This window comes from Triticum urartu, chromosome 5A (genome assembly GCF_056163025.1).
Source record: "Triticum urartu cultivar PI428250 chromosome 5A, HENAU_Tu73, whole genome shotgun sequence".
Classification (NCBI taxonomy): domain Eukaryota; kingdom Viridiplantae; phylum Streptophyta; class Magnoliopsida; order Poales; family Poaceae; genus Triticum; species Triticum urartu.
Window position 1 is genome coordinate 299,045,205 of NC_141877.1, and position 72,089 is coordinate 299,117,293.

General features: G+C 46.1%; 1 protein-coding gene across 1 annotated transcript; it reads right to left on the reverse strand.

Moving 5' to 3' along the window:
- Window positions 1–34,728: 34,728 nt before the first annotated feature.
- Window positions 34,729–35,831, reverse strand: LOC125506992 (uncharacterized). The gene is made up of 3 exons (XM_048671697.2): window positions 35,518–35,831; window positions 35,364–35,431; window positions 34,729–34,803 (listed from the first exon to the last, which is right to left on the reverse strand). Exons 1-3 carry the CDS (start codon window positions 35,795–35,797, stop codon window positions 34,729–34,731), a joined length of 423 nt encoding a protein of 140 aa, XP_048527654.2. The 5' UTR covers window positions 35,798–35,831.
- Between the last annotated feature and the right edge of the window lie 36,258 nt (window positions 35,832–72,089).

Genomic DNA, 72,089 nt, shown 5'->3' on the forward strand with positions numbered 1-72,089 from the left:
CGCTCGTGTCAGATCCACGGCACCCCCGACAAGCCAGCCAATCACACCAACAGAGAATGCTGGGTGTTCAAGCAGGCTGGCAAGTCAAATGCCGAAAACAAGGACAAGGGGTTGCATAGTGATGACAAGAAGGAGCCCCGGCCGCCGAACACGGGAGGACAGAAGGGGTTCCCCCCACAAGTGAAGACGGTGAAATGATATATGCAACCCACATTCCCAAAAGGGAGCGGAAGCGTGCACTAAGGGACGTCTATTCGATGGAGCCCGTCGCCCCAAAGTTCAACCCATGGTCTGCTTGCCCGTTCACCTTTGATCGCAAGGACCACCCCACTAGTATCCGTCATGGTGGATCCGCCACATTGGTCCTAGACCCAATCATCGACAGATTTCACCTCACTCGAGTCCTTATGGATGGCGGCAGTAGCCTGAACCTGCTTTATCAGGATACAGTGTGAAAAATGGGTATAGATCCCTCGAGGATCAAACCCACCAAAACCACCTTTAAGGGCGTCATCCCAGGTGTAGAGGCCCATTGCACGGGCTCAATCACACTGGAAGTGGTCTTCGGATCTCCGGACAACTTCCGAAGCAAGGAGTTAATCTTCGAGATCGTCCCGTTTCGTAGTGGCTATCACGCACTGCTCGGACGAACTGCATTTGCAAAATTCAATGCAGTACCACATTACGCATACCTCAAGCTCAAGATGCCAGGACCTAGGGGGGTCATAATAGTGAATGGAAACACAGAAAGCTCGCTCCGAATGGAAGAGCACACTGCGGCCCTTGCAGCAGAAGCACAAAGCAGCCTTTTAAGGCAAACCACTAATTCGGCGATACAGCGCCTGGACACCTTCAAGCAAGTCCGGAGTAAAGTGCAACAGCATCGCCTGGCACGTTCAGAGCACGCCTAGCAATTCGGCCCCCGTCCCAGTCCCAGTCAAGCCACGAAATCCATACTGCGCGTACATAATTACGCACTGAAAATACTATGGACATAGGCGGGGGCACGATTAGGGCATGTCCCGCAATGCGGCTTAACCGCCCTAGGGGCTGTATACCTTTATCATTTTTTCTCTTTCAGGATATAACTCTCGACAGTGCGGCACCCCAAACTTATAGCATTATATGCATCAGCTCCGAATCATGTCTTTGGTCAAATGTTGGGTTTGCCCGGCTCCCATGCTTTTGTACCTTACGTTCCGCTATAACGACTAAGGTAGCGGTGGGAGAACTACTGCGATTGTGTCCCGGTTCTTCCGGACGAACACCTCAGTAGAGAAAGCCGAAAACTGACTGTCATGATAAGGCGAGAGCTGGTCGCTGTTCGAGAGGTCTCATGTCCTTAAAGACTTTCTCCGCTTCGAGCAAGGAGTCGGCCTTGTCCGGCTTAGGCGTGTATAGCGCCCCAAATTCGGCCTTCCGTATACTAGGGGCTTTGCCAAAATTTAAAATTGTAGACTTCTATGGCTAAGTGAGAGTGATAAAGCCCTATAGTCTGATTTCCTGGTTCGTTGCACTGAACACCTCCCTTGAAGGACCCAAAATTGGGGTAAAGAGTACTCAGGTTTATCCCGAACACCCTAGTACTAGTTATATGGGGGCAGAAGCCGACGACTAGCCAACTCTCAGATTTTATAAATGGCCGCACAGAAGGTAATATTTTAAATTAAAAAAGCGTGGCATGGCGCAAATGAACTCGTTTCATATTACAGGATCACATGAGCATGTTCATTCAAAAATTACATCCTTGGCACATTCATCCGCCACAAGGCGGGAACCCTTCTGGACACTCTCATAGTACATTTTCGGGGCAGCGATGCTCCTTGCCCTCCGGCGGCCCCTCCTTCACCAGCTTCATGGCGTCCAGCTTCGCCCAGTGCACCTTCGCCTGGGCAAAAGACCTGAGCGCACCCTCGATGTAGACGGACCGCTTTCTAACTTCAAGCCGTGGGTAGGCATCCACAAGCCGCCACACCAGACTTAAGTAGCTACCGGGCAGGGGCTCGCCGGGCCACATCCGGACTATAAGGCCCTTCATGGCCTATTCGGCCGCCTTGTGAAGCTCGACCAATTGCTTCGGCTGGTCGCTCAAGGGCACGGGGTGTTTGGTCCCAGTATACTGAGACCAGAACAAATTTTCCATCGAGCTCCCCTCCTGAGCTCGATAAAACTCCTCGGCATCCAGTACACTGCGGGGAAGATCTGCGAACGCCCCTGGAGAGCTCCGAACTCGGGTAAGTAAAATGAAAGTTTCCCCCACATGCTTGCTCTGCATAATGAATTCCTTACCCGCTGCTATCTTCTTCACCGCATCAATCTACTGGAGGGCCTTGTGGGATTCAGCCTTGGTGCTCTGGGCGCTTTCAAGCGCCTGCGCAAGCTCGGACTCTCGCGTCTTAGAGTCAAGCTCCAAGGACTCATGCTTTTTGGCGAGAGCCTCGAGCTCTTGCTGCACCTCGCCTACTCGGGCTTCTTGCTTCTCCCGCTCAATGCGCTCCTTGGCCGCTTTGTCTTTGGCCTCGGACAGCGCCTTCTTTAGGGTCGCCACCTCGGTCGTGGCCCCTGGCAAATCCATAATGATCCTATTACTTTACACCCAAACTTCTTTTTAATATATAGACAATGGTATTGTTTACCTTTGCTCTCCTCGAGCTGCCTCTCAGTAACGCCGAGCCTGTCCTCAGACCGCTCCAGGTCTTGCTTCAGCGCAGAGACCTCCGCAGTATGTGTGGCAGCGGCCAGCAGTGAAGCCTGCACACACACATAGACATTTTTCTCATTAGACTCCTAAGTTATCATTTGATCCTCTATTCGGCCTTTCTTTGCGAACGCCGAACAAAGCATCAGGGGCTATTGTCTATAGGGTAATAATTTTCCTATATTTTCATTTCTTACCTCAAAGCCTGTTAGGAGGCCGGCACAAGCTTCGGTCAGTCCGTTTTTGGTGGACTGAACTTTCTCAATCGCTGCACTCATGATAGTGCGGTGCTCTTCGTTGATGGAAGCGCCATCGAGCGCTTCCAGCAGGTTGTTCGGTGCCTCTGGATGGACAGAGGACACCGGAACAGGCGGCTTGCCCCCCTTAGCGGGGGATCGCCCGTTGAAGTCCAGAACCACCGGAGGTTCCGGGGCAGTATTCAGCTGGAGGCTGAACTTGGAGCCTGTGGGGATTTTGCTCGCTTTGCGCCCAGGGTCCGGAAGGTCGCCTCGAGGCGCCCCCAAGACTACCTCCCCTTGGCCCGGTGCCTATTGAGACAACACCTCGATGCTGTCCGCAGGGAAAGGGGTGGAGGCGGTCAGAAGTGAATCGTTGTTCATATCCGACGAGTCCAAAGAACCGTCCGATGATACGTCGATATGGGCTCGGGACGGGCTGCATAATCATATTTGGCATAAGAATCAGCAGTGCAATAAAATATACCATGAATTACTATGGTATCCGGATACTTACGACTTCTCCATGGGCTTGTCCCTGGGGAACCACTCGTCGTCACTGTGGGCGGCTGTCGTGGAGCAGTCCGGATGGAGGGTCCATCCCTTCTTGGACACTTCGGCCTCCCGGTTGGGTTGGCCTTTCTTTTCTTGTCTTCCCCGGCTTCAGGGGAGAACTTTCCTACTCCTCCTCCTCATTTTCGTGGGAGGAGTGCGCATCGGAGTCATCTGACGATGAGTCCGATACAACCTTGCGCCGGAGATCCTTTCGGGTCCCCGCGGCCTTCTTCTTGGTCTTCTTCACTGGCACCTCGTAAGGTGCCGGAGCCAGCATCTCCGTCAGGAGAGCATTTGCAGGATCTCCAAGCAGCGGGGCTGGGCAATCGAGCTGCTCCGCTGTCTTTATCCAGTCCTGTTAATGACATGGAAGCTTAGGTCCCACACATGATTTAAACCGGGGAAAATAAATACCCTGTGAAATATAAAAACTTACTGGATTGGTGCGGCGCTTTGCGCTGAGTCCTCGATCCTCGGTGAGCGAAGGAGGTACCTCGGCGCCCTTGAACAACACCCTCCAGACATCCTCGTGCATCGTGTCGTAGAGCTCTCGCAGCGTATGGTGCTTGGCCGGGTCGAACTCCCACAAATTGAACGCCCGTTGTTGGAACGGGAGGATCCGGCGGAAGAGCATGCCCTGGACCATGTTGACGAGCTTGATTTTCTTGCTCATCTGGAGTCCTGTCAGCTCTACCGAAGAACCCTAGGACAGGCCCTTCTCTTTCCAGGAGGTGAGCCGCGTGGGGATTCCGGATCGAAATTTGGGGGCCGCCACCCAGTTGGTGTCATGCGGCTCGATGATGTAGAACCACCCCGATTGCCACCCCTTTATGGTATCCACATAGGTGCCCTCGAGCCAGGTGATGTTAGGCATCTTTCCCACCATGGAGCCTCCGCACTCTGCTTGCTGGCCGACCACCACCTTCGGTTTAACATTATAGGTTTTTAGCCAAGGGCCGAAGTGGGGCCTAATGCGGAGGAAGGCCTCACACACGATGATAAACGCCGAGATGTTCAGGATGAAGTTGGGGGGCAGATCATGAAATCCAGCCCGTAGTAGAACATGAGCCTATGGACAAATGGGTGGAGGGGAAATCCCAGTCCATGGACGAAATGTGTAAGAAAAACTACCCTCTCATGGGGTTCGGGCATAGGGACGATCTGCCCTGCATTTGGTAGCCGGTGCGCGATATCTGCGGCCAGATATCCGGTTGCCCGCAACTTTGTGATATGCTCCTCCATGACGGAGGAGACCATCCACTTGCCTCCTGCTCCGGACATGCTTGGAGTGGTTTGAGAAGAAGAACGCGAGCTTGGGCGCTGGAGCTCGAGTGCGTGAGAATGGATAAGCAAGGAGGAAGAAGGCATGGGTAAAAGAGGTGAAATCTTGTCCCTTTATAAGGGCAGAAGAGGCGATGCGCCTCCCCACTTGCCTAGTAAAATCGCTTATTCCCCAGGTGCCGTAATTGATGGCGCGGTTGGGTTACCCACGTCCGTATTGATGACAATCTCGTAATAAGGGGACACGATCTCTGCTTTGACAAGACGTGTCAAGAAAACCGCCCTGCGTTATGTGCGGTGCTGGTTGAGAAAAACGGTTCGAATAATGACCGGCCCATGGTGTGATGTCATGCTGTCAAACGTGTTAGCAGATTAGATTTGTGGAAATATTATTCTCTCTATGGTAGTATGTGGAACTTGTTTTGCAGAGCCAGACACTATCCTTGTGTTCAAAATCCTCTATGGAGTATTCGGAGGAGGAACCCGCCTTGCAATGCTGAAAACAACACTGTGCGCTGGACTAATCATCATTGAAGCCTGGTTCAGGGGCAACTGAGGGAGTCCTGGATTAGGGGGTCTCCGGACAGCCGGACTATATCCTTTCGCCGGACTGTTGGACTATGAAGATACAAGATTGAAGACTTCGTCCCGTGTCCGGATAGGACTCTCCTTGGCGTGGAAGGCAAGCTAGGCAATACGGATATGTAGATCTCCTCCCTTGTAACCGACTGTGTGTAACCCTAGCCCCCTCCGGTGTCCATATAAACCGGAGGGTTTAGTCCATAGGACAACATACAATCATACCATAGGCAAGCTTCTAGGGTTTAGCCTCTATGATCTCGTGGTAGATCAACTCTTGTAATACTCATATCATCAAGAACAATCAAGCAGGACGAGGGTATGTCCTCCATCAGGAGGGCCCGAACCTGGGTAAACATCGTGTCCCCTGCCTCCTGCTACCATCCACCTTAGACGCACAGTTCGGGACCCCCTACCCAAGATCCGCCGGTTTTGACACCGACACCTTCTATCACAAATCCGAAGGCAAGATATTCGTTGCTAAGAATGGATCCTTTCTAGAGAAGAAGTTTCTCTCGAAAGAAGTGAGTGGCAGGAATGTAGAACTTGATGAGTTAATTGTACCTTCTCCTGAATTGGAAAGTAGTTCATCACAGAAATCAGTTCCAGTGATTCCTACACCAGTTAGCGAGGAAGCTAATGATGATGATCATGAAACTTCAGATCAAGTTACTACCGAACCTCGTAGGTCAACCAGAGTACGGTCCGCACCAGAGTGGTACGGTAATCCTGTTTTGGAAGTCATGTTACTGGACCATGACGAACCTATGAACTATGAGGAAGCGAAATGGCTTGAGGCCATGAAATCTGAGATGGGATCCATTTATGATAACAAAGTATGGACTTTGATTGACTTGCCCGATGATCGGCGAGCCATTGGGAATAAATGGATTTTCAAGAGGAAGACGAACGCTGATAGTGGTGTTACTATCTCCAATGCTCGAATTGTCGCAAAAAGGTTTTCGACAAGTTCAAGGTGTTGACTATGATAAGATTTTGTCACTCGTAGCGATGCTTAAGTCTATTTGAATCATGTTAGCAATTGCCACATTTTATGAAGTCTGGCAAATGGATGTCAAAACTACATTCCTTAATTGATTTATTAAAGAAGAGTTGTATATGATGCAACACGAAGGTTTTGTCAATCCTAAATGTGCTAACAAAGTGTGCAAGCTCCAGCAATCCATCTATGGACTAGTGTAAGCATCTCGGAGTTGGAATATATGCATTGATAAGGTGATCAAAGCATATGGTTTTATCCAGACTTTTGGTGAAGCCTATATTTACAAGAAAGTGAGTGGGAGCACTACAACCTTTCTGATAAGTATATGTGAATGACATATTGTTGATCAGAAATGATGTAGAATTTTCTAGCAAGTATAAAGGAGTGTTTGAAAGGAGTTTTTCAAAGAAAGACCTCGGTGAAGCTGCTTACATATTGAGCATCAACATCTATAGATATAGATCAAGATGCTTGAAAAGTTTTTTCAATGAGTACATACCTTGACAAGGTTTTTAATTAGTTCAAAATGGAACAGTCAAAGAAGGAGTTCTTGCCTGTGTTGCAAAGTGTGAAGTTGAGTAAAGACTCAAAATCCAACCATGGCAGAAAATAGAAAGAGAATGAAAAGTCATTCCCTCTGCCTCAGCCATAGGTTCTATAAAGTATGCTATGTTGTGTACCAGACCTATTGTGTACCTCACCATGAGTTTGGCAAGAGGGTACAATAGTAATCCAGGACTGGATCACTGGACAGCGGTCGAAATTATTCTTAGTGGAATAAGGACATGTTTCTCGGTTATGGAGGTGACAAAAGGTTTGTTGTAAAAGTTTAGTCGATGCAAGTTTTGACACTTATCCGGATAACTCTAAGTCTCAATATGGATACATATTGAAAGTGGGAGCGGTTAGCTAGAGTAACCCCATGCAAAGCATTGTAGACATAGAAAATTTGCAAAATACATACGGCTCTGAATGTGGTAGACCCATTAACTAAACTTCTCTCACAAGCAAAACTTGATCACTCTTTGGGTGTTAATCACATAGCGATGTGAACTAGATTATTGACTCTAGTAAACCCATTGGGTATTAGTTATGTGGGGATGTGAACTAATCACATAAAGATGTGAACTATTGGTGTTAAATCACATGCCGATGTGAACTAGATTATTGACTCTAGTGCAAGTGGGAGACTGAAGGAAATATTCCCTAGAGGCAATAATGAAGTTGTTATTTATATTTCCTTATATCATGATAAATGTTTATTATTCATGCTAGAATTGTATTAACAGGAAATTTGATACATGTGTGAATACATAGACAAAACAAAGTGTCCCTAGTATGCCTCTACTAGACTAGCTCGTTAATCAAAGATGCTTAAGTTTCCTGACCATAGACATGTGTTGTCATTGGATGAATGGGATCACATCATTAGGAGAATGATGTGATGGACAAGACCCATCCGTTAGTTTACACTACTAGGGAAAACCATAGAGCAGCGCGGGTTTTAGGTATAGCAGTTGCGCGGGGTACCGCGCTACTGATACGGCGCTACAGCTAACCTGTAGCAGCAGTGTGTGTGCACCCACGCTACTTCTATACAAGCGTATTAGCAGCGGGTAGCAAGCAAGAGCGCTACTGCTAATAGGTCTAGCACACTTTATTAGCCCGCGCTACTGCTAGTGGCACACTGCTGCTAACTTTTCTCCACTCGCTACTACTAATTTTATTAGTTTTTGTTTTTTTCTCCATATTTTTTTTGTATTTGAACAGGCTTTATACAAGAATCTTGAGCACATACAAATGCCATCATCATACACATACAAATGGTTGCGTGACCACAAATGTAATCATAGCGTATACGTACAAATAGTCTCATCATAATCATCTCAAAAATAGCGATACATGAAAGTCTCGAATATTTTCAACTACAACTTCATCCATCTAAACAATGGTATATGCGAGAAGAGCTATCACTATGAGTGAGAGCAGAACTATGCAGTACATGAGGCGGCGGCTACGAGTCCTGTCTCGCGCTAGCGTGAACCTCATGTAACTAGCTTCGGCTTCTTGTCTAGTTTTGAAGCCTTTATGGCTGGCGCCCGAGACCCCATTCACTTGCGCCTGACACTCAGGCCACTCGTTGTACACCCCCGGAACCTTCCCTTTGTACACGACATAGCACTACCATCTCGCCATCAAGAAACTAGGTACCTGTTAGAGATGCAACTTCATCAAGAGGATGTAAAATCATATGCAACAAAATATACTAGAGCAACGCAAAAAAGAAAGGGTTAGCAACTAGATGCAACATATAGTACGCAAACTAATTAAAAACTAGAGGTACGCAAGTCATCGTACCCAAACTAACAAAGTAGCATTACACAACTTTGGTAGGGTCCGTGGACATCACAAAATTTCATCGCTACAGAAAGTATACAAGTTGAACCGACACATATCATCATCATCGGCATCATAAATCACTAGAAGTTCCATCCTTCCATATCATCGACGGTGGACCCTAGCTTCTTGAACAGCGTGAGGTCCTGACGTTGCATGCCTATGCGAGTTCGGACGTCAGCTCGTGATATAGGGCCGTGGTGGAACATCCCCTTCTAATCGACGACTTCTTTCATGATGATCATTGCAATGTCCCTTTGGATGCGAAAGAATTCATCTCTAAGTTTATAATCCACTTCTCCATGAGATTCTACCCACTTGCGGATATGATCATCGTTTCTGGTTGTCACACAAAGCTTTTGGTGATCTGTGTTGAACTCAATCATGAGATGGAGGATGTAGAATCCATCTTTCTTGCTTGGTTTTGGGACATGGATGCAGCAGAAGTTAGTTTGATGCGCGAAACCCATTTTCTTGTTCCTTTGTTTCCTGATCTGCACATGGCCACCTCTAATGCTGAAGCCTTGGAGAGCATCATCTAGAATATTCATTATGTGGTTGTAGTCCTTCTTCTCGTAGTCTCTGGAAGGGTCAAAATACACCGCGTGGGAGACTCGCGGGTAAAGAACGATAAGGACGGCGCGCCCGTTACTGCGGGGAAAAGACACCTCAAATTATTCTCCATATGAGCGAGAAGGAATGATTAAAATGTACGAAAGGGTTGTCCGGAACTGACTTACTTTCGATGATAAGGCAGGAGGACAATTTCCTGGTCCTTATTCTATACCATGAAGTTTTAGAGGTAGTCCCTAGCAGTTTCACGCTCAAAGTCGCCGAGACTCAAGAAGGACTCGTGCATGTAGTACGGATCGGCCACACAGATATGCGAGACTTCTTATCTCTTCATGACAGAGCTCATATGTAGCGCAAAAAGGCGGACGATTGTAAGATCGGGCCGCCTTGTCAGAAACGTGTCAAAGATGTGGTCAAACCGTAGGAAGAACACCTCTGCGGGCTGTGTGTTGACGTAGCACTTCCCCTAAGGCACACGAGCCGCGTATGTCGGATATCCTGGATCCTTCGAGGCTAGTAGGCTTTTCTCAATCGATAGCACATGGTCATGCATTCTCCTGTGATCCCCTGATAGTGCCTCCAGCGGTTTTGGCGGTAGCATCATCTCGCCTATGAGATGGAACATGGCCGCACCTTTCACGGGTACACGCTCTTCAGAATCCATCATGTGGCTTCTATGTGCTCTGGCTTGTTTGGAGGCAGCTATCTTCCCTGATCTCTTCCTGTCCTTTCCTTGGGCACACCTTCCAGACCCTTCATTAACCCCTGCCCCAGTGTTCCCTGGCTAAGCACTGTATGACCCCCGGCTAGTTGAGCCTGTGTTGAGGCAGCATTTCAGGCGTGTCTTGTGAGGATTTCATGAAGAGAGACTTTTTGCAATCCCTGCTACGACCTTCCTGCCCGGGCAGATCATCCATATCCTCATTAGCATGCTAATAGCCCGATTCGTCATATGGTTGACTCATCATATCTAAGTCACACTCATACGCGTTTGTAGTGAGCAAACCCATTGGGTCGACCTCTGTCTCATGATCCATTCTCTGTTCTACAGGACCGATTACAACAGCCAGTACTATTGCCCCCTTCATCACGTGGTCCGCCGCTCTCACCCGACAATACAGGAGCTGGTAATTATGTAGGCGGGGTGATGGTCTTCACACATGCTTGTTGATGTGTGGTTATTGGTGTGCTCTCGGCCGGCTCCAGACGAATAAGATTCTTTGGCCATAGCAGCACCCAACCCTTGCAGCTTCCAATCCGCGGCGGGGTATCGTCGTCCTCTCCCATATGCTGTACTAGAGGAGGCAACTCTTCGTGCCCTGATTTCACACTGGACAAGTTAACCCTGAAGTGCCCGGCGGGGATCGGCTGGATGTGGAATGTGGGTTGCAAGGGGTTCATTATCATCCCCTTTCCCATGTCCACCTTCTAGCCTTTGATCGAGTAGAGTATGGTGCACGGGGTTCCTTCGGCCTGCAAACACATGTCTGTGGCGTAAAACATCCAAAAGGCAATGAAAATGGAATATTCTATATATATACATATATGTTGGTGCGACATGTAATTACCGTGAGGGCGTTGAGCTCAGCCAAAGGCGAAGGCCCACCTAGCGCGCCAGAGACTTAGGACAGGCTGCTATGAGCAGGAGCGACTTTGAGAGGAGTCCCGGTTGCGTGAGCAAGTGATGGTGCGGTGGTGTTGTTGTTCACGGAGTTGCTCCAAACGAAACTGGGCAACGAGAAATCATGTACCGTCTTGTCTGGATTTTCCTTCGTCCAGTTGATGATAGTTGGAACCAAGTTAGGTGCGAAATCATTTCTACAGGCAGTTACAGCTGCATTGACTGCCTGCTGTAGCAACTCATTTTTCTCCTCGGTTGTTTTTTTCGCGTCCTCAGCTGCTTTTTTCTCGACTGCAAGCTTCACCTTCTCGTTGATGTCCGCCTGACTAAACTTCTGTTTCTGCTTCTTGGCCTCCGGGCCCTTGTTGTAAAACACCTTCCACATGGCGCCGTCTCTAGCACCGTGCACATGACCATATTGCGGCCACTGGCCCAAAGGGAGTCCCTTAAGTTCGTTCAAGGCCTGGTTGAGAGGGGTGTCCCACTTGGGCCTCATCAGAGAAGTAGGGCTTTTGACTGCAAGCTGGTGTTGCTTCTCCTGCAGAAGGAGCGTGAACCATTTAGGAATGTGTAGTCGACTAGATCTGGAGCTAAATGTAAGGTGGTAAAAGAATAATTACCAGTAGTCTAATCAATTTCCTCGTGATCTGGTCCGTGTAAAAAACCTTCTTTTCTTTGTCCCACTTGTAGCGGGCCCTAATGAAGTCATGCTCCAAGGGGTTGCTGAACTTCGCAAAGGGGTTTGGGATACCCGCGGCTTCACGTTCCGCGTCCTCCTTATCCCATATGGGCCTTTTACCGAGGTAGCCACGGCTTCCGAGGCGATGCTTCCCCATGTTCCTTTGCTGAAGGCTCTAGAATTTCGCAGCCTTGGCCTTGGCTGCCTCCGTAGCGCAAGTGTCCTTGAACTTTTTGAACTCCTCTTCCGTAAGTGTCGGATTTTCCTCCAGAATCTTGGACACGGGTTCCTCGGCCTCAATAGCTCGTTTCACCCTCCCTTTCGAGGAGGCCAAATCATTGTTGAACATGCCCATGGCGTGATTGCTAATCTTTTTTATCTTCGGATCATTCCACGGTTGTTCTATGTTATCATCCCGGTCGGGGAACTTGAATCTCTTGTGCAACTTCGTCAAGAGCAACAGCGTCAAATCTTCTTTACTCCTTAAGTCATCGTCGTTGATGCTTGCGCATTCCCGTAGAATGCATCCTACATGGTTCCCATAGCACTTGCGAGGTTCTTCCGGCTCAAATGGCTCAAACTTGCCAGGCGCCATCTTTGTGATCACCAGTCGTCCAATCCCTAGTTTGTTAGGTTTTCGTATCCTCTGCTTCTTCTTTTCTGTAGCGGCATCGACACTGGTACCTTCCATGTCAGTATCTTCCCCGTCGGTACCTTCCCCACCGGTCTCGGCGCCGCCATCGGTGCCGGCGCCATCAGTGTTGATGTCGGTGTCAGTACCATCATCGAGGCCGACCTGCAAACCTTGACTTTGCAAACAATCTCGTCTTAGCAGTCAAATAGTCGAGGTACTCTTGTTCACCCTCATAATCCATATCGTCTGCATCTTGGTCAGAAGGAGCAGTTTCTTCGTTGTTCGACATGTTTCCTATGTTTACGTCACCTCGTTTAATTGTAGAACTATGAAAAATGAGAAATGACATAAAAATAAATGTATCTAGCACAAATCATGCCAAAATTCATGGAAAATTTCGGCATGACCTTTGCTAAAAAATGGACATATCGAGCGCCTGAAATTCACCGGAACGAAAATGAATCAACATTCCGGCGTATCATAGGCCACTTGGATCATTTACCATGCACATAATCATCATGTCCAAATGACATGTCCAAATTCCAAATATGACATGTCAAAAATATCACATGTCCACACAACACATCTGCCCTAACTAAATATATAACCTAATTAACCATCTGCCCTAACTAAAACCTAAGTAAATTAACCAAAAAACCTAGCTACTAGACAGAGGAGGAGCGGTGGGGGGTTTACAGAGGGTGCAGGCCTGACTGTAAGGGAATATTTATCCCTAAGGTGTTTTGGTGATTGATGACAATGCATTTGCAGACTAATCGTGTGTCTTGAGTTTCCCAGACGTTTCTTCACTAGGCACAAGACGGTTTGGTGTCCCTCGAAGACTATTGAAGACGGCATTTTTATACATTTCTTTTTGGTGGATTTGAGTCGTAGGAAAGCCGTACTATTAAGAGGGGGTCCGCGTCGGAAAAGTTCGGGTGGAATCATCACGTACACGTTTCTTCCTAGTCCCCTCCTTTCCCTTGCACTTTGGAGCATCCTCCGTTTATCCTCTTTACCTTGTTCTTGCTGCTGTTGTTGGCTTGCAGTAGTACTCCTCCCTGGAGAGCGGTAGTACCGCAGGCACCCGTGGTAGTACCGTACCACGGCGAGGTAGTACCGTAGGTGCCCACAGTAGTACCGCTCCTCTGGAGCCGTAGTACTGTGACCCCCAGGCCAAGTACCGCTCCTTCGCGGTAGTAGGGGTGGATGTAATTTTTTACATCTGCTCTACCACGGTAGTACTGCATCCCTTGCGCGGTAGTACCGTGCGCGGCCTGGCTCAGCTGCCAGGCGGTAGTACCGCTCCTCTGTGGTAGTACTGTGTCGGATTTTTGCTTCGTCTGTTTTCCAATGGAAGTAGGCACACGTGTTCTTTTATCCACGCTCTTCCCAAGCTAGGGGTTTCCTACCTTGCGGCAGTACCGCAAGGGGGAGCGGTAGTACCACGCCTGCGGAAGTACCATCCTCAGCCCATGTGCTTCAGGTCTGCCCCAGCTACTGCTGCTGCTGCGGTAGTACCGCGGCTCCTCACGGTAGTACCGCGTGGCCTCGCGGTAGTACCGCAGATCTGGAGCGGTAGTACCGCTGGTCGCGGGCTGGTAGGTGGATAACGGTTGGTTTTTCTTACTTAGCTATAAAAGGGGTGTCTTCTTCCTCTTGTTGACTACCTCTTCCAACCCCAAGCTCCATTGTTGCTCCAAGCTCCATTTTCGCCCGATCTCACTCCCTAGCCAATCAAACTTGTTGATTTGCTCGAGAGTGGTTGAGAAGGCCCCGATCTACACTTCCACTAAGGGAAATTTGATTCCCCCCACCAATCCCTTGTGCATCTTGTTACTCTTGGGTGTTTGAGCACCCTAGACGGTTGAGGTCACCGCGGAGCCATAGTCCATTGTGGTGAAGCTTCGTCGTGTCGTTGGGAGCCTCCAATTGAGTTGTGGAGATTGCCCCAACCTTGTTTGTAAAGGTACGGTCGCCACCTCCAAGAGCACCAATAGTGGAATCATGGCATCTCGCATTGTGTGAGGGCGTGAGGAGAATACGGTGGCCCTAGTGGCTTCTTGGGGAGCATTGTGCCCCCACACCGCTCCAACGGAGACGTACTTCCCCTCAAAGGGAAGGAACTTCGGTAACACATCCTTGTCTCCACCGGCTCCACTCTTGGTTATCTATTGCCTTTACTTGTGCAAGCTTATTTGTGATATATCTCTTGCTTGCTTGTGTACTCATCATTGTTTCATCATATAGGTTGCTCACCTAGTTGCATATCTAGACAACCTACTTTGATGCAAAGTTTTAATTGTTAAATAAAAGCTAAAAATTGTTAGTTTCCTATTCACACCCCCCTCTAGTGAACTATATCGATCCTTTCAATTGGTATAAGTGCCTCGTCTCTTTACTAAGGACTTTGCCGTCCGAAGAGTATGGTTGACACCATGGACAGTGTGGAGGAGCACTCTGGTGTAAATCGGATCTTGTCTACGGGTGATGGGGGAACCTCGATCTCCCGTGAGGAATTCAATGTAGCCTTGGAGACATTGAAAACCTCAATGACGACCGAGATTGAAAGCATGTTTACTAAATTCATTGAAGGGCTTAAACTATCCACTGCACCGTTGAAAGTGGGTGATCCCATCGACAAGGTGATGGATGCTACCTCCGACAAGGGGGAAGCTAGTAGTGAAAAGGCTCCTTCTTCTAGTGGTAAAAATGGCACCGGCATCTTTGCCCATGTGGAACCACCACTTGTTTATGGTGGACCGATCCCTTCCACTCATTTGAATCATGCCGGTCCTCCCCCTAAGATTGTAAAAAATGAGGACTTTGATTCTTGGGTTTATCGCTTTAAACGTCATTTAAATCATGTGAACACTAATCTTTGGAGAATCATTGAAGAAGGTTTCCATCCGAACGATCCAAGCAACTTCACTCCTTGAGAAGCCGCGGATAATCAATTCAATGAGAATGCTCTCTTCATCATTCAATATGCAATTCCACCCGAAGATCTTCCTCATCTTCGGCCCTTCGCCTTGGCCAAAGATGCATGGCTTTGTGTTGTCTCTCTCTACCGGGGAAGCGCGGGCATTCAACGCTCCAACTATGAAGTAGTGCAAGATGAAGCCGATGAGTTTGCACTGAAAGAAGATGAAGAACCCCGTGAGCTTTATCAGAGAGTAAGCAAACTCGCGGTCTCACTCCGAGATCACGGGAGCAAGGACATGGATGACAATTGGATCAAGCGCACATTCCTCAAGACAATGATGCCTTACCACAAGGCCATGTCCTCCGTCATTCGTCAAAGGCCGGACTTCCACACTTTGACCTCAAGTGAAGTGTTGGATGAGTTTGTGGCTATGAACATCTTGGACAAGACCGCCGACAATGTGATGCTTCGCTCTCAAAGGGAAAAGAAGCCCAACCTTGCATTAAAGGCCAAGGTTTGCGGTGAAGAAGAAGAAGAGGAAGAAGAGGAAAGCAACCCCCAAGATACAAAGTATGCCTATCATGAACACATGGCACTTGCTTCAAGGCAATTTTGGAGTAAGAAAAACTCAAGGCCAAACTTCAACAAGAACAACTCAAGCGGCACGAAGAGCAAGCAACGTGTAAGGACTTGCTACAATTGTGGCAATGTGAGTCATTTTGTTGCGGAGTGCATGTATGAGAAGAGGGAAGACTATGGTGGCAAGCTCATTCGAAAGGAAAAAGCCAAGTCTTTCCCCTACAAGAGCAACTTCACCAAGAAAACCCCTCACAAGGCGTTGGTGGTTCAAGAAGAGTACCATGAGGATGATGATGATGATGAAGATGGTGAGTCGGTTGCCATGGCATCCATTGCCATTGCAAAAACTCCACGAGTATCTCTCTTCGACTCACCCAATGAGAACATCACCGCCAAGTGTCTCATGGCTAAAGCCACCAACAAGGTAACTCCCAACATCAAAACTACCATCATTAATAATCCTTCCTTGACGGATTGCATTAATGAATGTGAGGGATCTAATGTGGAGGAAATGATCTTGAGTCCTTTATGGGTAAACTCAATGGTAAATCCAAGAAGCATTTTATTGCTCTCTTGGAACAACTCGGTGAAGCCAATGACATGATCGAGTCTCATGAAGATACTATCTCCAAGATGGAGGGACATAGTCGTGACTATGCCAATGAGATTTTGGATCTTTCCAATGCTCTTGAGGAAGAGCGTAGTCTTCGTTTGGCTCTTCAAGAGTCACACAATGTTGATCATGCTAAGTTAAAGAAAGATTTTGATCATGCTCTCGTTGTTTCTCGTGTGCTAAACTCCGAGAAGGCCGAACTTGGGGTTGATCTTTCCAGACTCAAAGAGGAGTTTGATCTACTTGACAAGGCTCACAAGGTCTTGAAGGGTGCTCATGCTAGCCTCAAAGAGTCTCATGATCAACTTCAAGTAAAGCTAACCAAGGACAAAGCCACTTTTACTCCTATGATGTTAATTGATAATGCAAATGCTACTAACCCGTGTTGTGAGCATGTGCATCTTGCTGAGGAGAACGCTAATCTAAAGGTGCAACTTGAGAAAGGTCTTGCGTCTTGCATACAAGGCGAGAAGAACCTCAACGACCTCTTGACCAACCAAAAGGGAGTTGTGGCCAAGGAAGGGATTGGGTACATGCCCAAGTCCAAGAACAAGAAGAAGAATGACAAGGCCAAACGACCTCCCCCTCTCATGCAAACCTTTGTGAAGGAGGTGAGGGTGCTACTAAGGAGAAGGAGAAAACCTCCATGAGGGGTAGTGATGCCAAGAAGGGAAACGCTGCCCTTCTCAACAAAGCCGGCGACTTTAACCCTTCTTATGTGTTGTGTCACGCTAGTGATGGGCATGTTTATGCCAAATTTGTTGGTTCTCCTTATGAGTACATTGAATGGTCTATTTGGGTTCCTAATACCCTTGTTACTAACATCAAAGGACCCATTACAAAATGGGTACCTAAAACCAAGCATTGATCTCTTGTAGGTGTTTGCTTCCGGTGGGGGTCATGGTTGCTCGATAGTGGAGCTACTAATCATATGACCGGAAGCAAGGACTTGGTGGTGGACATGCAAAATATTCCATCCATGCCCACCAATGTTGAGTGGGGTGATGCCTCGTCTTCTAAGGTATTGGGACTCGGCAAAGTTGTCATTTCTCATGATCTTACGATCGAGAAGGTCATGCTTGTTGAGTCCCTTGCATACAATTTACTTTCCGTTCGTCAACTAGCACTCATGGGCTTTGCCACTTTCTTTGATATTGATTCCGTGGCCCTCTTGTGGAGAAAGACTCTTAAAGTAGCCTTTGTTGGGCATGTCGAGAACGATCTCTATGTGGTTAACTTTTTGGAGCGACCCACTAAGACCGCGACATGCCTAATGGCTAAAGTTGACGTGGGATGGCTTTGGCATCGCCGTTTAGCCCACGTCATTATGAGATCTTTGCAAAGTCTTCTCAAGGGGGACCATGTCCGTGGACTAACAAATGTTAGTTTTGCGAAAGATCGTGCTTGTAGTGCTTGCATTGAAGGAAAGCTACATGATAAGGCTCACCCTCCCACGACTATCATCTATTCGAAGAGGCCCTTGGAGCTCCTTCACTTGGATCTCTTTAGACCTCCATCCTTTGATAGTCTTGGGGGTAGAAAGTATTGCTTGGTGATTCTAGATGACTATTCAAGATACACTTGGGTATATTTCTTCAAGAGGAAGAGTGATACCCAACAAACCGTCATCAACTTTGCAAATGAAGCTCAATGACAGCATAATACAAAGATCTTGACAATAAGAAGTGACAACGGCTCCGAGTTCAAGAACTACACCTTGGATGAGTTTTTGAGTGATGAGGGAATCAAGCATCAATATTCCACACCGTATACCCCTCAAAAAAATGGTGTAGGGGAGAGGAAGAACCGGACGTTGATGGATGCGGCAAGGACCATGATGGCGGAGTTCAAGTCTCCCTACAACTTTTGGGCCGAAGCCATCAACACCGCGTGCCATGCATCTAATCGGCTCTACCTCCACAAAGGCTTGAACAAGACTCCATATGAGATACTCACCGGTAACAAGCCCAACCTCAAGTACTTCCGGGTGTTTGGGTGTAAGTATTTCATTCTCAAGAAAGGTGTCCATTTGTCTAAATTTGAGGCTAGAGCTTATGAGGGCATATTTGTTGGTTATGCTACAAACTCTCATGCTTACCGTGTTCTGAATAAGTCCACGGGACTTATTGAGGAAATGTGTAACGTGGAGTTTGATGAGAATAACGGCTCCCAAGTGGAGCAAAGTGGTACTCGTGATGTAGGTGACGAAATTCCTCCTCAATCCATAATAAGAATGGGTGTTGGTCTTATCCTACCCATTGAGGAACCCCTTGTGGCCTAGGGAGAAGGATAATGTTCTACTCAAGTGGAACCTTCACCAACCCAAGACCCACACGCTTCCAAAGAACAAAGTGAGGGCCCTCATCCTCATGAACAAGACCAAGGGCAAGATCAATCTCAAGATGGTGTTGTAACATCAAGTGATGCCCAAGGTCAAGTTCCCTCCTCCGAGCAAGATCAAGATCAAGAGCTTCCACGAGAACAAGAAGCTAAAGACGACGCTCAAGATGATCAAGTGACCACTCCTCGTCTCACCCCCGAGGAGGAATTGGAGCGTCGTGCCGCCAAGGTTGCTTCCAAGCTCTCCAGCAAGGATCATCTCATGAAAAATATGCTTGGAAGCTTAAGAAAGGTGGTAAGCACTCGTAGACAATTAGCAAACTATTGTGAACATCATGTGTTTGTCTCTTGTGTTGAACCCCAAAAGGTATATGAGGCGCTCGAAGATCTGGATTGGCTCAATGCCATGCATGAAGAACTCAACAACTTCGAGCGCAACAAAGTGTGGAGATTGGTGCCAAGGCCGACGGTGAACCACAATGTCATTGGAACCAAGTGGATATTTAAGAACAAGCAAGATGCTCATGGGATTATCATTCGCAACAAGGCTCGTTTGGTGGCACAAGGCTACTCCCAAGTCGAGGGTATCGACTACGGTGAAACCTTTGCTCCCGTTGCTCGTCTTGAATCCATTCGCATGTTGATTGCATATGCTTCTCATCATAACTTTAAGTTACAACAAATGGATGTGAAGAGTGCTTTTCTTAATGGTCCTATTAATGAATTGGTTTATGTCAAGCAACCCCCCAGGTTCGAGGATCCCTACTTTCCCAATCATGTGTATCAACTCGATAAGGCACTCTATGGCCTTAAACAAGCCCCATGTGCATGTTATGACTACCTTACCGAGTTGTTACAAGACCGTGGTTTTGAAGTTGGGCTAATCGACCCCACTCTTTTTACTAAGAAGGTCAAAGGGGAGTTGTTTGTGTGCCAATTATATGTTGATTATATTATGTTTGGTTCCCCTAACAAAGCTTTCAATGAGGAATTTGCCGCTCTCATGACCTCAAAATTCGAGATGTCTTCCATGGGAGAGTTGAGTTCTTTCTCGGGTTCGAAGTGAAGCAAAGGAGAGAAGGAACTTTCATCAGCCAAGCCAAATACACACAAGACATGCTTAAGAGATTCAAGCTAAGTGATGTCAAGGCGGCGTCCACTCCCATGCCAACCAAGTGCCAACTTGACATTGATCCCAATGGTAAAGCAATGGATCAAAAGGTATATCACTCCATGTTTGGCTCCTTGCTTTACCTTTGTGCATCTAGACCGGATATCATGTTGAGTGTGGGAATTTGTGCATGGTTTCAAGCCAAACCTAAGGAAAGTCACTATGTGGTGGTCAAACGAATCTTTCGATATTTGGCTCATACCCCAAACTTTGGCTTATGGTACCAAAGAGGAGTAAACTTCAAGCTTGTAGGTTACTCGGACTCGGGTGGGGGGGAGACAAAGTGGATCGGAAGTCCACTTCCGGAGGGTGCCAATTCCTTGGTTGCTCTTTGGTAAGTTGGTCTTCCAAAAAGCAAAGTTGTGTGTCTCTCTCGTCCATCGAAGCGGACTATGTAGCGGCCGATAGTTGTTGTGCACAACTCTTATGGATGAGGCAAACTTTAAAGGATTACGGTGTCATTTGTGACAAAGTGCCTCTTTGGTGTGACAATGAAAGTGCCATCAAGATTTCTCTCAACCCGGTGCAACACTTCAAGACGAAGCATATTGAGATTCGGTATCACTTCATCCGGGATCACATATTCGAGGGGAGATCGAGCTCAACTACGTCAACACTCATGATAACCTTGCAGATATTTTCACGAAGCCGTTGGATGAAGCAAGATTTCGCGAGTTAAGGCATGAGCTAAATATCATTGATTCGAGCAATGTTGCTTGAACCCTTGCACACCCCACCATACTCAACTTGTTGTCTTGTTTAGATGTAGGCATGGACATAGGGGGAGTGTTGTTCTCTCAATAAACTCTCTCTCCCCCCATTATGCATAAATTGATCAAGTCTTTCACATTATCCATGTTTGATGGTACTTGTGCTTCAAAGACGAGTTTTGGTCATGGGCCCAAGGATAATTCTTCATGGTGCCATACCAATTGACTCAAACATAGGTGGCTCCAGCCACCACCCTCTCTTTCGAGAGGTGGTGTCTCGTGGTCGTCTCTTGTTGTCGGTTTGCCCCTTCTTATCCTCGTGTTTGACTTTGTTGTGTGGTGTCTTGTCCATTTGAAGTTTCCTTGCGAAGACCTCTCTTTCTCTTGTGTTGGGAATTTGCTTCTTCCTGAGCTCACGGTACTACCGCGGCCGGCCACGGTACTACCGTGCGTGGAGAGTGCGGTACTACTGGCCCAGCGCGGTACTACCGCCTGGGGGAGCGGTACTACCGCTTTGGTGCGGTTCTTCCGCCCAAGCGGTACTACCGCGATGATATGCGGTACTACCGCGCTGTCGGAGGCGCGTGGGGATAAGGACGGGAATGGGGGGGTTCTAACTTCCCCACTTCGTCTCTCTCTCCCTTGCTCAAGAACGGGGCCGGAGTCCCTTGCCGGATCTCCGTCTCCGGCTGCTCTCTTTGGATTCCAACCGGTGGGATCATTCCCCACCACTTCCTCTTGCGATGGACCAAGGTTTTTCCCCAAATCCCTCTCTTTCTTGTTGGTTCTCTTGTCTCAAGGTTTTTGGGGAGATGCATGTGCTCTTGAGATTTTAGGCCAAATCTTTGCAAGAGAAGGTTGTAGGAGAGTAGTGTTGCGTAGACATTTTACTTGATATATTGCCCCATGGTAGATGTGATCAGCCGTAGTTCTGCCGTGGTTTCGCGCATCTTCTCAGATTCAAAAGTAGGCTCGGATCTGATGCGGTGCGGTACTACCGTGCCTCTGATGTGGTACTACCGCTTGTTCGGTACTACCGCCCGTTCGGCGCGATACTACTGCACGTTCTGTGGCACTAAGGTCTTACTACCGCTCCAAGCCACGGTACTACCATATCCTCACACGGTACTACCGCGACTAGGAGCGGTACTAAAATTTTAGTACCGCATGACTAGGCAGCACTACCATTGTTATCCCATCTTCCTTGTGGCATTTATCCCGTATGATTTCTACCTGTTTCCCTTGCTTTGCCGTGGTCTTTGCATTGATTCTTCTCGCTCTTTGTGTGTGCTTTCTCTTGTGTCTTAGGTGGTGGCTCTCGTTGTTCCAATCCCAGTCATGACACTGGCTCCAAGCAACTGCGCAATCCTCAAGATGAAGCACCAGAGGGCTCCAGTGCCCCCAAGCGCAATGTCAAGACCACTGCCAGCAAGCAAAAGGAACCTACTAAGGGCATGGACGAGATTCCCCTCGCTGAGTACATTAAACGCCGGAAGATCAACCCTTATGTGAATGCTTGTGCTATCTCAGAGGCACTGAGTTGTTTTGGACCAAGCAGTAGGCTCTCATTTATCTGGATATAATCAAGAACAAGCAAAATACCTACGTGGATGTCAAATGGATCGACATGAATCACATGAGGAAGGACAAGTTTCGTGAGTATTTTGGAGAAGCTCTGGATTTGGTGGAGCAGTTCGGTATTGAGCCTGTGATCTCCTTCCACCTTGACTATGACCCTGAGCTTATCTATCAGTTCTTTGCCTCAGTTTACTTTCACCCCGGGGATGAGTGGAGGATGACCAATGGTCGTCAGTTGTCTGCTATCTGGAAGGAGTTCATGGATCTGCTCCACGTTCCTGATGACGGGCTCCACTCACCCGTTGGTGTTCGCCCCCATGCTAATCCTGAGTCTGCTAGCAAGAACAAGCTTCAGTCGTTCTATGTTGAGAAGGTACTTCCCAGTGTCAAGTCGACTTGGGTACTGAACTATTTTCTGGATATCATGCATCGCATCTTCCGCAACAGTCTGTTCCCTCGCATTGGTGACAAGGACAAGGTTCATTCCTATCTGGTGGACATGATGCTCCTGTGCGAGGAGGCTCGTACGTCTCAGACTCAGCCACTTGATGTCTCACAAATCATGTGGTGTGAGCTATGGTTTGCGGTGTACACTCGCAAGGTACCTATCTATGGACCATACCTGTTTCTGTTGATCTCCACGACTTGGGAGAAGCTGTACCCTGGTGATGAGTTCCTTGCTCCAGACTGGATTCGGCATGAGTCCATCAGTCTCCGTGTCAAGCCCAACTGGGCCAACACTACTACTCGTGTTGAGGCATCTGCTGCTAGGAGGGGTGTTGATGAGGAGGAGGCTCCAGCAGAGGATGTTGCTGAGGACCGTGCTACTCGGTCTTCCCACCCTTCCTCTGAGCCCTCGTGGGCCAAGAAGCTGAAGGACAAGATGAAGACTCTTTTCTGCATGCATGCAAAGGGGCAGTACAAGATTCATGTGGCATCCAAGGAGAGTCGCCGCCGCGACAAGAAGGTTATGAAGCTCTTTGGAGAGGACGTCTCTGGCGGTTCTGAGGATGCCATCACGCCAGAGTCTGAGTGGATGGCGAGGTAAGGCTTCAAGTGGACTAGTTCTGAGGAGGACGTCGAGGAGACCGTCCCCGCTGCCGAGTCTAACACAGAGCACGAGGAGAGTTGGGATGATTTCTCTGCCTGAGCCACCCCGTGTGTGTAGGTGTCCTCTCTGCCTTTTTGGCATCTCGCTGCCAAAGGGGGAGAGAGTGTAGGGATTTGCGTGTTTGGGAGTCGTGTGTCATGTTTGGTGTGTTTGCTTTGTCGTTTGGACCTCGTTTGCCTTGGTTTGGTTTGTGCGGTTGAGACTTATCCTTCATATGGTGTAAGACATATGCACTCTATTCTATCTTAGTGAGCTTATGTTTGTGCTATCTTGTCTAGTGTTAGCCTTACTATTGCAAGATATGCCTTGTCTCTATAATATAGGGGGAGCTTTGATCCTAGTATGTGTGTCGTGCAGTCCAAAGCACCCATCTAGTTGGCACACATCTAGGGGGAGCCCGTCTATATTCTAGAGAGGAGGGGTTTGCGTTTGCTTAATATTATTTCCCTTGTGCAAATCCCGTATTGTCATCAATCCACCAAAAAGGGGGAGATTGTAAGGGCATATTTATCCCTAAGGTGTTTTGGTGATTGATGACAATGCGTTTGCTGACTAATCGTGTGTCTTGAGTTTCCTAGACGTTTCTTTGCTAGGCACAAGACGGTTTGGTGTCCCTCGAAGACTATTGAAGATGGTGTTTTTCTATGTTTCTTTTCAGTGGATTTGAGTCGTAGGAAAGCCGTACTATTAAGAGGGGGTCCGCGTCAGAAAGGTTCGGGTGGAATCATCACGTACAGGTTTCTTCCTAGTCCCCTCCTCTCCCTTGCACTTTGGAGCATCCTCTGTTTATCCTCTTTACCCTGTTCTGGCGGCTGTTGTTGGCTTGTGGTAGTACTGCTCCCTGGTGAGCGGTAGTACCGCAGGCACCCGCGGTAGTACCGTACTACGGCGTGATAGTACCGCAGGTGCCCATGGTAGTACTGCTCCTCTGGAGCCATAGTACCATGACCCCCAGGCCAAGTACCGCTCCTTCGCGGTAGTAGGGGCGGATGTAATCTTTTACATCCGCGCTACCGCGGTAGTACCGCATCCCTTGCGCGGTAGTACCGTGCGCAGCCTGGCTCAGCTGTCAGGCGGTAGTACCGCTCCTCTGCGGTAGTACTGTGTCGGAATTTTTCTTTGTCCGTTTCCCAGCGGAATTAGGAACGGATGTTCTTTTATCCACGCTCTTCCCAGGCTAGGGGTTTCCTGCCTTGCGGTAGTACCGCAAGGGGGAGTGGTAGTACCGCGCCTGCGGAAGTACCGTCCTCAGCCCATGTGCTTCAGGTCTGCCCTTCCTACTGTTGTTGCTGCGATAGTACCGCGGCTCCTCACGGTAGTACCGCGTGGCCTCGCGGTAGTACCGCAGATCTGGAGCGGTAGTACCGCTGGTCGCGGGCTGGTAGGTGGATAACAGTTGGTTTTTCTTCCTTAGCTATAAAAGGGGTGTCTTCTTCCTCTTGTTGACTACCTCTTCCAACCCTAAGCTCCATTGTTGCTCCAAGCTCCATTTTCGCCCGATCTCACTCCCTAGCCAATCAAACTTGTTGATTTGCTCGGGAGTGGTCGTGAAGGCCCCGATCTACACTTCCACCAAGAGAAATTTGATTCCCCCCACTAATCCCTTGCGGATCTTGTTACTCTTGGGTGTTTGAGCACCCTAGATGGTTGAGGTCACCACGGAGCCATAGTCCATTGTGGTGAAGCTTCGTGGTGTCGTTGGGAGCCTCCAATTTAGTTGTGGAGATTGCCCCAACCTTGTTTGTAAAGGTTCGTTCGCCGCCTCCAAGGGCACCAATAGTGGAATCACGGCATCTCGCATTGTGTGAGGGCGTGAGGAGAATACGGTGGCCCTAGTGGCTTCTTGGGGAGCATTGTGCCTCCACACCGCTCCAACGGAGACGTACTTCCCCTCAAAGGGAAGGAACTTCGGTAACACATCCTCGTCTCCACCGGCTCCACTCTTGTTTATATCTTGCCTTTACTGGTGCAATCTTATTTGTGATATATCTCTTGCTTTCTTGTGTACTCATCGTTGTTGCATCATATAGGTTGCTCACCTAGTTGCATATCTAGACAACCTACTTTGATGCAACGTTTAAATTGTTAAAGAAAAGCTAAAAATTGTTAGTTGCCTATTCACACCGCCCTCTAGTCAACTATATCGATCCTTTCACCGACGATGTCCGAGGTTGGGAGGGGTCGGGGTCGGGGTCGGGGGCCGGAGCCGGAGCCGGCGTCGGGGTCGGTCACGGGAGAGTGCAGGACTCCGGTGGCGCGACGGGGAGGAGAGTGTGGGGATTTGGGGGAAAAGAGGCGGGATGAAGGGAGGAGCGGGGATTTTTGGGGTTAAGTGGGCATAGCAGTAGCACGTTTAGGCAAAACGCGCTATAGCTACTTCAGGTAGCTATAGCGCTTTCGTGTAGAAATCGCTACTACTATCTTGACTAGCTGTAGCTCTTTTCTCACAAAAGCGCTGTTGTTATAACCAGTACCTATATATAACAATTTTCCTTTTTGTTTCCTTCTATTTTCTTTTCCTTCATTTTCTCTCACTTTTCTTTTTTTTTCCGAGAGCAGTGAACGAATGGAAGGCTATATATAGTGCATCATTTGACGGTTAAATATGTATGCAAAATAGGAACATATATATTACATCATTCGACTCATGCATAATAATGGCTAAGTGTGTATACAAAATTGGAACATATATATTACATCATTTGACCGATAACATACGGTTCCTCAGCGTTAACATTTTCGTTTTTGAGTCATCTTCTTTCCCTTCTTGTTTGTTGAAGGATAATTGAGCCCCTCATTGTGACTTTGCCTTTTCCATGGAGTGCGATTTTTCCTAGGTAATGTAGTACTGATTCTTATTTTGACGTATACTTCATCATCGTCGTCATCTTCCCTCATTGGATTGTCGTACTGATCGTAGTCTTCCTCATTGGCGACTCCATCCATTCCAATGATGTTCCTTTTGCCTCTCCTCACGACAACACGGCTGGGATTGCGCGGGTCAGTTATGAAGAAGCATTGTGTCACGTGCTTAGCGTGTACCCATGGCTCGTTTTTTGCGATAGCGTTCACGGTAGCGCTCTTGCTGTTGGGTATAGTCATGGTAGTGAAATTCCGGTTTTCTCTTTCGACATTCTTAGCCCATCTGACACGAAACATCGTCGTGTTGTGCAGTCCAAAGTAGTCAAGCTCCCAGATCTCCTCGACCATTCCATAAAATATTTCAGTTGCGCCGGTGTCGCCGCCTGTCATGCATTCCATCGTCACCCCTGAGTTTTGATCATCACTGTCCATATCTTTGTCCTCTGTGTAGAACATGTATCCGTTGATATCATATGCCTGATAGGTTATGAGGTTGGGCGAGGGGCCATGTTCTAAGGCTCATATGAGCAATTCGTCCTTAGAACCCTCCTCCGGGGGATTAGCAATAATATGCTCTTTGAACCAATGTAGGAAAGTGGAGTTGTGCTCTCTAGTAACTTCGGCGTCCGTCCTGCATACCCCCCGGTCACGATACTTCTTTGCGATAACTTCTTTGTGTTGTGCCACGAAAGGATCTACCTCGTCTAGGTGTTGTAGCACTACCAAGTTTGCTCTGTCAAAGTTGCTGCGTCGATCTGAGTATGCCACATGCATGAACTTTTAATCACCTCTATCTCGAGATCGAGCACATGATGGAGATGATGATGTAGGGAGATCAAAAGTGCACAAAGCTCTTCTTGACAAAGATAGATCTAGTTAAGGGGCCAATAGGTCACTTAACTAAATGCTACATCTACCTAGCTAGCTAATTTGGGAGGAGAGAACTTCAACTAGTGGAGGGGGAAGGAAAAAGAGAAAGGAGATGCATTAATGGAGGTGGTGTGTAGTTAGCTAGGAGTAATGAAGAGAGAGAAAGGTAGGTAGAAGAGGGAGAGTAATGGGGGGAGAAGTATTGAGGAAGAAGAAGAGTGAGAGAGGGAGGATGGGAGGTAGGGGAAAGGGAGGATGGGGGAGGGGAGGACGGGTGGGTGGAAAACGGTGGTTGGGTCCTACGACTTAGCAGTAGCGCGGGAGCGAAAACGCGCTACTGCTAATAGCGTAGTAGCAGCATGTGTTTCTCACACGCGCTACTGCTAAACGGGGCCAACCATGTGCACAATTTTAAAATTAGCAGCAGCGACCCGAGCAAAAAGCACGCTACTACTATTTCTCTAGCAGTAGCACGCCCAGCGACACCGCGCTGCTGCTAAACTTAGGGTGTTCGTTACTGTCGGTGGATTTTTGTAGCAGCGAGGTTTAGCCCCCAAGCGCTACTACTAAATTTGCATCATTAGCATGTTTTCCTTGACCACGCTACTGCTAATTAGCATTAGCGCTTCTTTTTGTGCTGCGCTGGTGCTAATATTTTGTGTATAAGGTTTTCCCTAGTAGTGTTAGCATAATGATCGTTTAGTTTTATTGCTATTGCTTTCATCATGACTTATACATGTTCCTCTAACTATGAGATTGTGAAACTCCCGAATACCGGATTAACACCTTGTGTATTATCAAACGTCACAACATAACTGGGTGATTATAAAGATGCTCTACAGGTGTCTCCGAAGGTCATTGTTGGGTTGGCATAGATCGAGATTAGGATTTGTCACTCCGAGTATCGGAGAGGTATCTCTGGGCCCTCTTGGTAATGCACATCACTATAAGCCTTGCAAGCAATATGACTAATGAGTTAGTTATGGGATGTTGCATTACGGAAGGAGTAAAGAGACTTGCTGGTAACGAGATTGAACTAGGTATGATGATACTGACGATCGAATCTTGGGAAAGTAACATACCAATGACAAAGAGAACAATGTATGTTGTTATGCGGTTTGACCGATAAAGATCTTCGTAGAATATGTAGGAGCCAATATGAGCACCCAGGTTCCTCTATTGGTTATTGACCGGAGATGTGTCTCGGTCATGTCTACATAGTTCTCGAACCCGTAGGGTCCGCATGCTTAACGTTCGATGACGATTTGTATTGTGAGTTACGTGATTTGATGACCGAACTTTGTTCGGAGTCCCGAATGAGATCATGGACATGACGAGGAGTCTCGGATGAGGTCACGGACATGTGTTTCAGGTATTTTTCGGAGTACCAGGAGGTTACCGGAACCCCCCGAGAGAGTAATGGGCCTTTATGGGCTTTATGGGAAAGGAGAGAAGGGCCTCAAGGGGTGGCCGTGCCCCCCCCCATGGCTGGTCCGAATTGGACTAGGAGGGGCAGCGCCCCCCTTTTTCCTTCTCCCCTCTTCCTCCTTCCCTCCTTCTCTTTGTTGGAATAGGAAGGGGGCGAATCCTACTTGGACCAGGAGTCTAAGTAGGACTCCCATCTTTGGTGTGCCCCCCTTGGGCTGGCCTCCTCTTCCCACCTCCTTTATATATGTGGGAGAGGGGCACGTCAAAGACACACAAAGTCTTCTCTTAGCCATGTGTGGTGCCCCCCTCCACAGTTACACACCACGGTTATATCATCGTTGTCGGTGTCAAAACCGGTGGATCTTGGGTAGGGGGTCCCAAACTATGCGTCTAAGGCGGATGGTAACAGGTGGCAGGGGACACGATGTTTACCCAAGTTCGGGCCCTCTTGATGGAGGTAATACCCTACGTCCTGCTTGATTGTTCTTGATGATATGAGTATTACAAGAGTTGATCTACCACGAGATCGTAGAGGCTAAACCCTAGAAGCTAACCTATGGTATGATTGTATGTTGTCCTACGGACTAAACCCTCCGGTTTATATAAACACCTGGAGGGGGCTAGGGTTACACAAAGTCAGTTACAAGGGAGGAAATCTACATAACCGTATTGCCTAGCTTGCCTTCCATGCCAAGGAGAGTCCCATCCGGACACGGGACGAAGTCTTTAATCTTGTATCTTCATATTCCAACAGTCCGACCAAAGGATACAGTCCGGCTGTCCGGAGACCCCCTAATCCAGGACTCCCTCAGTAGCCCCTGAACCAGGCTTCAATGATAATGAGTCCGGCGCGCAGTGTTGTTTTCGGCATTGCAAGGCGGGTTCCTCCTCCGAATACTCCATAGAAGATTTTGAACACAAGGATAGTGTCTAGCTCTACAAAACAAGTTCCACATACTACCGTAGAGAGAATAATATTTCCACAAATCCAATCTGCTGACACGTTTGACAGCATGACATCACGCCATGGCCCAGTCACTATTCGAACCGTTTTTCTCAACCAGCACCGCACATAACGCGGGGCGGTTTTCTTGACACGTCTTGTCAAAGTAGAGATCGTGTCCCCCTTATTACGGGATTCTCATCAATACGAATGTGGGTAACCCAACCTCTCCATCAATTACGGTGCCTGGGGAATACGCGATTGTACCAGGCAAGTGGGGAGGTGCATCGCCTCTTCCGCCCTTATAAAGGGACAAGATTTCACCTCTTTTACCCACGCCTTCTTCCTCCTTGCTTATCCATTCTCACGCACTCGAGCTCCAGCGCCCAAGCTTGCGTTCTTCTTATCAAACCACTCCAAGCATGTCCGGAGCAGGAGGCAAGTGGATGGTCTCCTCCATCACGGAGGAGCACATCACAAAGTTGCGGGCAGCCGCATATCTGGCCGCGGATATCGCGCACCAGCTGCCAGATGCAGGGCAGATCGTCCCTACACCCGAACCCCATGAGAGGGTAGTTTTTCTTACCCATTTCGTCCGCAGACTGGGGTTTCCCCTCCACCTGTTTGTCCGCGGGCTCATGTTCTACTACGGGCTGGATTTTCATGATCTGGCCCCAAATTCATCCTCAACATCTCTGCGTTTATCGTTGTGTGTGAGGCCTTCCTCCGCATTAGGCCACACTTCGGCCTCTGGCTTAAAACCTTCAATGTTAAACCGAAGGTGGTGGTCGGCCAGCAAGCAGAGTGCGGAGGCACCATGGTCGGCAAAATGCCTAACATCACCTGGCTCGAGGGCACCTATGTGGATACCATAAAGGGGTGGCAATCGGGGTGGTTCTACATCACCGAGCCGCGCGACATCAACTGGGTGGCGGCCCCCAAATTTTGATCCGGAATCCCCACGCGGCTCACCTCCTGGAAAGAGAAGGGCCTATCCTGGGGTTCTTCGATAGAGCTGACGAGACTCCAGACCTGCATCAGGAACATGATGAGCAAGAAAATCAAGCTCGGCAACGTGGTCCAGGTCATGCTCTTCCGCCGGATCCTCCCGTGCCAACAACGGGCGTTCAATTTGTGGGAGTTCGACTCGGCCAAGCACCAGACGCTGCAAGAGCTCTATGACACGACACACGAGGACGTCTAGAGGGTGCTGTTCAAGGGCGCCGAGGTACCTCCTTTGCTCACCGAGGACCGCGGACTCAGCACAAAGCGTCGCGCCAATCCGGTAAGTTCTTACATTTCACAGGGTATTTATTTGCCCTGTGTCGGTGTCAAAACCGGTGGATCTTGGGTAGGGGGTCCCGAACTGTGTGTCTAAGGCGGATGGTAACAGGAGGCAGGACACACGATGTTTACCCAGGTTCGGGCCCTCTTGATGGAGGTAATACCCTATGTCCTGCTTGATTGTTCTTGATGATATGAGTATTACAAGAGTTGATCTACCACAAGATCATAGAGGCTAAACCCTAGAAGCTAGCCTATGGTATGATTGTATGTTGTCCTATAGACTAAACCCTCCGGTTTATATAGACACCGGAGGGGGCTAGTGTTACATAGAGTCGGTTACAAGGGAGGAGATTTACATATCCGTATTGCCTAGCTTGCCTTCCACGCCAAGGAGAGTCCCATATGGACACGGGGCGAAGTCTTCAATCTTGTATCTTCATAGTCCAACAGTCCAGCCAAAGGATATAGTCCGGCTGTCCAGAGACCCCTTAATCCAGGACTCCCTCAGTAGCCCCTGAACCAGGCTTCAATGACGATGAGTCCGGCCCGCAGTATTGTCTTCGGCATTGCAAGGCGGGTACCTCCTCCGAATACTCCATAGAAGATTTTGAACACAAGGATAGTGTCCGGCTCTGCAAAACAAATTCCACATACTATTGTAGAGAGAATAATATTTCCACAAATCCAATCTGCTGACACGTTTGACAGCATGACATCACGCCATGGCCCGATCATTATTCGAACCGTTTTTCTCAACCAGCACCGCACATAACGCGGGGCAGTTTTCTTGACACGTCTTTGTCAAAGCAGAGATCGTGTCCCCCTTATTACAGGATTCTCATCAATACGGACGTGGGAAACCCAACCGCGCCATCAATTACGGTGCCTGGGAAATAAGTGATTTTACCAGGCAAGTGGGGAGGCGCATCGCCTCTTCCGCCCTTATAAAGGGACAATATTTCACCTCTTTTACCCATGCCTTCTTCTTCCTTGCTTATCCATTCTCACGCACTCGAGCTCCAGCGCCCAAGCTCGTGTTCTTCTTCTCAAACCACTCCAAGCATGTCCGGAGCAGGAGGCAAGTGGATGGTCTCCTCCGTCACGGAGGAGCACATCACAAAGTTGCGGGCAACCGAATATCTGGCCGCGGATATCTTGCACCGGTTGCCAGATGCAGGGCAAATCGTGCCTACGCCCGAACCCCATGAGAGGGTAGTTTTTCTTACCCATTTCATCCGCGGACTGGGATTTACCCTCCACCCATTTGTCCGTGGGCTCATGTTCTACTACGTGCTATATTTTCATGATCTAGCCCCCAACACTACAAGAAATATGTCAACTTGTGACCCTCACTATTGGCCGCTGAAAGGTCATAGTTTTTCATTTGCGACATTTTTGTGACCAAAAACAGAAGGTCAAAAGCTAGCGGTCGTAAACTGAAATTAGTGACCTTTTTGTGATATGTAAAAGGTCGTTGGTTCCACGACCAAATTTTTGGTCACTAGCAACCTCCCCAGACCACGTAGGCATCCAGCGTGGCAAGCTGATGTGGCACAAGAATCAGCCCGATCCGATTCGGTGTTTTACATGGGCCGAGCCCAAAAATTCAGCCTATTTGTTTTTTTTCTCATATTAATTTTCGTCAGGTAGATGGGCCAAGCCCAACAATTAAGCCTTCTCATTTTTGGGCCATGGCCTTTTCGGCTAGACAGTTTTATTTTTCTTTTTTCAAAAAAATTCCTCTAGTTAGATGGGTCCCACTGGTCAAGTTCTACTAAGTGGGCCCCTTTTGTCAATGCTTTTTCTTCTGATTTTTATTTGACAGTAAATAAATAATCAATACTTAAATCAACAGACATAAAACATAATAAATACTTCAAGTAACAGCAACTAGAATCAATCTGTATACAGTGACAATCAATGTTACAATCTCTACAAATATTGGGATCCTGCTCCAGTCATCGCACGGGTACAAATTCTACTAGTGTAATAACACATATAAAAGTAGAATCACTGTTAAACATATGGAGTGACAATCGGTACAAACTGGACCCCTGCTCCAATCATATGAAACATATGCACGACTCAATGGGTGACCATACTTGACTAGGCCATGACCTTCATTACACTGGACTAACAGAATGACAATATGAACTATCATCATGCCTTCCGCGGTCGCCCTGTTACATGAACCAGAAGAGAAGAATCAAAAAATTTGGGGCCAATATATTATGAACAAACCAATCAAAAAACAAACAAGTTCTTTAGAATGATAAGAAAAATTCAGCTAGTACAATGCTTTCATTCTCCAGCAAGTTAAAATGAGATAATCATTCATACAAGAAAGGTGACGAAAGAAAATAGAGAATTTTACTCATAGCATGCAAAGTATCAATATTCTGATAAACATATACAAGTGTAAATGTCAACTATCTTATGCCCAAATGAATGACTGCTTGTGGAAGAAATATGTTAAACCAGGTTAGTTGTAATGGAGAGGGGCTGACTTACATTGGCCGTAGTGGTCGATTGTGGCCTGAACAAATCTATTGTAGTCATTGGGGTCTGTGACATCCCCGGGGAGAATGATCACATTTGGCACGCCGAGCTCGAAGGCGCGGTCGGCGACCTGCCACAGGCTCCACTCCCTCCTTGCTACCAGGGCAAGGCATGCCCCCTTTGCGGCGTACTGGTAAGCCAGTTGCTGCATGCAGAAGAGAAGATCCCAAGTTGTTTGGAGTTAACAACGAAAGTATTGTATAATGTTTAAAACATGTATATTCAATATGGCAAGTAGAAAAGCAAAGTTCTAGTAGAGTAGCATAAGAAGCAGAGGAATTCTGATTCTGTAACAGGAGGAAACGTAGTTGTCCTGTGCAACAAGAGGAATTCTGATTCTGTAACAAGAGGTAGAATTAGCATCACTAGCTCTGTTGTTGTTGTTTGCATATTACATAAGTAGTTGTCTGCCTAAGAAAATAGAGAGGCATATGCAGCAAGAACACGCAATGTGATGACACTATGAGTGCACTATAACTTTGGAAGTAAAAATAACATAAATTCATTTGGGCTGATTTGTACACAAGCAAGAAAAACTTCTTACAAATTAATTCATGGAAGCGTATCATCCTTTTAGTCCCTCACCCATATCTCCTAGTAGGATTACATAATGCCTAGTGAGTGATCTAGCAATGTACTGTACAAGAGAGTATATATGTGTATGGATTCCTGCAGCCAGCTTCTATCAGTAACAGGCATGTATATATTGAAGTAAACGTAACAGAGAGTATCTTTGGAAACATTCAAAATATATTCAATGTTGGAGCTGCATCTTATAACTCAAGGAGCCACATGAAATCCATTGAAGGACTTTACTGTGACAATTCACTTGTATAGTCCTGCCTCATGTGCATAATGTCGTTGCAAACAATTTAGATAGTGTACATATATATATATAGAAAGAAGCGCTTGATCAACAAGCTGCTGTAATAGTGTATATATATAGATAGTGTATATATATAGATAGATAGTGCACCAATATTTTTTTAGAAGGTAACTGAACTTCTGTGCACACATTTAGATAGAAAGAAGCGCTTCATCAACAAGTTGTTGTAATAGTGTATATATATACATGCTAACAACATGAATGTTCCATCAGGCCATGCTCAACTACTCTAAACCATTACTTGCTTTGCAAGAAAATAATAGAAAAAGTAATCAGGAGATGACACAATGAACAAGTGAAGGCTTTAAATATCTCCCTCTCAAAGAATCAAGTCAATGAAGACATGCAGTACAATGAGGAGCAGCCTTGCATCATCGTTTGCTCAGATCGACACTGGAAAGTGTGCTGCTATACCATGATCAGAACCCGCACGACACAGCCTCTCTGTCCCCCACCTCAACTCGCCCATGTCGCTACTGCAGTTGGATGTAAGTGTGTAAATACAAAATACTTTGCATAATGTATCTAGACTATAGAATCTTGCAGCTAGTAGTGCATGAATTCAACTCAATATTATAATAAACATCCGCTGGAAGTTGTCAAATAAATTCATTCGCTGCTAATTGCCAAAGCAAGTGTTGTAGATAGGATGGTGGTGTCATCCACAATAAGATAATATTGCTCCTACTGAAATACCATTCATTTAGTATGAAAATAACAAGCTTAGCTAAATATAACATTTCATTGAGCACAAGCTTGACTTGTATGACCAACAATTTACTGATGAAAATCATCAATCAGGAACTAAATGACAACTTAAGAAGAAAAACAGCAGGCATCAAAGTCTCAGGCGCATACGGTGGATGCAATGATCAGCAGCGTTTTAACAAGGTGGGATGTGAAACTAGCCAATGACAGCATACTAATTGCGACTGACAGATACAATCGGTGGTTTTGGGGGGTTTAACCTGTGGATTCTCGCAAAGCCATATAAAATATTCTAGTAAGATATCTCTCGCTGGAAAAGTTTCTATGCATAACCGAACATGCAACCTTCATTTCTTTCCATTGTTTTTATTCCTCTATTTTGCCACTAGCTGCTAATCACGTTCCTCTACTTTTTTTCTTTCCTCTATTTTACAAGGCTCTATTCCGAACAGGCCCTAACCAATGTTTTGAGTGGCATGACATGACAAGCTGTAGAAATCCAGGCCATGGACAGGAGAGGAATGAGGTTGTCTTACAGATTGAAGCACAACCTCCCGGCAGACCAGCTCCTCGGACCTGACGCAGCCGACCACCTCGACGCATCCTGAGCAATAATCGGCAATGGCATAAGCAAGCTGGGAGAAACAATGGCGGCGGCGGTAACTAGCAAGGAAGACGATGGATATGGACCGAGGAGGCAGGAGACGGGGTAGTTCTGGGGGAAGTCGATGTGGTGGACCCCGTCGATGGCGTAGATCTCACGGTAGAAGTCCTCCATGGCGGCGACGGTGTTGGGGTCGGGCACCTTGGAGGCGGCGTGGATCCAGAGGCGGCCGATGACCGGCAACGGCCAGGAGCGGCCCTCCACGCGCTTGGTGCCGTGCACTAGCAGCGACGCCCACGGCTGGTGCATCGTCAGGCAGGGGTTCCGCAGCCCCCCACCGCCTCCCCCCGAGTGCCCTCCGTGCATCGCCGCTCGTGGTGGTCCGGAGAGGAGAGGAGAGGAGAGGGTGGCGATGGCCGGAATCGAATCGGGGTTGGATTGGAGCAGCGGCGGCGCTGGAACGACGAGGAGGGACTTGGCATCGGGGTGGCGCGCTGCAAGGTCGGGAGATGCGGGGAGGGGAGGGAGGGACGTGGTCGGCGGCGGTGGGTGAGGAGGACGGCGAGGTCGGCGATGGGTGGGAGAGGACGGCGAGATCGGGAGTGGCGCGGGTACGGGGAGGATGTGGCGGCGGCGGGGAGATTGGGAGCAGGGAGAGGGGTGCGATGGGGGGATCTGATCTAGGGTTTGGGCTGCGAGGGGTATCACTTTTTTTTCTCTTTTCAGTAGATGAATGGATGGATGGATGTGGGATGGAGATATGGATGGATGGATGGATGGGCGCCATGTCATCGATCTGTGGGAAGAGTTTTGATTGGTTTGGAAAATCAATGATTTAAAATAGCTTTCGAGTACTAAAAATAGAGGGATTTATGAAGTAGCTATCAAAACTATTTTGCAAAAGGGTATCACACAATTTTTCACTCAAGTTAGACCACATTTTATGGATGAGCACAAATTCGTATGCATTTCTGATCTTTCTATCGATTTTTAATTATTTCTCGAGTGCCCAAAATGAGGTTTTTTGTGAAGGAACTACCAAATAAATGTTGTAAAAATGGACCAAATCATTTTTCTAAAAGACTAGGCCATGTTTAATGCACAATTGACACAATGGTTGGGTGTCAAAAGCTTTGATCCACCTCTGGTGAAAAAGACAAATTTCCGCCGATTGAGGAGGAAGCGGGTCAAATTTGAACTATAGCTGCCTCATAGTTTGCTCTTTATTTTTTACAAAAATCATTTCTAGGTACATAACTATCTATTTAATTAGAAAAATGTCAAAAGGTTTCCAAGATTCAACAACTAGCTAGGAACGGTCAAGCCCGCCATTTTGCCCGCATTTTGAAACGGGCATAAAAAATTCAAAAAAAATCAAAAAATTGGGAAACCTTTGCATTGTGTCATCATATGTGACCAAGTTTCCAGGAAAAATAATAAACTTGTAATACGGCAATTTTTTTAAAAAGGTGTTCACAGAAATGAGCTATCATGCATGAAGATTCATGACTTTTAAGCCAAATGATCAATCTTATGGCCACATTCATGGCATAGCTTGTTCAAATGATCTCATATTGTGCACAAGGGTGCATCTTAGAATTCCAAACAATGTTGCCTAAGGGAGTTTTCATTTTCTTTGCACGGAAAATTCATTTTCCATTTTCCGAGTGCCCGAATTGAGTTCTTTTTGTGAAGGACCTACCATATATTTGTTGCAAAATTGGACCAAATCATTTTTCTAAAATACTAGGCCATATTTGATTCACAATTGACCAAATTGTTGGGTGTCAAAAGTTTTGATCCACCTCTGGTGAAAAAGACAAATTCTCACCGATTCAATAGGAAGCGGGTCAAATTTGAACTACAGCTGCCTCATAGTTTGCTCTTTATTTTTTGAAAAAATCATTTCTAGGTACATAATTATATATTTAATCAGAGAAACACCAAAAAATCCAAGATTCAACCACTAGCTAGGAACGTTCATGCCTGCCGTTTTGACCGCATTTTGAAATGGGCATAAAAAATTCAAAAAAATCAAAAAATTGGGAAACCTTCGCATTGTGTCATTATATGTGACCAAGTTTCCAGGAAAAATAATAAACTTGTAATACGACAATTATTTTAGAAAAGTGTTCTCAGAAATTAGCTATCACGCGTGAAGATTTAGGGTTTTCAAGCCAAATGATCAATCTTATGGCCACATTCATGGCATAGTTTGCTAAAATGATCTCATATTGTGCACAAGGGTGCATCTTGGAATTCCAAACAATGTTGCCTAAGGGAGTTTTCATTTTCTTTGGACGGAAAATTCATTTTCATTTTCCGAGTGCCCGAAATGAGTTTTTTTTGTGAAGGACCTACCATATATTTCGTGCAAAATTGAACCAAATCATTTTTATAAAATACTAGGCTATATTTAATGCACAACTGACAAAATGGTTGGGTGTCAAAAGTTTTGATCCACCTCTGTGAAAAAGACAAATTCCCGCCGATTCAGTAGGAAGCGGGTCAAATTTGAACTGCAGCTGTCTTACTGTTTGCTCTTTATTTTTTCAAAAAATTATTTCTAGTTACATAAGTATCTATTTAAGCATAAATACATGGTTTGGTGGTGACACGTCGAGGTTTGGATGGTGGCCCAGGGCCCCAACTCCAAAGCGCGTGAACTCGCATGCCTGGTGCGTGGTCACCGCGTGCCCTTGGCGTTGACATGCGTTCTGGGAGGCCTAGGCATGTCTAGTGGGTTGGGCACTCCCCAAGTAGGTGCTACGAAGAAAATTACAATAGAAGAATCTAACGAGGAGACCGACCTACGCTCAAAGATGAATTAGCAGCCAAGTGTTTGATTGGCAGTACGGGAAATTCACATGGCCAATGGGCGTGAGTTTTGGTTGAGGATGATCATCTACTAATAAGAATGTCTTCAAAAAATTTCAGATCAAAAGGAGGATCCTAGGTGGTACTTGCTTTGCAAAGTACCACACTGGACAGAAATATGAATGTTGAAGCTGGGCTCAAAATAATGAATGGATTGAGCTTAAATTTGGTGGAGGATGGTTATTTGGGCATTGGAAAGCACCGTAGAAAATTGATACCATTTGGACATGCCAAACTGGTACTTCCTTCACAATGCTCTTCTATGGACAGAAATTTGGGAAAACTAGTGAGAGAATTTGGATGAATGAAATGAGCTCAAATTTGGTGAAGGTAAGTTACATAGGTATGGTCATGCCTTGGTAGATTTTCAGATCATTTGGGTAAGCCTAGCTAGTACTTACTTCACAAAGCTTCTCTCAAGGTAGAAACTTTGGAAATTTCCTGAGAAAGATTTACTAGGAAAATGGAGTTGAATATTATCTTGTGGAGATGATTTGGGTATGGAAGAGTGCCCAAAGAGTTTGAGGGTAATAGGAGGGGTCTAGACAACACTTGCTTTGCAACGTGCCAATCTGGCCATAAAATATAAAGTGAACCTGGGCTCACATAGATTATTTGACTGAGCTGCAATTTGGAGGAGGGTGATAATTTGGGTATATGAAGGAACTGTATAAATTTTATGTCATTTGGATATATAAAAAAGGTACTTCCTTCACAATGCTTCTAGGTGGATAAAAACTTTGGAAATGTGTCGAGGAAGATTTGCTAGGCAAATGGAGCTGAATTTTGTCATGAGCCAATGATTTGGATAGGAAAGGGTGCCCAACAATTTCGAGGGCAATCAAGGATATATAAATAGCACTTCCTTCACAAAGAGATGTTGTGAACAGAATAGGAAAATAAATATTGTTGAATTGTTTTGAACTAGGCAAGGAAGGATTTTTACATATTTGACGAAGATATGACCCAAAGAATTTATGAGATTTTTTGGGGAATTTTGGGAATGACGGAAATATAGGTTGCTTCACGACCTAGGGAAAAAATTGACACATGGACATGACACATAGGCAAAACTAATGAGGTGGCGCCTAGTCATAGCAATAAGTACTAATGCATCCACGTTCACAACCTCATGACCATTTATATTGGTCGTAATCAGGTAGAAATAAGGTCATGGACCACTCTTGTCTGCTTTGTGACCATTTGGTGTAAGGCAATTCAGGGTTTGAGCCCTTCCAAGCGAAATGGCCGTGGATTTACGACCAATTCAGCTAGGGTCACTAACAGAAGGTCACTAATTGACATATTTCTTGTAGTGCAACTTCATCCTCAACATCTCGGCGTTTATCATCGTGTGCGAGGCCTTCCTCCGCATTAGGCCCCACTTCGGCATGTGGCTGAAAACCTTCAATGTCAAACCAAAGGTGGTGGTCGGCCAGCAAGCAGAGTGCGGAGGCGCCATGGTGGGCAAAATGCTTAACATCACCTAGCTTGAGGGCACCTATGTGGATACCATAAAGGGGTGGCAATCGGGGTGGTTCTACATCACTGAGCCGCGCGACACTAACTGGGTGGCGGCCCCCAAATTTTGATCCGGAATCCCCACGCGGCTCACCTCTTGGAAAAGAGAAGGGCCTGTCCTGGGGTTCTTCGGTAGAGCTGACCGGACTCCAGACCTGCATCAGGAACATGATGAGCAAGAAAATCAAGCTCGTCAACGTGGTCCAGGTCATGCTTTTCCGCCGGATCCTCCCTTGCCAACAACGAGCGTTCAATTTGTGGGAGTTCGACCCAGCCAAGCACCAGACGCTGCGAGAGCTCTATGACACGATGCACGAGGACATCTGGAGGGTGCTGTTCAAGGGCGCCGAGGTACCTCCTTCGCTCACCGAGGACCATGGACTCAGCGCAAAGAGCCGCGCCAATCCGGTAAGTTTTTATATTTCACAGGGTATTTATTTACCCCGGTTTAAATCATGTGTGGGATCTATGCTTCCATGTCATTAACATGACTGGATAAAGATAGCGGAGCAGCTCGATTGCCCAGCCCCGCTGCCTGAGGATCCAGCAAATGCTCTCCTACGGAGATGCTGGTTCCGGCACCTTACGAGGTGCCGGTGAAGAAGACCAAGAAGAAGGCCGCGGGGACCCGAAAGGGTCTCCGGCGCAAGGTTGTATCGGACTCATCGTCCGATGACTCCGACGCGCACTCCTCCCACGAAAACAAGGAGGAGGAGGAGGAGGAGGAAAGTTCTCCTCCCCCCCCAGCCGGGGGAGACAAGAAAAGGAAGGCCAACCCAACCGGGGAGGCCGAAGGGTCCAAGAAGGGAAGGACCCTCCATCCGGACTGCTCCACGATGGCCGCCCACAGCGACGACGAGTGGTTCCCCAGGGACAAGCCCCTGGTGAAGTCATAAGTATCCGGATACCATAGTAATTCATGGTATGTTTTAATACACTGCTTCTTCTTATGCCGAATATGATTATGCAGCCCGTCACGAGCCCGTATCGACGTATCGTAGGACGGTTCTTTGGACTCATTGGATAGGAACAACGATTCACTTCCGACTGCCTCCACCCCTTGCCCTGCGGACAACGTCAAGGTGTTGTCTCAACAGGCACCGGGCCAAGGGGAGGTAGTCCTGGGGGTGCCTCGAGGTGACCTTCTGGACCCAGGGCACAAAGGGAGCAAAATCCCCACGAGCTCCAAGTTCGACCCCCAGCCGAATACTGCCCCGGAACCTCCGGTGGTTCCGGACTTCGGCGGGCGATCCCCCGTTAAGGGGGGCAAGCCTCCTGTGCCGGTGTCCTCTGTCCATCCAGAGGCACCGGACAACCTGCTGGAAGCGCTCCGCGGCGCTTCCATCGATGAAGAGCACCGCACTATCATGAGTGCGGTGATTGAGAAAGTACAGTCCGCCAAAAACGGACTGACCGAAACTTGTGCCAGCCTCCTAACAGGCTTTGAGGTAAGCAATGAAAATATAGGAAAATTATTACCCTATAGACAGTAGCCCTGATGCTCTGTTTGGCATTCACGAAGAAAGGCCGAATAGAGGATCAAATGATAACTCAAGAGTCTAATTAGAATATGTCTATGTGTATGTGCAGGCTTCACTGCTAGCCGCTGCTGCACGTACTGCGGAGGTGTCTACACTGAAGCAGGACCTAGACTGGTCCGAGGACGAGCTCGGCCCTACCAAGAGGCAGCTCGAGGAGAGCAAAGGTAAACAATACTTTTGTCTATATATTAAAAAGAAGTTCGGGTGTAAAGTAATAGGATCATTATGGATTTGCTAGGGGCCACGACCGAGGTGGCGACCCTGAAGAAGGTGCTGTCCGAGGCCAAAGACAAAGCGGCCAAGGAGCGCATTGAGCGGGAGAAGCAAGAAGCCCGAGTAGGCGAGGTGCAGCAAGACCTCGAGGCTCTCGCCAAAAAGCACGAGTCCTTGGAGCTTGACTCTAAGATGTGAGAGTCCGAGCTCGCGCAGGCACTTGAAGGCGCCCGGAGCGCCAAGGCTAAAGCCCACAAGGCCCTCCAAGAGATTGATGCGGTGAAGAAGATAGCAGTGGGTAAGGCATTCATTATGCAAAGTAAGCGTGTGGAGGAAACTTTCCTTTTACTTACACGAGTTCGGAGCTTTCCAGGGGCGTTCGCAGATCTTCCCCGCAGTGTACTGGATGCCGCGAAGTTTTACCGAGCTCATGAGGGGAGCTCGACGGAGAAGTTGTTCTGGTCTCAGTATACTGGGACCGAACACCCCATGCCCTTGAGCGACTAGCTGAAGCAATTGGTCGAGATTCACAAGGCGGCCGAACAGGCCATGAAGGGCCTTATAGTCCGGATGTGGCCTGGTGATCCCCTGCCCGGCAGCTACTTCGGTCTGGTGAGGCGGCTTGTGGATGCCTACCCACGGCTTGAAATTATAAAGCGGTTTGCCTGCATCGAGTGTGTGCGCAGGGCTTTTGCCCGGGCGAATTAAGGTGCACTGGTCGAAGCTGGACGCCGTGAAGCTGGTGAAGGAGGGGCCGCCGGAGGGCAAGGAGCATCGCTGCCTCGAAATGTACTATGAGAGTGTCCTGAAGGGTTCCCGCCTTGTGGCGGATGAATGTGCCAAGGATGTAATTTTTGAATGAACATGCTCATGTGATCCTGTAATATGAAACGAGTTCATTTGCGCTATACAACGCTTTTTTAATTTAAAATATTACCTTCTGCGCGGCCGTTTATAAAATCTGAGAGTTGGCCAGTCGTGGCTTCTGCCCCCATGTAACTAGTACTGGGGTGTTCGGGATAAACCTGAGCACTCTTTATCCCAATTTTGGGTCCTTCGAGGGAGGTGTTCAGCGCAACGAACCAGGCAATTAGACTATAAGGCTTTATCACTCTCACTTAGCCATAGAAGTCTACAATTTTAAATTTTGGTGAAGCCCCTAGTATTCGGAAGGCCGAATTTGGGGCGCTATATATGCCTAAGTCGGGCAAGGCCGACTCCTCACCTGAAGCGGCAAAAGTCTTTAAGGACTTGAGACCTATCGAACAGCGACCAGCTCTCGCCTTATCATGACAGTCAGTTTTTGGCTTTCTCTACTAAGGTGTTCGTCCGGAAGAACCGAAACACAATCGCAGTAGTTCTCCCACCGCTACCTTAGCCGATATAGCGGAACGTAAGGTACCAAAGCATAGGAGCCGGGCAAACCCAACATTTGACCAAAGACATGATTCGGAGCTGATGCATATTATGATATAAGTTCGGGGTGCTGCACTGTCGAAAGTGTTCGTACTTCTCACGCCGTATTATGGGGAGGCCAAAGCCCCTGGCGTACTGACCATACCAGAGTGTATGGCTGCGAATTGTCGAAAATGATCATATATATAAAAGACGAATAATGCAGTAATAGACTATTGCTATGCATTGTTATTTAAATAATATGCCGAAGCGTATTGGTACAAGTGGTGCAATAGGCAAACAGTAGGAATATTTGACATGGCCTATCCAAGGGCAAGCTGCGTATAGATAGTAGAAAGCGGGTATATATCAATTAGAGACCACCTGGGGGTTCCCTTGTACGTCTTAGCTGGTTCGTCTACCGTCGCCGGAGAATAACAGCAGGTGTGGGTGAGTAGAGGGATGGATAGGCCAGCGATGGGAGTACGGTGGGGCGGTGAGGCCTGCGCGGTAGCAGAGCCGACCACGGGGAGGAGGGAGCAGGCAGTCCCGCCGGCGCCTGTTTGAGCGGCTGGAGTAGGAAGAGTAGAGATTGAAGAAGCACGACGGCCGTTGGATGGCCATCCAACAGTCACTGTTTGTGCGTCAACCTTATTTTAGGAAAGCCTCAAATCTGTGGAAAATAGCATACAACCCATCTGCCATTATTTCTAATAATTTACAGCCCATTTGCTAATTATTAAGGTTTTTTTGGAGCCCATATTCTTTTTGTTAGCATTACAGCCCATATTGTGGCCACGGTTAAAAAATTATACGAAATTTTGCATATTTCGGTGCGGTCCGAACTGTTTTTAATCCCGAAATTTCGACTCACATTCAAATTGATTTTAAAAATAAATGTATATCAATATAAAATCCAACAAATTCTCCACGCATAAAAATTAATGTAATTTCAAATCTCAAAATGAAGAAAAGATATTTGAAACTAATTGCCAGTTTGATGTGTTCTAAAAATGTACAACCCATTTCTCATTACTGATGGGCCATTTTCTCGGCCAGCCGAATGAAAGCTCTCCTCGTCTTGAAAGATTTGCAGCCCAATAGGCCTGACAACGCGACTTACTTGGCAAATCACAAAAAAACTGGGCTGTGGCCGTGGACCCAGCTGTCAGCCTCTCCACGTATAGTACTCTTCAGATGGAATGTCGTTGACCACGTTGACCATGCCGCGCCGAGAGCACCAAGGTGGTGGACGACGGTGAGGCCTAGGAAGAGGACAACACGGAGCGGGGGAAGACGCGGCAGTGGATGCCCACGCGGAGAGGATTATGAGGGTTCACTAGTTCGGCTGCGGTGTGAGGCTGCCGTCGCCGCAGGGCCTGGCTAGCAGTGTGAGTAGTAGGGGGCGATGAGGCCTCATCGGCAGCATAGCCGGCCACTGGAGGCAGAAGCAGGTGGTCTCCTCGGCACTGGTTTGGGCGGCTGGTGCAAGAAGAGCAACGATTGAAGAAGCAGTAGGACCGTTCGATTCAAATCCAATGGTTACTGCTGCTAGAATCATTTGTTGACTAAGTTGACAAGCCCTGCGTACGGGTCAACTTAGTAGGCCCACAGGTCAGCCTCCGAACCGGTGCGCCCCGGATGTCAGTGGGAGGAATCATTTTTTTCGCGTAATAAGGAGGCAGTTGATTGCGTGCGGCCAGGCCAGCGGAGGGAGTAGGGTGGGCCGGGGAAGCCTGCGCGGCATCACTGCGGGCCACAAGAGGAGGGAACAGGCAGTCCCGTCGGCGCTAGTTTAGGCGGCTGGAGCAGGAAGATCAGAGATTGAAGAAGCACGTCGGCCGTTGGATGGACATCCAACACTAACTGCTGCTAGAATCGTGTGTTCACTGACAAAGCCTTGCGTAAACAAGTCAGCCTCGAAATCTGTGGCGTGTACAGCCCATTTTCTATTATTTTTTTAATTTTTACTCATTTTCTAATTCATATGGAATTTATTGCAGCCCGTTTTCCATTTTTAGAATTGATGGCCATTTTCTGGTCAGTACCAGGGTCAAAAAATTAACTAAATATGTGGGAAAGTTTGAAAATTCGCAAAGTTTTGCTGGGGAACGAAATATTCTAAATACAAAAATTAATAGCCATACTAAAAAAAATTTAAAAATAAATTAGTACTATGTCATGTTAAATCCAATGAAATACGTATAAGATATCATTGAAGAACAAAAACAAAAAGGGAGCTTATATCCCATTTGCTATAAATTTTTTTGGAATTTTCAACCCCTTTTGATATTAATTTTAACAGACATTGACCATACTCTTAAGCCAGGTCGGAATGTATCCCTCCTCGTCTTGAAAGATTTGCAGCCCAGTAATTCGGAGAAAACAAATAGGCCTAGCTTGGGTATTCTTCAAAAAGAAATACTGGGCTACCTATTTTCCCAAAGAACTGGTGCATGAGCATTTAGCTTTATTTATTTATTTATTTACTTATTTATGTTTAGGCGACCATGAGCATGTACCTGGGCCAGATTCATGTGAGAGCCTCCCTTCCAGTTAATTATGGGCTTCTCTATTGGGCCTTCATCAGTGGGCTACATGTTATCAACAAGTGGAAAATGTGTTCCAAGTTTCAAAAAAAATGTGTTCCGTACGATAAATAGTACGCGCTACATACGGTATGGGGCACTAAAGGATCGAACTGTGCAACGACTTCCAAAACATTGTGTTTGTCGTTCTAACAACACATTTATTCAACCAACAGACAAAATATACTACTACAGAAACAGTAAGCAGGCCAGAAGAGTGAAGACGCAGCTCTCTCTTCCAAACCAAACATCAACCATCATTACAAAAGGGCTACCAAAAAAGAACAAGTGTATGCATCAAACTAAATAAAGATCCTACTACACCAAGTGTACGCATCTAACTAACTGGCTTAGTTAGACGTTACTATTTTTTTCAAAACGGAGGCAAAATAATTGCCTCATCGATTAATTAAGAAGAAGAGAATTGCCTGGTTAATCTACGGAAAACCGGGCTAAAACCGAAGGCATTACTATTTATTAAGCTGCAGTGGAGTCGCAGATGGAGAGGAGTGGGAAACTTCACTGGTTCGGGTGCGCGGCAGCATAGCCGCGATGGTTAGAAGGGAAAACATAAATTGGACACGGCATTACTTTTATAAGAGACCTGTGTTTTATACCCCATAGTAGGCATACTAGCAAGTTCACACACAAATACAACAGAAAAGGTAAACATTCATATCAAACTCAGGTTCACAGGACACGTTCATATCCATAGCCAACATTCACAATCAATAACTCAAAAGATTCATATATACACAAGCTCAACATATCTATGCATCCAAATGATTGATAGATCACATGACAATATTCATACATAATTTACAAAAAGATTCAGATATACGCATGTTCAGTATGTTTATGCATCCAAATGATTGAGATCACAGCCAATATGATCCATGGACGAACTATAATTACCTAGGGTACAGACTGGTAAATGGTGTTCAATTGGAGGTACTTCTTGCTAAAATTAGTTCTTGTACGAGTAAACTTTCGAGTACATAAGAGGCAGCACAGACAATCTGAACTTTGCTTGTAGGTTTATCCTCAAATAGTGGCCTCGTGCCCATGGAGGTTTGAGCAACTTGGCCACTACTTTCATCCAACCAGTTTACTAGGTCCTCTTGGTCCTGTATCTCGCCAAAATTCTACATTGAAGATGAGAAAGGAGGTGGTTGCAAAAATGAACCACCCAAATTTTTTGTGCAGTTCAATTGAAATGGAGCATCCTTAGCGTGCAGACTGACTAAGTGCCAGATGAATATACGCGTCAACCAACTTGTCTGGAATCTTTAGACTCCATGCCATATAGTTCGCTACCATATGTGCCGATAACCAAAAGGCACAAGTTGGGACCAAAGACTGGACTGTTTTTTTGGGCTATGCACCAAGCAATATTTTTGACGTTCACTCTCCTAACACTTGGAGTTTGACAATTGGTTGACGCCGGTTGATACTCGAATGAATATAGGCACTTCTTGTCAACATCGATGCTTGTCTGAGTGAACTTTGGAGTTCATAGCAGCAGCATAAGTACCTATCAATCTGATCATTTTGTGCAGTTCTACTGAAATCACCCGATGTAATGATTTGCCTGCGAGTTCAGGCTCCAAATTACTCCTTTATGAAATCGGCAAACAGTAGCACAATACCAAATTACCAATACATATGAAAAGCACAATAATCAGGATAAAGACTAGTACCGACCTGTGTGAGGTAGCATATCAATTACTATTTCCTTTGACTGGAAGCCGAGATAAGCCAAGCGACTGACAGCAAAGGAAGAAAGCATGCGGAGTTTAGCAACTGACAGGAAAGGACGGAAGTTGTCGAGGCAATGAAGCACCCAAAGTTTTTGTGTAGTTCCACCAAAATCGAGCATCCCTGTTGGCACATATATTGAGAGAGTGAGATTACTGTAACAGTGGGACTAGTTTATGAAACATACACTAACAAATAGAAGCACCCTCATTATCTTAATGGGTAAAGTTAGCAACATAGTAGTCTTGCATAAAGAGAGGTATTAGTTTATTTAATAAGTGCCAATTAGCTCAACTCAACACTCAAAGCATTGCCATTTATCATAGGTTGCAAAACTTTAACGTGCAAAGATAAAGGAGTTTCTCATGACAGTAGCACGATACAAATAGAGATGACAGCAAACTAATATGGATGAAGGCCTTAGGCCCGTACCAACCTAAGAAAGAAAGCTTATTCATGTAGTCCCATAAGAGATGATAAAGCACTCACTGGAATCACACAATAGTATATATTTTTGTGCACTTCAAATGTATGGTTGAAATAACTCTTGTTTACCAGTGCTGAGATTATATCGAAAGATTATCAAGAACTTCCAGCAGAGTTAAAGCCCTGGCTGGGATATAGTTCATTGTATTGTCTTGTGTAGTTCCATTTAATGTATGATTGGCACAACATGATCCATGTTTGCACAAGTATGAACAAGGTGAAACCTTCATTAGCTTAGTGAGAAAGTATAGGAAGACATTAACATATTACTCAACCAGTAGCATCAAATTCATGATGGAAAATACGCAAAACATTGCCTCATTGAACCAATGGCAATAAATTGACATGCAAAACAATAGCACTATTATGTCATGACACTAATAATATTCCCTCCCTGCTCCACCACATGATTCACGTCCATAGACAAACATACACACGTACATGATTCAGCATAGGGTCCTACTAAAGATTTGTTTAACTCCAACAGGAAAATTAGGCAGTAATAAATTAGTGGTACTTAAGTACTCCTAATTAATTAAGTGAGATAGCAGAAGTGGAAGGGCTCCCTGGAGGATCGTCTCACATGTAAGCTAGTCGTTGTCGGAGCCCTTGAATGGCCTCGAATGAGGCCTCTAGCTTCAGCAAGATCGCCTTGGCACTGTTTATTCTTCTTCTTCTTCCTCTTCATGCTCTGTTTCTCTTTCTCCTCGCCAGTTGGTGAAACCAAGTACATGATTGGCCTTCTAATTTAGAATTGGTTTTGTGAGTGAGGGAGTCCAAGTGTACTAGTAAAAAACAGCATTATTTTCTCATGGCAGTCGGAAAATAGAGATGAACACATGCATTAAATATCATTCTTACCTAAAGGAAGGTTATGGCGCCAATATGGATGATGAGGATTGGAACATAGATCTCCCTTTGTGCAGTTCCACCAAAATGAACCAACTGTTCCATTCTGACATTCCAGTTAAACAGCACAAAAGTCACTTCTTTTAAGAAGAGTTTTGTGCAGTGCACCAAAAGGTCACAACAGCAACCAAGTGAATTGGATATCCTTGTTTGCACAAAAAGGCACAGAGGAAACAGTCAGAGTCTCAAACAATTACAGGAAAAAACATTTGGCTAAACTTGTCATGGCTTATAACAGTGGGTGCACCAGCAGTACAGCACCATGTACGTAAACAGGGGCATAAAGTGGTGATTCATAGTTTGTTGCCCCGAGAAACAAACATCCAAGAAACATATCTGGGTTGGTCCCATTTTTTTTCACTCTAGCCACCTACTCCTATGTGTTGATAGCAAATCTAGTCCTGGTCATACCACTGTGTACATCGTTACCCCTATATTTCCCTTTTCGACCAAGAGACCGGTTGGATGACCAGTCTGTACTACTTTCACCCCCTTTCCTTCCTGTTTGTACCAAGTCCGATGTACACACAGGCGGAGCTATGTGTATGGCTGAGGGGGCTGTGGCCCCCCCAAACCTGGTAGCTTTTCTGAAGAATTTTTTTAAGATAGCATAGATTGAGAAAAATAGGGACTTTTGCCCCTTCATAAAGCCATATTTTGCCATTGCCCCTCCCAATGATCCTGTGCTAGCTCTGCCACTAGATGTACATACTAAATTCCCCCACCCCCACTTTATTTCTTGTTTGAACCAAGTACTCCCTCCATCCGGAATTACTTGTCATCAAAATGGATGTGTCTAGAACTACAATACATCTAGATACATCCATTTCAATGACAAGTATTTTCGGACAGAGGGAGTACAAGATTCGACTCCATGAAGTAGTTTTACCTCTAACAATAGAAGAAGAAAAATGTGACGTTGGACCATCCGATCGAGAGGGGCTGAGAGGTCGAAAATGATGCACATGCAGTGACGTAGCGAGCTGGGGAAGTAGAGCTAAGGCAGTTTCGAACGAAGATATACCTGAAGGTCGTCGGGATGTGGATAGGTGTGCGGCGGGAGTCCGGATCCGCCCACAGGCAACGACGAAGGGATCAGAGGACCTCCCGGGCCGGCGCTCGGCCAGAGATACTGGTGCGGCCGGCAGTAGGTCTCCTCCCTCGCTGTCGACGACGGCCTAAACGCTGCCCCTCCTCCCCTTCACCGGCGGAGGGGGATACGTCCGGATCTGTAACCAGCGGTGAGGATAGAAAGCCAGTGTTTCTTGAAGGGAGAAAGACGGTGTTACTACCGCCATCTTGTTTAAATCTGGAGAGGATGAGAGTGTGTGAATAGAGCAACCCTAGCAAGCAAGCGCGGAGGCTTCGACCTATATATACGTAGTGAGTAACCCTAGCAAGCAAGCAACCCCTATCTTCGTCAACTCGTACAAGACCGAGAAATTTCATTAGAACAACTCCCTCTCCCTCGCGGACTGAGCTCCGGTGCCTTAACTGCACCTGCCTTTGGCTGCATGACAGGAGGGCCAACCACCTGTTGGGCCCACCTGTCATGGACGCAAAGGCAGGAGCAGTAAGTTGAAGCTTTTGCTATCCCTCCCGCACGAGGTGGACGGACATGCAGCAGTGCATTCAATATTGTAGAAGTAGGAGTAATCATTATTGTTCGTCTTCTCGAAGAGGCGAAGAGCCAAGCGCAACCCGAACATGGCAGTTGCGAACGCTCGCGTGGTCCGGTTCCTTGGAGTACTAGCCAGATTCTTGCATGAGACAAAATTGCTATTGTTGAACAATTAAACTCCATTATCCATTGGTTGATACTCATTCTGCATAGGTCCACGTGCTTAGCACCGTTTCCTCCTAGGGCCACCAATGTTTATTTGCTAATTAATAGCGTTGCATGCAATGAACTAGCCATTGCAAGTCATTAAAAGCATGCACACCTCTCATCTCTTATTGGTTGATATGTCTAGAAACAAGAAACAAGGTAGAAGTTAATGCACCGCGCCTAAGTGTTTTGGGACTATTTGGTTTTTGTAAGGCTGGTCATAGTGGGGAGTAACTTAGACTAGTGTCATGCATATGACACTAGCCTAATTACTACCTTCATAATGCAAAGTAACATAATAGTAGTATTTTAGATGGCTTCATTTATTAGCTTGTAGACTCATCTTATCTTGAAAAGCGCTATGTTACAGTAACATATTATGTTACCACCTCTCATTATTTACTTGCCACATAAGCAAAAAATTCTTGGAGAGCGCTATGTTACTAGCTAAGTTACTCCCACTATGGCTAGCCTAAGATGACTTAAACACATAGACGGAGGGAGTAGTATAGCCCTGTAAACCGGAAAGGGGTATTTGCCTTTCTAGAGATTTCAACAAGTGACTAGACTACACCGTGTGCAGTACTCCCTCCCTTCTGATTTATAGGGCTCAAATCTCAAATTTCATGAACCAAGGCATTTTGCGATTGGAGGAATGTATCTCGTACTTTACAAAACTACCCTAATTAAACTCATGCATTAATTACGTAGTTCTCTCGTTTTCCTCTCCGCCTTGGTCGCGGTGCACAATATTGAGAACTCCTACTATATGACTAGCCGCTGTATCTACATGCGGGACATTTCAAAGCATCCGGGCCCGCGTGCCATCCACCAAATCACAGCGAGGTGCTACAGTTGAGACTCACCTATAACCTCGGTGTGGCCGTCATGACCCGTCATATCACAAAACCCACACCTTTACCAGCAGTGATAAGGTGGCCTCCAAGTTGGACTGGACGAACCAACCATCATTTCACTGGAACGCTAGTTCAAGCCCTTTCTTCCCTTTATTGAATAAAGGGAAGCTCCAGGCTACTCACTTCTGCCATTTTTCTTCTGTACCGACGAAGGAAAGGTGGGCGAATCAGTTATGCTGCTATATTTTCATTCCTAGAATCTTCTTTTTGCGAAGCACCGACCAATTCTCACATCCTATTATTTTCCCGTTTTCATTGTGATTGTGGTTTCCTTTCGATTGCTTTTTGTTTGTCAGTTTATTGATGGATCCTGGAGCACTAGGCAAAGAGTTGCCGGCGGACAACCCACTAGAGACAGCGATCTCCAGGAAGCGAGCACCGACCAACGAGTTGACCATGTTGGCGGGCCAACCCATGGAGACGAAGAACTCCAAGAAACAAGCATTGGCCAAAGAGTTGAGGATGTTGGCGGACGAACTACTCAAAGGAAGTTGGAAGAACGGCAAGGGCCCCACCGTGCCTACCCTAGGAACTCAGATTGCCACCTATGTGAGGCTCAAGACCGAGTTTGAGGAGATAGTCGCCGTTGAGAAGCAGTATTCCCCTGGCAAGGTGATGGCCCCCATCGAGGACGAGGAGATGGCCCCCGGAGGGATGAGATCCCCCGGTGAGCTGCAAAAGGTAAAAAATAATGACTTACTACCATAGTTTTGGTTTTTGATTATTTGCAATGTGCTTGCTAACATGTTAGGGTTGTGCAGGTGGCAGTGGACGTCCTTGATGATTCCGATGTCGTGGGCCATCCTATTGGCATCGCCCCGGAGATTGATTCCGATGCCGCTGTCCATCCTGTGGACATCGCCCCAGAGATCGATTCCGATGTCGGGTCAGTCCTGCGGACATCACCCCAGAAATCGATTCCCATGCCGATGTTCGTGTTGTGGTCATTGCTCGAGAGATTGATGACAAGAAATAGTTGGTCGGGCTAATCCTTTAGGGTAGTTTGCATTGCCCTGTGTTTAATTACCAGAACGATCCGTGTTATCAAACCATCTTAGGGCTAGTGCACTGTCTTGTGTGGGCGGATCTTGCTACTTTTGTTTGATAGTGAATCATGCGATGAATCATGCGAACCCTCTTCGAGTTATGGAAACAGATGTATCCTCACCAGCTTTTGATGTAATATATGGCATGATTAGATGTAAGTTTGAACTGTTTATCATATCAGCAGGGCTTGTTTGATGATTCTTGGTGTTAGTAGGCTAGCTACTGTGCGAGCTATAGTACTTGCAAAACACTCACCGAAGAGAAACGTTGGGGCTGATGAGCTCGTGGTACGCTTATACTTATCCCTCCTCGATCGACCAATAGCCCTAGCTCCTAAAATTGTAGGCTTAGCGATCGATGACCTAGGCGGGCTAGTTTGGCCTAGTGGGTTTCAGTGATATGACGTGCAACACAAAATCATAGCAGTGTAGAGACGTACTCCCTCCGTTCCAAAATAGATGACCTAGGCGGGCTAGTTTGCCCTAGTGGGTTTCAGTGATATGACGTGGTACAGTGTCGTCCAGTCTTCGCGTGTGGTAGCAGTATTGCGGGTACAGTAAGTTTTCTTGAAGAAGCGGAATTCAACGAAGTCATGATGGTTCCTTCGTCCGAACAACTTACAGTGGGAAAGGTTGGGCCTGCGATACGACCGGGGTAGACCAGGATAATTTTGTGCATGGCAGGTGGACCAGGATGGTCGACGTCCCACATGTCGGCGAATGAAAGTATTCTTTCCGATATAGAGGATGAGCAACGAGTATTCATTGTTTATTTTTGATGAAAGCTATTGTCGCCGCTGTTACGACGGAGGAGTGTGAAACACGGCAGCCCAGTGAACTTGGCATGTGCACCACTCCCTCCTTCCTCATGTAATGCCCAAGTTACAGCTTTTTCTCACTTTCTCTCTATCTATTTCCTCTCAAATGTTTTTTACCTTTCTTTTTTTAAGACACAATTGTTTTTTATGCCTTTTTTTAGAATTATTTTTTTATACCTAGGAGCACGTGTAGAGATAGGCTCTTGCAGAGCCCACTCCTTGACTTTGTCAATGCCTCTCTCTCCTCCACATAAGGAGTACTACTTGCTATGCATGCATGCGGCGGGCAGCTGGCATCTTGACGGGCCAGGGCAGTGAGAGAGGGCTCTGGAAGCGGTCCGGACTCTAGCATAATTTTGGTTTTTACAGTATTTTTTTCTCCATTTACAGGTAGGCCCACGTAGATAGATAAAGAACACGAGCTAATGAGGTGCATGCAGACTGTTTGACTGGTCAACCAGACAAATACGGAGCTATACGCTGAGCTAGTGACCGTATAATCACCATATCTCGTATACAATGATCAAAGTGTGCTATCAAGACAAGTTCGATGACCGCCAATGCATTTTACTCGGTAATAACTGACAAGGATTGAAGGGGAATCCAAATTTGCTTCGTCTTCTATCCTTGAGCTCTTGACAAACCAATGCACTATATGGTTGTCCGGCCACTCCACCCCAGAGCTCTCACCAAGCGTTGTTCATGCCACCGCGCCGTACACTAACCGGTAAGGCAGCGATGGCATCCCGCCGCGCCGAGTTCCTCACCGCCCACGACCACACACAAAATGGTAGGGAAGCGATGGCATCCCAGCATGCCAAGTTCATCGCCGCTCGCGACCTCACAACTATGTGGGAGGAATTTGAAGATGCCAAGGCCGAATGGGCGGTAGAGCAAGAGGCGGCCAAAGCCGCACAGAGGGAACGGAAAAGTCAGAAAGCACACAAGAAAAGAGAGGCCCGCCGCCGCAAGAAAGAAAAGGACGCATGCACTATTGCAGAGAGGTCGGTGGAGATCCAAGCACGGTGGGGTGTCACCGACAAAGCCGGGAAGGAGAACGACGGTGTCTGGCCAGCATGTGAGAAGTAGTAGTACTAGTAGTTAGTGTGTGTGTGTGTGTGTTTGAGTACGAGCATGTACCAGTACTACTAGTTACTACTGTAGTTTTTAGAGCAAATTACCAGTACATTGGCCTAGACTAAATGGAAAAATTCCTATCCTAAGCATCAAATGGCATCTCTTTCTCTATAGGAATTGAGATGCATGTCATCTCACTTCGTATGACTTTCATATTCCTATCCTATGAACGAAAGGAGGCCTCTGTTGGAGTAACTACTGTAGCTAGCAGTACTGCTGGTACAGTAGTTTTCTTCAAGAAGCGGAATTCAACGAAGTCCTGATGGTTCCTTCATCCAAGCAACTTCAAAGTGGGAAGTGGGCCTGTGATTTGACGACTCATTAGTCATTGTTACTGTGGCGAGACAACCTGGGTGACTCCCTTGGAGTTCTGCGTGCATGGCAAGTGGACCAGGATGGTCGACATCCCACATGTTGGCGAACGGAAGTATTCTTTCTGATATCGAGGAGCAAGGAAACCGCATGGTATAGTATCACTGCTGATTGGTTCACAAAAAAATAGTATCACTGTCGATTTGTAATTATTTTTTATTTCTGATGAATGCTAGCGTTTCAACTCTTATGACGAAGGGTGCCAAACACGGCACGTGCTGGATGTCCCACACGTCAGCGAAAGGATGGGACATGAACAGCGTGGTAGAGCCCAGCGTAAAAAAACAGCTTGGTAGAGCATCTCCACTTCTGGGTCGGAGACCACACGTATTAGTACTTAGTGGTATGAACGATACAAAGTGCGACCTGGAGACAAAGACACGTCTAGTTGGAAGGTCTCGGGGCATACACGTAAACAAATATAAAAGTTAATATGTGCCTCCAACTAATATAGTAGTAGTAGAGTACTTAGGCACGTACTCCATAACATCACCGTGCATTGCACGTACAACATTTAGTGGTAGTACGTAGTAAGAGAAAAATGCCGCCCAAGAGTTCCCTGCTCGACCTACTTTTGGGTGTTTGGTAGAGTGTATGGAGGGTGCATGAGTCCACACTAGTTTAGCACAAATACACTAGAAGCATGCATGAAGAGGGGTGTTGAGTTGAGCATGCATGAAGAGGGAACAACTATGCTGAGACAAGAATGCAAGAAAACACACCCTATATGCCACGCATGTTCATACCATTTGTGCCTTTCTACTTCACTTACTGCGCTACATTACTCAGGTTCGTACGTCCACTCCTGGGTACATGTTCGTCTTGTAGTTCCAGTCCCACGTGTTCTTCATATAGATGGAACTATCCTTGCATAACACGTGCACCTTGATGCTAGATGTCTCGCGTGTTGGCAAAAGGATGAACAAAGCTCACGTAAAAAAATAGAGTGGAAGAACATAGATTCCGGACGACCGAGAAGGATCAAGTGTAACATCCCAAATTTTCAATTTGGAATGTTATACATTAGATCATCATGCATATCATATTTTATTTTGCATTTTGGTTGATCCTAGAAATTCTACGCAACTCAATGACCCACGGAGAGAGTTGGGGATTTCGTTATTTTCATATTTGAGTTTTCTCAAATTTTGAGAATAGGATCATTTGATTTTATTTATTTTATCATCAATTATTTCTATTACAAAAATATGAGAGAGGGAATAAAATGACTTTCCCAAAATAAAGAAATATTGAGGATTTAATAAAAAATCAAATAAGATTTTATTTCGGAGTTTTTCGGTGTTTTATTTGAATTTAGGAAAAATGTGCGTTTTTCAAAATTGCATTTAGGGCCGAAATAAATGTTCACCTTGTGCGGCTTGATTTTAAAAGCCCGTGAAAATTTATTTCGGAATTTTTGGAGTCTGTTTAGTATTTCTTTTTATTTTTCTTCCGAGCAGAATAATTAAAAAATATATAATAATAAAAAAACGAACCGACTTCGGGCCGTACCCGAGCGGGACACCGCCCGGGGGCAGCCTTTAAATAGCGCCGCCCCGAGCCGCCCCAGCCCATCAGTCCCGGGTCGATCCGCGCGCGCCGCCGCCAACGATCCCGCCGCCGGAGGTTCGTCGCGCCTCGATTTCCGTGCCGAAAAAAATTTGGCGTTCGTCGTTTTTCTTTTTCTCGGATTAAATCCGCAATTTTTCTGATCGTGATTCCTGATCCAATTTTCGTTTTAGTTTAACTTTTTGCTCGTTTACCGGAATCAGGCGATTCAAGCGCCTAGAGTTTCGTCTCGAAACCCTCTATCCGTTTAACCAACTTAAACAAGTTTTTGTTACTGTAAAATTTGCCCTAGATCCAGATTACTAGAATGAAGTTGTTTTCTTTCGCCGTTTGACTTTCGTTGCTTCGTTCGATTTGATTCTTTTTGCCAACCGGAGTTCTTAAGTTGAACCTTCTGGTTAGATCTCTTATTTGAGTTTTACCTATGCATTAGATGAGTACTTATTGTATGCTTATTTGTTTCTCTGCGATAGAATACCCGGAGTGCGCCGCCTGTTACTTCGAATCATTAGGTTTCGCGGATCATCAGCAAGGCAAGTAACACTTTCATCATACCTTTTCTACTACCCAGTTTTATTGCATTAGATCAATCCTCACCATGTAGTGCGAGAAACCAAACGGAGGCGATCGAGTCTTGTGGGGAAAAGTGCGCAAACCTCTGCAGAGTGTAATAAACTAATCATGGTTAGTCGTGTCCCCGGTTATGGACATCTTGAGTATGTAGTACTTGGATTTTCATGTGAATCTCAACATGTTACTCTAAATTAATTTTGTTGGGTTATGCTTAATGATGATGCTTAATTGGGATTGAGAATGCTGTCAACCATTCTCAATGTTTAACAACCACCATGATAGTAATTAAATTTTATTCCTTTGAAGTAGGGAAAAATTGGCTTTACGCAAAATTGTAACCATAGAGCTTTCCACCAGCCAAATATGCATATAGTATAGTTGTTTTCATTCCATTACTCTCTATGTGTTACCTTGCTAGCATATTCCATGTGCTGACCCGTTTTCGGGCTGCAACGTTAATGTTGTAGATTTTTCAGACGGCGATTAAGGAGTTTTTAGGTCGTGGTCCTATACTCAGTGATGCCGTTGGAGTTGATGGACTCACTTATCTTCCAAGCCTTCCGTTGTTATTGTTATTAGATGGCCTTAAGCCATATTTACTGTAATAAGTTCTCTTTTGAGACACTCGATGTAATAAGTGTGTGATTGCTACTCTGCTATAAATCCTCTGAGTACTGTGTGGTGTCAGCATTACTGATCCAGGGATGACACCGGAGCACAGAGATCAGACTGTTTGAGGTCTGGTCGCTACAGAGATGGTATCAGAGCACACGCTGACTGTAGGACACGACCACTAAGTTAAAGACCTAGATCACTTTTCACTCTCTTCTCTTCTGACATCTCATCCTTTCTACTCTTTAGGATGGAGGATGCAAGGAGCAAGTTCACACAACCGGATGAAGATACACCCTTTGGACGCCACTTGAAGGAAGTCACTAGATACCTGAATATAGGAGTACCAAGCTTCACGGGAACCTACAACGTCACTTTACCTGACGAAGAGCGCTGGATGATTCAAGTTCAAGTTCTAGGAAGGACGTTCATGCCAGTCACTGAGCCCATAGAGTTTTCTTTTAATGCACCAACTTGGAGTCTAGGAAAGAGCATGGCAGCTCACATCGCCATGGGACGCATTGGAGAAGTCTACCACAAAGATCTCAAGGACACTATCTACCAGATTTGTGGGCGCCGAGATGAGCACTGGGAGATGATCAGCACCAGGAAGGATAGGTCAATCGCAGCTTTTATCGAGGAGTTAAACCAGCACATTCGACGATAGGAGAACCAGATGTGCATCGACATGATAGATCTGAAGAAGGCTAAGACCAGAATCAAGGAACTGGAGGAAGAACTCAAGGCTACATGTGAAGATTATGAAGAGGAAATTGAAGTATTGGTGAAGAAGAATGACGACCTGATCAAGAAGATTGGAATATTTATGGGAGGCCCTACGCCAGTAGATGAAGACGAAGAACCCACGGAGATTAGCCCGGAAGACTACATCATCATCGACGGCACCGACTCGGAACCAGATAGTAGCGATGATGACTATGTTGATGAAGATGGAGCAGATATCATGGAGTCTGCAACCGAAGAATATTTCTAGTAGACCACCTTATTAGTAGTAGTAGTCCACCATGTAAATATAGTAGTCCAAGCACTTTTGCGATAGATAGATCGATTGTATGCCTTGTTTGATTGATTGAAGTGAATTGTTTGATTTTGCCTCATGTGCATATGGGTAGTGTTTTCTCTTTAGACTCCTTCTATTCTTATATCTCATCTTTTCTAAACCCTCAGATGCCTCCGAGACGTGACCCTGGATTTGCCTTTCCACCGGAGCTTACCCAATTGATCCAGCAACAGAACACATTGATGCAGTTGCTAGTCCAGAATCAGAATCAGGGGAACAACAACAACAACAACCCACCACCACCCGTTGACCACTAAGCCCGTTTTCTTAGGCTGAATCCGCCGGTGTTTTCTAGTAGCACTAAGCCGATAGTAGCAAATGATTGGCTCCGCAAGACAGCTAGGGAGTTGCCCACAGCAGGATGCACAGATGCGGAGAAGGTGAAGTTTGCCGCACATCAGTTAGAAGGACCCGCAGCATCATGGTGGGAGAATTTCACTGCCACTTTCCCTGTCGACACTGTCACATGGGACCAGTTTCAGCAGGCTTTTCGTACTGCCAATGTTTTAGCAGGAGCTATGGCCATGAAGAAGCGTGAGTTTCACAACTTGCGCCAACGAGGACAGACAGTTGGCCAGTATGTGGAGGAATTTAGTAAGCTAGCACGTTATGCCCCAGATGACGTTGCTACGGATGCAACTAAGCAGGAGAAGTTTCTGGAAGGACTGAATGATGAGTTGAGCATGCAGTTGATGGTAGCCACCTTCAACAACTACCAGGAGTTGGTAGATCATGCTCTTATGATTGAAGGGAAGCAGCAGCATACTGTGAATCGCAAGAGGAAGTATGGACAAGGAAAATATACTTCAGGAGCTTAGCAGAAGCCACGTTTTACCCCTAGACCGGGAGGACATTTTCAGCATACCCATGGAGGAGGTAGCTCGCACAATCACAATGGAACCAAGAATGGTAATGGCAACGAAGGAAGCAACGGCCAGAACCGCACCAACCCCTCAACCCCAGCCAAGAAGGACCTAAGCTAAGTCACTTGCTTTAAGTGTTCGAAGACAGGACATTATGCCAATGAATGTCCTAAATTACAAAATGGAAATAGCAATGGATTGGTTATCAAAGTATGAAGGGAATATTTAGGGTGCTAGCAAGTCAATTTTGCTTACCACACTAGAAGGGAGAAGGATCAAGTATGTATCCCGGCATGTGCCAAAGAGGACTCAAGTAAATTGCCTAACAGGAGTTGTGCAGGAGGAAGTACCAGTGGTAAGGGATTTCCCTGATGTATTTCCAGAGGAGTTGCCAGGCATGCCACCAGATAGAGATATTGAGTTTTTGATTGAGCTATTGCCAGGCACAGGTCCAATATCAAAGAGACCATATAGGATGCCAGCAAAGGATTTGGTGGAAATTAAGAAGCAGATTAAGGAGTTACTGGATAAGGGATATATTCGCCCAAGTTCTTCACCTTGGGGATCGCCAGTACTTCTAGTGGAGAAGAAGGATGGATCGTTAAGGATGGTTGTTGATTATCGAGGATTGAATGAAGTAACGATCAAGAACAAGTACCCACTACCAATGATCAATGATCTGTTTGATCGATTACAAGGAGCTAAGGTATTTTCCAAGATCTATCTGCGATCAGGATACCACCAGTTGAAGATTCGAGAACAGGATATTCCGAAGACAGCTTTTACCACCAGGTATGGGCTGTATGAGTATACTGTTATGTCATTTGGTCTGACTAACGCACCTGCCTATTTTATGAACATGATGAACAAAGTGTTTATGGAGTTTTTGGATAAGTTCGTCGTAGTGTTCATTGATGATATCCTGGTTTATTCGAAGAATGAGGAGGAGCATAAGGAACATTTGTGTTTGGTACTTGGAAAGCTCAGAGAACATCAATTATATGCCAAGTTCAGCAAATGTGAGTTTTGGTTGAAGGAAGTAGGATTCCTCGGACACGTTATATATGGAGAAGGTATAGCAGTAGATCCCGCTAAAGTTGAAACCGTGACCAAGTGGGAAGCCCCAACAACAGTTGGAGAGATCCGGAGTTTTCTCGGACTCGCAGGATACTACCGGAGATTTATTGAGAATTTCTCAAAGATTGCGAAGCCTATGACTGAGTTGTTGAAGAAGGATACCAAGTTCATATGGACAGAGGAGTGTGAGGCTAGTTTCCAGCAGTTGAAAAAATGTTTGGTTACCTCACCAGTGTTGATTTTGCTGGACCAGACCAAGGATTATGAGGTGTACTGCGACACTTCGCGTCGAGGACTTGGAGCAGTGCTTATGCAGGAAGGGAGAGATGTTTCATATGCCTCAAGACAACTGAAGCCTCATGAGTTAAATTATGCCAGGCATGATTTGGAGTTAGCAGCCGTAGTGCATGCATTGAAGACATGGAGACATTTCCTCATTGGGAATCATTTTGAGGTGTACACTGATCATAAGAGTTTGAAGTACATTTTCACACAGAAGGAGTTGAATCTCAGGCAAAGGAGATGGTTGGAGCTTATCAACGATTATGATATGAAATTGCATTATCACCCCGGAAAGGCTAATGTAGTAGCTAACGCATTAAGCCGTAAGAGCCATGTCAATACGTTAATGACGGGAGAAATACCCAAGGAGTTAGCAGAAAATCTTCGTGAAGTATGTTGGAAATAGTTCCGAGAGGCTATGTAGCAGCATTGGAGATTCAGTCAACCTTGATGGATAAAATCAAGGAAGCTCAGAAAGCTGACAAAGAGATTGCCGCTATAAAGGAGAAACTGAGCAAAGGAAAAGCTAAAGGATTCCGTGAGGATGAGCACGACACCCTATGGTTTGAAGACCGCGTTTATGTGCCCAATGACCCGGAGATCAGGAAGTTGATTTTTCAAGAAGCACACGACTCACCGTATTCAATTCACCCAGGAAATACCAAGATGTATTTGGAATTGAAGGATATTTTCTGGTGGACCCGAATGAAGAAGGATATAGCGGAGTATGTAGCAGTTTGTGATGTATGTCAGAGAGTAAAGGCAGAGCATCAGAAGCCAGCAGGATTGTTACAACCATTGCCGATACCCGAATGGAAGTGGGATAAGCTAGGCATGGATTTTATCACGGGATTGCCCAGGACTCGTTCAGGCTATGACTCGATTTGGGTTGTAGTTGATCGATTGACGAAAGTAGCTCATTTCATCCCACTAAAGACCACTTACACCAGTGCTAAGTTGGCAAAGATATACATGACCAGGATCGTATGTCTGCATGGAGTTCCAAGGAGTATCGTATCAGATAGAGGAACCCAATTTACCTCAAAGTTCTGGAAGCAGTTGCACGAAACTTTGGGAACCAGGTTAGAATTCAGTACAACTTTTCATCCACAGACAGATGGACAGACCGAGAGAGTCAATCAGATTTTGGAGGATATGTTGAGAGCTTGTGCGCTAGATTACGGATCTAGTTGGGACGCTAATTTGCCATATGCAGAGTTCTCTTACAACAACAGTTATCAAACCAGTTTAAAGATGGCCCCTTTCGAAGCTATGTACGGAAGGAGGTGCAGGACACCGTTGTCGTGGGATGAAGTTGGAGACCGCCAGTTGTTTGGTCCTGACTTGATTAAAGAGTCTGAACAGAAGGTGAAGCTGATTCGCGATAGGCTCAAGGTAGCCCAGTCCAGACACAAGAGTTATGCGGATTCTAAACGCAAGGAGACATTTTACGAACTCGGAGACAGAGCTTATCTTCGAGTATCTCCACTTCGGGGAACAAAGCGTTTTGGAGTTAAAGGGAAGTTAGCACCACGATTTGTAGGACCATATCGAGTTTTGGAGCGTATGGGAGAAGTGGCCTACAAGTTGGAATTGCCCGAAGGATTGTCAGGAGTACATGATGTGTTCCACGTTTCTCAGTTAAAGAAATGTCACGCGGAGATGGCTGACATACCGTTGAGAGACACAGTGCCTTTGGAAACTATTCAGTTGGATAACGATTTGACCTACGAGGAGAAACCAATTAAGATCCTCGAGTTTGCCAGCCGAGTTACTCGCAGCAAGGTTATTAAGTTTTGCAAAGTTCAGTGGAGCCACCACACGGAGGATGAATCCACCTGGGAGCGAGAGGAATATTTGCTCAAGGACCACCCTCACCTATTTTCTAGCCAACCCGAATCTCGAGGGCGAGATTCATCTTAAGGGGGGTAGGTTTGTAACATCCCAAATTTTCAATTTGGAATGTTATACATTAGATCATCATGCATATCATATTTTATTTTGCATTTTGGTTGATCCTAGAAATTCTACGCAACTCAATGACCCACGGAGAGAGTTGGGGATTTCGTTATTTTCATATTTGAGTTTTCTCAAATTTTGAGAATAGGATCATTTGATTTTATTTATTTTATCATCAATTATTTCTATTACAAAAATATGAGAGAGGGAATAAATGACTTTCCCAAAATAAAGAAATATTGAGGATTTAATAAAAAAATCAAATAAGATTTTATTTCGGAGTTCTTCGGTGTTTTATTTGAATTTAGGAAAAATGTGCGTTTTTCAAAATTGCATTTAGGGCCCAAATAAATGTTCACCTTGTGCGGCTTGACTTTAGATGCCCGTGAAAATTTATTTCGGAATTTCTGGAGTCCGTGTAGTATTTCTTTTTATTTTTCTTCCGAGCGGAATAATTAAAAAAAAATAAAAAAATGAACCGACTTCGGGCCGTACCCGAGCGGGACACCGCCCGGGGGCAACCTTTAAATAGCGCCGCCCCGAGCTGCCCCAGCCCATCAGCCCCGCCTTGATCCGCGCGCGCCGCCGGAGCCGCCGCCGCCGACGATCCCGCTGCCTGAGGTTCGTCGCGCCTCGATTTCTGTGCTGAAAAAAATCGGCGTTCGTCATTTTTCTTTTTCTCGGATTAAATCCGCGATTTTTCTGATCGTGATTCCTGTTCCGATTTCCGTTTTAGTTTAAATTTTCGCTCGTTTATCGGAATCAGGCGATTCAAGCGCCTAGAGTTTCGTCTCGAAACCCTCTATCCGTTAACCAACTTAAACAAGTTTTTGTTACTGTAAAATTTTCCCTAGATCCAGATTACTAGAACAAAGTTGTTTTCTTTCGCCGTTTGACTTTCGTTGCTTCGTTCGATTTGATTCTTTTTGCCAACCGGAGTTCTTTGGTTAGATCTCTTATTTGAGTTTTACCTGTGCATTAGATGAGTACTTATTGTATGCTTGTTTGTTTGTCTGCGATAGAATACCCGGAGTGCGCCGCCTGTTACTTCGAATCATTAGGTTTCGCGGATCATCAGCAAGGCAAGTAACACTTTCATCATACCTTTTCTACTACCCAGTTTTATTGCATTAGATAAATCCTCACACATTGCATGATTAGGATCTAATTAAATTCTGGGATGGAAAGTAGATGAGGTAGTACCTATTACCTGTTTATTATCAAACCTTTGGGAGTTACTCCTACGTTTGCTTATTATGCCATGCTATGTTAGTAGACATGGATTAGGTGAGTGAAATCCATGACAGATGTGAGATTGTTAATTAATGGTTTATCTAAGGTGGCAACTTAAACACACATCTGGGTGGATTGAGGCACCTGGGTATTCCAGGACTTGCCTGTTTTCTTTTGGACCGCCACCCAGGCTCAAAGGGATCATGAGACTATTCATACTAGAAACTTCCGTGTGCAGCCACAAGCTATTATGTGCTCTAGCATAGTTGACTAAGTCGTGCGAACTCTTACAGTGGTAGACTAGCAGATGTAGGGGATGTAGGTGGTACGGTCTACCCATCGTAAGGTGCTAGCGCTTCTGAAAGACTATGTCTCGGTCATCCGTCTTCTCAAACACCATGTAGTGTGACAAACCAAACGGAGGCGATCGAGTCTTGTGGGGAAAAGTGCGCAAACCTCTGCAGTGTGTAATAAACTAATCATGGTTAGCCGTGTCCCCGGTTATGGACATCTTGAGTATCTAGTACTTGGATTTTCATGTGAATCTCAACATGTTACTCTAAATTAATTTTGTTGGGTTATGCTTAATGATGATGCTTAATTGGGATTGAGAATGCTGTCAACCATTCTCAATGTTTAACAACCACCATGATAGTAATTAAATTTTATTCCTTTGAAGTAGGGAAAAATTGGCTTTACGCAAAATTGTAACCATAGAGCTTTCCACCAACCAAATATGCATATAGTATAGCTGTTTTCATTCGTTACACTCTATGTGTTACCTTGCCAGCATATTCCATGTGCTGACCCGTTTTCGGGCTGCAACGTTAATGTTGCAGACTTTTCAGACGACAATTAAGGAGTTTTTAGGTCGCGGTCCTATACTCAATGATGCCGTTGGAGTTGATGGACTCACTTATCTTCCAAGCCTTCCGCTGTTATCGTTATTAGATGGCCTTAAGCCATATTTATTGTAATAAGTTCTCTTTTGAGACACTCGATGTAATAAGTGTGTGATTGCTACTCTACTATAAATCCTCCGAGTACTGTGTGGTGTCAGCATTACTAATCCAGGGATGACACCAGAGCACAGAAATCAGACTGTTTGAGGTCTGGTCGCTACATCAAGGAACCTCGTGGTGGAGCGTCTGCACTCATAATATTTAATATTATTCAGCGATATAAAATTAACCAATCATCTCCAAAGTGGACTGGAAGAGTACGAAACACGGCTGCCCAGTGTAGTATCATACTAGTACATGGCTAACCCACGCTATCACCATATTTCTTGGCTTCCGTGCGACACCTATCTCTAGTAATCCAGCAGCTTGTATCGCTTCTCCCTCCTCCTCTCTATCAAAGTGCGGCGGGCTGGCGTTTCTGCCGTCTATTGAGGTCAGTTAACTATCACATGTTAGCGACATGCCAAGAGCATTCTAAAAAAATTCCTTTCACGTTCCGTTTTCAAAAAGAAAAAAATCCTTTCACGTACGAATTTGCCTGTATGCTTTGAGCAACTTGCATGTCCTATACTGCTCTTGTTTGATACTCTAACTTAGCTAGAGGTTAGACTAACTCATGACTAACCCTGAACTAACTATAGCCAAAGAGGTGTTTGGGTGACAGAGTTAGATTGACAATAAATGCACTTCATGGAGAGAGAAAAGTGATTTTTTAGTGGTCCCAATGAGAACTATCTCCAGTTAGCACCTCTTGGGTGGGATAGTTTTTTTGGTGGGTTCGGTGCAACTTGCTCCAATTTAAACCCTCATGCTTGGATAGTTTAGGGCTATTTGAGCCCCAACTAGCTCAAACTAACTCTAACCCATGGATCCAAACAGGGCCTATGGCCAGTCTCGACGCGGAGCAGTCGCGTGCACCGGGAAGCGGTGCTCTCTCGGCTGTCGCGCCACTTCAAAGCCGGCACCAGTGAGAGGTCGCCTCCGCTCTGGCCGGGCATTAATGCGGCACGCTCCAGGGGGACGCTGACCGTTTCACGCGGGAAGCGCGCGCTGGCAAGGGAGTATAGGTTTTGAACCGTTTCAGGTGTAGTATTGGTAGTTTGCAAAACTACTCAATTATTGCACTTAGTTTCCTAAGAAATTGTGGTAAAAACGTTACTCCACAGCCCGCTTCCCTTCTCCTTCCTCTTCCACCGCCCGCGCACGTCCGCGGGAAGCGACCAGTCAACCCTTATATAGGAGTTCTAGCACAAAAAGATGCATGCATGGCCACTAAAATTTCCATATTAAAGCGCCGCTACGGCGGGAGAATGGCGTATGTTGTTACCTTCGGCCGGCCCATGGCTACCGGGCGACGGCGACCAGAGAAGAGGCGGCGGGAGGGGAATGAATGCAGCTACTGTTTGGGTTCGCCTTCCGGCTTAAATAAATGCGCAGCATCACGTGTACCCGCGGGTGCACAAATTGTAACATACGTGTCTGCTTAAGTGGGCGTCACGTAACTGGTGTGTGTGTGTGTGAGAGATTCTGAGACACAGAGTGCGTGTGTGCGACTCTACTCTTCGGACATGTACTCAACCTTTTGCATCGGGATATAAGTATAATGGTATTTACTTTAGCTAGTGATTTACGTGGCCATGTTAACGTGGTTGTGTCAAATGTCACTTCCTGCTCGTGATTTGCGTTATATAATTACAAGCAAGATTCTCGTGCATTGCACGAAACATCAATATGCATTTTTTTACAGAACACCTGTTGTGGTTGACCCATGCAGGAGTAATCCCATGTGTAAAAACTAGTGAGATCTCAAGAATTTTATCAGAAAACTGGTATCTCGAGAATGTCATCGAAAAAATGAATGATGAGAGATAAGGCGAGGAGGAGTGGAGCGTGGTGGTGACTGGTGGTCGGAATGGGTGGAGGCATGGGGATGGACGGCGCCGGCGGCAGCGGCCACCATGCATGCTAGATTGTTCCAGAGACTTATTCCTTTTTTAATTGCTGAGCAATGAGGTTGCGAGAGATAATGATGTGGAGAGAGGTGCTGGTATCTTTTGTAAAAATTATCATAGTTTGCTTTCTATCCTCAGATATAGATCATACGGTCTGTATTACAAGATGGCAGGCACACCATCACCACCAACTCGTTTTTTATAAGGGTACATATGATAAGTTTGCTGACTACTAAAGTAAAGTGGAATTTGTCCACGTTATGGAAGTAAATAAAGGTGATTGTTTATCATACGGGTAAGGTTGGATGAAGGGTGGTAGGAACAAATGATCCGCCTAGAGCATGTGTGTGTGAGATGGAGTCTTAGTGTGTGTGTGTGTGTGAGAGAGAGAGAGAGAGGAGAGAGAGATGGAGTCTTAGTTTGTGTGTGTGTGAGAGAGAGGGAGAGAGATGGAGTCTTAGTGTGTGTGGGGGGCGGGCGTGCGTGCGTGCGTGTGTGTGTGTTTGTGTGTGTGAGAGAGACAGAGAGAGATGGAGTCTTAGTGTGTGTGTGTGTGTGTGTGTTGGGGGGTGCCTGCGTCTCTGTATGTGTGTGTGTGTGTCGCGGGGTCCTCTGTGGCAGATATAATTTAAGTGTGCATGGCTTTCATCATAGAGAGGTGATGTGTATGGCAGAGGCCACCAACGATGGGGTGCGAGAGAGAAAATGCCCGTAGAGAGGGGAGAGAAGGTGTGTGCACATGAGAGGAATCGACTTCGAGAGAGCGTGTTTGTTCGAGAGACACCGAGGAAGACTACTATATATCGATGGTGCATGTAGGCGGGAATTAAACTAAGGGATGGTGGTATTGGTTTCGGGGATATAGGGGAAGAGTGAGAGGCGGGGGGTAGCTAGAAGGAGATTGTTAAGTGTGAGTGTGTGTTTTACCCATCCAGGCGGAAGTTATGTGCACAAAAGAGGAGAACGATTCAATGTGGCGTTAGGATTGAGGGTAATTAACTACGTATGGAGACATAGAGACCTTGAACGTGCATGTGTGAGAGGTATACATGTATACGTGGGATGTGTGTGCGCGCGCATGATAGAGATAAAATAAAGAAGACATAAGTCATAAGATCAACGACATGGGAGAGACGGATCGGTATGACAATATGCATGCATGTGAGAATGCATGGAAGAAGTCCCGACAATTGAGCATGTGTTTTTGTCTTTAAGAGATAGTGGCGTGGGCTGGAGCATGCATCTATGGCGAGCAGAGGGAGTGAGGCGCAACGATTGTGCAAAAGAGACCAACCTATAAATGCATATGTATGGAGAGACATATATAGTGTGGGTGATAGGAAGCAAGACTCCATGCGAGAAAGAAATGTTGACGGAGAAACTACAGATATATACAGAGATGGAGATGCTAGCTAGAGGGACATCCGCTAGTTTGGGTGTTGGAGATGACCGTCGGGTGGTTCAATGGGTGAAGTTATATATGTGTGTGAGAGGGCACTTGACTGCATGTAGAGAGAAACATATGTAGTGTGCGTGATAGGAATCAAGAGTGAGGGCGAGAAAGAAGGTTGATGGAGAAATAGATAAATAGAAAGATAAAGATGCTAGCTAGTGTGCGTTAGAGATAGGAGTCGAGTGGATCAGAAGGCTGGGTTATGTGTGTGGGTGTGAGAGAGATAGAGAGAGGGTGCGTGTGAGTCACATACAAACAGATATCAAAGAGAAATGAGATCCAGAGAGACAGAGTTTTGTGTCTGCGAGAGAGAAAGATTTTTCACAACGAGAGTGATAGCTAGAGAGACATACGAGGGAATGCAAGATATCTCTAGGGAGAGAGGGTGTGTGTGAGCGACATGCAAGAGAACAATGGAGAAATATGAGACCCTGGAAGACAGAGTTTGTGTTTGTGTGTGAGAAAGAGATATTGATGAGGAAGAGTCGTAGGTTCTCATATCTAAGGAGTGAAAGACATCTCTGTATGAGGGGTGTGCGAGTGGCACACATGGGAATAGTAGAGAGAAATGAGACCCCGGGAGACAAAGTTTTGTGTTTGTGTGAGAGAAAGAGATTCCACATGGAGAATCATAGTTAGAAACACATAGCAGGGAGCGAGATATACTTAGAGAGAGATAGAGTGATGAAGGTCGAGGGAGAGAGTACCGTCAGTGTGTTACGAAGATAAAAGATCATTGTCGACATACAGGTAGCACGAGAGATACCTGAGAGACGATGAACGTGTATAGGTCCAGAGAGATAGTCCTATATAAGCATGAGTGATAGCTATATGAGACGAATATCTGGATTAAAGGGGATTCAAATATTTAAATTGGAGATCACGACATCGATAATATCATAACACAAATTGGTGTATCAAACATGCATATTCATTTGAATTTGGGCACATGTGTAATGTTATATAGTTTATCAATATTGGTGATCCATAGATTTTTCAACTACAAACAATGCATGGTTTATATGCAATTGATGTCTAAACGGGATTACACTATATGTTGTGTGTGTGAAACACATTATACATGTTTGAGAAGTAAAAAAACCCACATGAAACACACATTAATTGGAGACAGTTAGCAAGGAATGCATACATTGGATTTAAACATAAAGTGGTTTCAAATATTTGAAAATCCATATTGATGGATACAACCTTATGAATCTGAGATCATGCCATTTGTAAACCATATTTATGTATAAATGGTGTTGTGCTTTTGAAAGTATATATAAAAAAATGATGTATATAGAATGTAATTCCAATTGAAAATGGATCCCGCCCAAAAAAATAGAATACAAACGGGATTCGAATTGAGTTGGCACGGTAAACATGCACTATGCAAAATTTGAACAAAGCGGGGAAAGTCACAGTAACCGCCCAGAACCAAAATCTGCGAGATGGAAATCACTGCTACCTATCCCTTCCACGCAAAGCCTATATGCTGGATTTCTATAGGTTTCGATAGGGGTAGGTTTGTAATTTCACCCAAACGTGACGTAACCGCCTCTCACCCGGATTCATACACGGTGGGCGCCAAAACACAGTGTGTCCTCGGCCGAAATCGACTCCTTCCCCGATTCATATTCATACACGGTGGGCGCCAAAAACAATCTCTCGTCGGCAAATATTCTGTGTATGCGAGATTACCTTCCTATCCCCGACCGACTAGTGTTGCTGTGATGTAGTAGAAATTTGAAACGGGGGCTAAGTTTGTAAATTTCCTCGCATTTGAGACAAGCGCGCTCTGAATACCTGGTTCTCCCCTTCCTCTCTACCTCCGTTTTCCCCATTCGTACTCCGTGGGCGCCAAAACACCCTCTCCACCCCACCCTCCTCCGTCCGCTGCCGTCCGCCACCCCATCCACCGCCGTCCTCCTCCACCATGCCGGAGCTGATACCCCGACGCCGCCGTCCATTACAAGAGATCGACCTCTCTCATCCACGGCTTTGGACTGGGATCCTTGCATCCCGTCCTCTCGCTTCATCCCCGCCGTCGTCCACCTTGCCGGTGCCGCTCCTACGACCATCTCATCCACCGCGCCCCACCGCCACCGTCTACCCTCCTAGATCTGCTTCCATGCTGCCGATAGCCATCGCTACTTCAGCACCGTCAAATTCTCAGCAGATGCCTACACGGCGCCGCACCAGAGGCGGTACTCTTTCGTATCTGCTCAACTTATTTATCGCAACAAGAAAATAGATCGCCACTGCTTTACTCTGATTTCTTGTCTTGGTTGTGAAGTTGCCTTTGTCCGGTTTGCACCTTCAGATCCGCCATGGCACGGTCAACACCATACTCGCAATGCTTATGGTTTTCCCCTTTTATATTCCACACTAGTTAAATCACAGTAGACTAAATTTCAAAATTGGGTCAGTCGATTTTTCAGAGCTCGTCAGAGTTCGCCGGTGCGATCGATGGGGCTCAGGGTGGTTGTGGGGCCTCGCCGAATGAAGAAAACTCGACGCGGGTGGGGGTGGGTGGTGGGGGTGGCGGAGGAACACATGCGGTGGGGGCCGGTGGTCCGGCCGGCGGCCCGTGCAGTGTTCTGTATGGGAAGAATCAGAGACGAGGAAGAAGAAGGGTTAGGAGACGTAGGATCTTCATCCAACCGCCTGAAATGGTCGAGAGACATCTAGGAGTTGCATTCTTAATGCGCTCTGGTTCATCGTGTGTGGGCACTGCGCAACCAACATTTTATTATCCAAAATCTGCTTGCTCTTCTTTAACATGTTCCTCTTCCGTTCCTCTTTAATATGTACTCTCTCCATTCCTAAATACAAGTCTTTGTATAGATTCCACCATGGACTACATATGGAGCAAAATGAGTGAATCTACACTCTAAAATGTACCTGGATACATCTGTATGTGATCCATAGTGGAAATCTCTATCAAGACTTATATTTTGGAACGGAGGGAGTATGATAGTGGTACAGTATGTTCCTTGTACTGAAGATGGGTAGGGACATTTGCAGTGTAGAGGTCTATACGGTCGGTTGTGATGGACACTTTGAGCCTCTTTGATTCGTAGGATCTTGTAAACATAGGAATAGGATTTGTAGTGGCCTTTGAGAGTTACATTGATATTAATAGTACCGCACCTTTACTTGAAGAGAGCTAGTATCCGAAGCCTTTCTAGCCGTACCGGCAATACTACCACATATATTCTAGCAAGTTCCACTTTGCTGATTTTACTCTGATGCTTAAGGTTTTCCCGTTATATCTACACTATGATCTATGTAGCTGCTTTGTGTCGCACTAGCAGCAGTCCACCCTTGAAGCTAAACACTGCAATGACTTACAAAATTGGCACCAAGGTATTGAGTGCCATTCTAGATGCACTGAAACTCATACGCTCCCCACCTATTGATTCTTGTTCAGAATATCATCCTAATGACTATTCTAACCTCGAGGAGTCAAAGGCAGATGGCCTGTCCTGTTCACCCATCAAGGTGCCTGTTCTAATTTGGCAATGTTTTATTGATTGCGGGTATCTTGCATATGTTGTCTTGCATTTCTTCTACTTTGTTGCACCGCCATCTGCTTAGTTTACTCATCATATATGTCGAGATGCCATGCCCATC

Excerpts from the sequence above, each read along its gene's own strand:
- LOC125506992 (XM_048671697.2), bottom strand. The coding sequence starts at position 35,797 with ATGCACGGAGGGCACTCGGGGGGAGGCGGTGGGGGGCTGCGGAACCCC. Across the intron at positions 35,432-35,517 it reads CCCCGTCTCCTGCCTCCTCG|GATGCGTCGAGGTGGTCGGC; the intron begins GTCCATATCCAT and ends ATTATTGCTCAG. Across the intron at positions 34,804-35,363 it reads GGGAGGTTGTGCTTCAATCT|GAGCAATATTATCTTATTGT; the intron begins GTAAGACAACCT and ends GTATTTCAGTAG.